A 72,089-nucleotide genomic window follows, 5' to 3' on the forward strand; every position below is an offset into this window, starting at 1 on the left:
TTCAAATGGTAAATGAAAGAATCTTTCAGCGAAAAGTACGAAATTCAGTTTTGGTGATTGAAAAAAAGTTATAGTTAAAAAGACAGAATAACACCAAAACATCAAAAATAGAGAAAGGAAAGAAAGCTGATACTGAATTAAAAAAAAATACAAATCGATTTATTAATGAATCTTCAATAAATTGAAATTAACACCTGGAGTTCCAATTTACCAATTTCGTAATAATTTTGCAAAAAGTTTTATTAATCTTGCAGAACTAAACATCCCTTATATAAAGAGATATCTACTTACTAAATATAAGTATAGGTAAATGAAAATGGAAAAATAACCTTCTTGTAATTCTTTAGTTATGTAAGTACCATCCGTCATTTCGTGTTATTCCCCCACTATGAATGGCATAGTGTTGAGCTATGTCGTTCTATAAACACTGTTTTCACTCTACTAAAACAACTGATATCAAATTTTAGAAAAAGTGTTTTTAGTTTACATATACTGTATGCAGTCTCTATACATTTGCATGTATTTCGTTTACAGGAAACAAAACCATTATATATACTTGGCAACCCAAGTAACACTGCAATAAGAGATGTCAATGTCTTCTGTAATTCAAGATTCAAGGACTTCTCTTACTTGACTACACTCATAACATACATGTACTAATGTTTCCCTCTTTTCCCTGTGTTTGGCGGAATCTAGAACATTGATGGTATATACCAATAGTTGGCAATATGTGGTTTGATAATGCAGTCTTTGTAATATTCTATCTTTCGGGATGTAATCAAACTTCCATCACCCATCATATTTTTATGTTCGAAACACGATTCCATTATTATATTACATTCTCTTGCGTTAGAATACCTAGATTTGTTAACCAAAGCTTAAATAAACGTTGGATACAATGGCATACCGTTGGATGTACTCATCTTGAAGCACATGAAACACTTCCGATATTGTCTTTTTACCAATGCAGATATTTGTGTATATATGCAATACATCTTTCGATCAACGTCAAATGTCATTATAGATTCCAATGTCATTCCTTTCCCTCTACAAGATATAGTAGATATATGTCTTACCCCAGATGACAGTGAGACGTTCTTTATACCACTATGGTTTAGACAGTATAAACTAAGGAATACTTACCTTTTTAAATTTATACAGCAATTACAAACATTTTACTGTAAGATATACTTTTCTGGAGCTTTAAAGTGGTTTAAAAAATATTGATCACAACCGAATATAGTTTTAGAGAATCCTAGCAAAATATGCATCCAGAAAGATATTTTGCTAATTTCGTTATCCAACTGATCTATTAGGTGGTAAGATAACAATTTCTTTCCATCAAAAGTGCACAGAGAGCAGATGGTAATAGATGATTATGATGATCGATCTCCAGGAAACCAAACCGAAAGTGACATTTGCTGTGATCAATGACATGGAGATATTAAAACGTTTTATACAAAATAAAAACCTAGAAACCGGATCTCAGATTATCAATAAATCTCCCCCAAAAGAATTTAATATGGCACTATACAATTCTTAATATATGTCTCATTACAGTTCTCATTACAGTTCTGATAAGCCTTGGATATATGGTATATAGATAAACACTAACATACCGGTAAGTTTGTTTTTTACCAAACTTTAATTCCTATGAAGCTGAAATGTTGACATGCAGTGGTTTTTGAGCTACCCATTAGAGCCCTGGCGTGTTTATCAGAGGACACCACAGTGTCCGACCAGTTGAAATCTGGCTGTTTTCCGATGTTTCTGGATACCTAGTGACATCTATACGGCATGCTATATATTGTATCATATACCAAATTAAAGATAAATTATCTGGCTGTCGATTGAGAGTATTCCTATTGTCATATCCTATACGGTTGGTTAATAATCATACTTTTTCTGAAATTGGGTAGTGTTATATGGCCGGCCGAGTTATAGACCTTGACCCTATTATACTTATACTTATATTAGAAACGAACACCTGTGGACAGCTGGAGTATATATAGCTAAACCCAGAGATGGAGGGTTGTGGTAATATGTTGGGACATCTGAACCCCTCGCCAATTGGGTCATCCCTCCTCCCACAATATTTTGATAGCTACAACAATATGCCATAAGAAAATATGTACTCGGTATATTATCTATGTTAGATGTTGAATTTCATTTGAATGTAGCCATTGTAGATGAAGCTCTTAATTTTGCTCCAGATATTACAACCGTCAAGGTAGCCTACCTGTCGTCGTTTCTACCAAACAAAATGGACTGTCGCTGTTAAGGGGGTCATATCGACCCATTTTGAAGAATGATAAGATGCTAGACGGTTATCGTTACGATAATGGAATGCAATTGTCACGTATGCAAAATCTCTGGTTTAAAACTTAATGTTGATAAAACACAGGACTTCTAGATTGGGAGTAGGCTCAACGGAAATGACGCTTTTCTACCGAAACTAAATTTACAACCATGATTTAACATGACGGGAATCAAATTTAATGTGAACCTACAAAATATTCCGTTTGATAAGAAATAAAGTAAACTAAAGACACAAATTAACATATAGCAGATTTGAGAACTTAAAACTAATGGTAGAATAAACCTTATTAATTTCGTTTTTTCCCCAATTTTCAAAGAGCTCAACTCGATCAGTTTAATTTTTTATTGGGAGAGTAAAGAAGATAACAGAGAGAGACCTCTAAACATAAAATTACAAAACAAAAGGCTAGAAATAATAAACATGTACTTATTTTGTCCATCATCTTGAAGTTTAGTTGGGTAAGACGCTTGTTAAAAAGTATGCAATTGATATTTTTTTTAATACGCACACTGTTTTACAAATGTTAAGTAATGCAGAAAATTGTAACCATAAAAAAATGTATGACATAAAAGCAAATGTAAGTAATCGAACACGTGTATTGATTTAACTACCATAAAGTGATAGATAAATTATTATTTCTGGAGGCCAAATAGTGATTTATATTTCGTATGCAAATTACCTCAATATTAATAATACATTGCGATTTAAAATCTAATTGAAAATGTTTGAAATATTTTTTTATCAATTATCACGATAAGGTTGGCTAAACATTGAGTGGGTCATCTAAATTTGCCAATTTGATGCTGGTAAAATTTTAGTTCAGCTTTTTGGCTTATATGCCGTAATAGCATGCCCAAAAAATAAAATAATAAATCAGTCATTCTAATATCAGATAAACTTCATTCCTCGTAAGCACACAATGATATCAATTCGGACAGATTATGTAAAACTATCTTTTAATAGAGATCATTAATCATTTATCAAAACAAATAAAGACTGTCTCTGAATAATACAATATTATATTTATACGGTATATGTATAACATACGGTTCAAGCGTCTAAATAAAACGTTCTTGCAACATGACTATCCTGCAAGTTGGCCTCAAGCCTACGGTTAATCACCGGACTCCGTTTTGATAGCTACATGTATATGCCTGCACATGTACATATATATATTTGCACATTTGTTATGTAGTGTTACCTCCTTACATTAAAATTTTTGTCAACTAAGTAGACTGTACAGAGAAGCTAGTTTTGTTGACAATCATAAAAACAACACAGATATATAACGTTATTAAGGTCATTTATTTAATGACATATATAAAATGTGATCCCAATAAAAGTGAATACATTATTTTGTAGTACGATAACTTCTGATAATAGTTTCATTAAAGCTACTAATCGGTTACCAAAAAATAGGCACTGATCCCGTTATTACAAATGCTATATATAATTAGTGCGTTTACTGATACAATACTAGAAATATTCTGTTACCACATTTAATGGTTAGATGGAACTGTATATATCGCTCATGGGATCTTGTTTTGATGATAATATTTCAAAAGTACTTAAAACCAATGTTTTTAAATTTCACAGTAACCAAATATTTTCATTTAAGTACAAATTAGTTTTGCTCGGAGTTTTAAAGCCTACTTTTACAACATGCTCATCAATTCCATTTAACACAAAGTCCATCAGGTGTCTTATAATGCTTAGATTTATATTTATCACATGGCTTGACAAACAGTGCCTTTGCCCGTGTGATATTTTTGCATACGCCACTAGAGTAATATGGCTCATTTTTGATTGGCTGAAAGCAATGACTCGTCGTCAACGTCATGACAATAAATGATATCTTTCTCTAAATTTTTTGTGACACATGTTGATGTTAAATTTCTTTGAAAATTGATGTAGGTTTGTAAAGCTACGTGGTAAAAAATATCTTAAAATTTATGTTCATCTCACGAGAATTTGAATAACTTTCTTTTGAAGTTTCCTTTTAACTCGCCAAGGATCGCAGAGACAATAATAAAAAAAAACTGAAAAAATCGTCGTACAAAATTTTGATAAAATTAACGGTCATTTAGGGTATTATATTTATTATATATCCGACAGGTATAAGTCACACATTTGATATAAGATGAACCAATTTGGCGTGTTCGACAACAAGTTAAACAACATGTTTGACGTGCTGTTAATTGTAGGCTGTTAAATATTATGTGATAATATATATCCCCGCTACCTTAAATCCACAGGAGCGATTTCTGGTACATGGACTAATGACGGGAGGATAGTCATCAGGAATTCTAGTGGGGCTAAGGCCCAAGTCACCCATCTTAGTGAGTTAGATTCCTACCCGGACCCTCCTCAACAGGACCAGCGACGAGATCATGATCAGCTATCCCATATTAGAACATTAGCCTCCAAACAGGGACAGCGTAAACCTAAACATCATCCTAGGTCTGGTACCCCAGCTCCAACCACCTCAGCTAATCGGTTTGACTCTCTCTCAAAGGATAAATAACTGTCTTTTTACCCAGTATATGTAATATGCATTTCTTTTTGTACTTGTTATAATTCTCAGCATCTATTCAAATCTGTACATACTTGGTATGGATATAAGTCTGTTTTGTGTCATTCTTTGAAGATACAGTATTGCTAATGTAATGTATATAATGGTCCATACAATATATGATTGAATATATATGTGTATATATGTATATACAGCTCTCTCCTATCTTTCTGATGCAATTATTGATGTTTAATGAAATTCTTCTAAAAATACTACGGGTTTTATGAGCTCACGATATATTTATATACTCAATAACTAACCAAAAATTTCCCTTACTACTCATGATAGCAATTGTTCAATGCAAATTATTGACCTGCATAATATAATATATATTCACCGTTAGACGTGGGGCATTTTTTTCTAAAGTACGTCTCATATAATTCGCAAATGTTGAGTATGCATGTACATGTACATAAAGACTGTATTTCAGTAATAGAAATACAAATGTATATAAGTTGACTAATCACTAAATCTATAAATTATTTGTTGTGTCAGCTGAGAATATCTCAACATTTAATGTTTTTATACAACGTACTTGCAGTATACATCATTTCATGTATGGCGTATTTTATGTAGGTAAATGTAAAAGACGACACATCTACAAGACAAGTGTATATTTACATGTACAAACAGACTGTATAATTATACATACAGTGTATATGATTGTATAATAATATAAGGATATATTGGGGACGACTGTTTGCCCGTTGTCATTTTAATGTGAACGCGTGGGCTGTGATTAATAGAATCTTTCCCTACCTAGAGGGTGTGACAACGAAATCACAACCCGAGGGGTAATTCATGAACGTCTAACCCGAGGCTTGCCGAGGGTTGGACATTCAGGAATTGCCCCGAGGGTTGTGATTTCGTTGGCCCTGCAGGTAGGGCATTAGAATTGTACCTGCTGCCCCTATTGCATGATCGTAAAAGGCGACTAAATTTAGGATCTTATCTTTTCTCTTCTTCCTAACTGACTTTATCTTTCCTAATGCCTCCCTTGGCACCGCCTCACTTTTGGCCTTGAGTTGAGCCTTCGCCCCTATGTCCCCTAGCCGAGACACACCAAAGTCTTTAAAAAGTGGTAGTTTCTGCTCCTGCTTATTACATATTGAAGCATGCAAAACATCGTTATTACAGGTTATACCATCAAATAGTTAGGCAATACACTATGTTTATATTTACATAAAAAGTTATTCTTGTTTTTTATTTAAAAAAAATCAATTTCAAGAAGTGTGTATTTTCATTTTATGATAAAGATGTATTGCATAATAAACTAGTTTGTTTGTCGTGTTTTTTTTTATTATGATTAAAGTAACGTCCTGTTAACAGGCAGGGTTATGTTGAGACGGCCTCTCATGTATGCGCTGTATTGCGTTTTGGGAGACTGGTATATTTGTGCTGTGTCTTCTTGTATAGTGGAAATTTTGGAACTCTTGCCCTTTGTTCTATCACTGAATCATGCCACCAAGACACCAAGAAATACAACCCTCCCAGTCAAATTATACTGTCTACGGACGAACCACTCGTCCCACTCCCGGTATGCTGAGCACTAAGCAGGAGCAGAAACTACCACTTTTACAGACTTTTGTGTGTCTCCGCCAAGGGACCAAACCCAGAACCTTTCTCACAGGGACGAGTGCTCAACCGAAAGCCCAAAGTGAGGCGTTGTCAAGGGAGACGTTAGAAGTCAGACGTCAGTTAGGAAGAAGATAAAAGATAAGATCATACACTTAGTCGCCTTTTACGATCATGAAATAGGTGCAGCAGGTACAATACTAAATACTAACACCCTACCTGCAGAACAAATTAACAAGGTACGACTGAACATGTCATCTTACCAATAATTATAATAAGATTAGTTATATTGCTAAAAATCACATGAGGTTATTCCTGTATCTTTCAAAATGACTACTGAATGGGTAATTCCATTTTGGATAGAAGAAAATCTGTAAATATTAAAAGTGTTGGTTGGTTGATTACGTATAATGCCCTTTTCACAAAAATGTCATTTTAAGAACGGTCTACCTTACATATGTTGCTTTGTTGGATGCCTTTGGTTCGGGTGGCTGTGATATGATCAAGAGTGCCTTTTTTAATGGTGGAAACATTTCAATGCATTCTCACTGAAACATGTTGCCAAATACACTGGGAGAACATCACAGTCGGTCATATAATCTGACATCGGCTACATGTATAGTAGTCGTCTCACTCTCTTTCTGTTGAATGCTAAGCAAGAGCAGAAACAATGTACATGTATATTCTGTAAAAAACATGCTTATTGAAGCGCAAGGCGAACATCTGTAAATTATTATTTATCGTCGCGGATATAAAATAACGCAGTTCGATGGTTCAATACCGCTAAAATAAGTACGTTTACAGTAAAGAGACGTGTCTCGTGCAAGTAATAGTTCCCAGAGCCTTTCTAAACGGTCAACTCAAGGCGGCCAAAAGTGAGGTGGTGTCAAGGAAGACGTTAGGAAGAAAAGATTATATAAAGCCCCAAAGGTCGCCTTTTATGATCATGTAATGGGCAAAAAGGTAGAATTAAAACGCTATAGACACCGAAACCAGCGAAATGTAAAATATTGGCTTAAACAAAACCACACAAAATACCAATCTACTACATGTAATAACTTATGGATCAAAGCAATTTTATCATACAATAACCGATTTGAAAATTATGTTAATTAACTTATTAATTAAACATTAATTACAAGAGTTAACTTTATTATATTAAAAATTCTGTTCAATGACGGTATGACAAATATGTACACAAAATTTTATCGAAGAGCATAAAGAATTGATGATTTTATAGCAAGAATATCAAATTAGGATTGAAATATATCAATGTTGCAGTTTGTCAACCATCTTGTCCGCCATCTTGAATATTTCAATTTCCCCAATGATGCCACGGTGGCATCATCCAGTTTCTGATGGAGGACATGTTAAAGAACATTTCTGTGCATTTTTGCGAACTATTTTTTAGGTTGGGTGGAAAATCACCATTTGGCACCTGGACTATCGGTAAACCGTCCGTTAAAATGTGATAGATGTGTTGTATTTAACAGTAACTTTGTTGCCAGAAATGATTAAAGGCGACCAAGCTGGACCGAAAATCTGGAATTAAAAAGAAATGCATAAGAATTTCTTTAAAACTCAAAATATGCTTAAATGCGCAGAAATAACTGATACAAACCAAGGTCCGGTTGTTAAAAAAACAGCGAGTCGTTAACTTCTTAATCAACGTTAGTGAACGTCTGCGTTAAATAGTGTTGTTCAAACATATTTAACGCAGTCGTTTACCAACATAAAAGGTTGATCACTGATTAAGTAAAGTTAGCTCTAGCGACAGTTATCAATTTCGCATTTTCCCCCCAAAATGCAACTTGGTGTGTCAACCTCTCCCAGGGTGCATTGCTGTCCCCAAAATTTCACCTCTGTAAACGGCCCAGCGAATATCAAGAGTCTTGAAAAACGTATTTCGGACGCATACTACCCCTGCGAAATGGTATTCATGACATCATGAAAATCATGAAAATAAATGAATGATTCATGAACTTTCAAGAATATTAGCAGATTGTGGTTCATGAAAAAAAAGTTCATGGATATTCAAAAAAAAGTTCATGGAGTTTTATGAATCCATGAAATATTCATGATTGTTCATGATCAATGTGTAAAGAAATATGCATGAAGTTTTATGCACGACTGATATTCGTTAAAATTCTTCAAAATAAATGAAAATGTTTCATTCATTTTTTATAATTTTAATGAATATCAGTTATGCATAAAACTACATGAATGATTCTTGACATGCTATTTCATTTATTTCGATGAATTTTAATGAATGTCCACTGAAGTCACATGACTACAGGAGTCACATGACTTCTTTATATATTTCCCGCCAAACAGTCACAATCCAAAATGGCTGCTATATCTGCTGGCATGTGGAAGGGGAAATATTATTCATCTTCAAATGGAAGTTTTAGCACATTAGTGAACGGATTATTCCTTTCCTGGATTTCTTTAAACAGAGATGGACACTTTCAGTAAGTTTTGGTTTATCTGCAGTTCTTTTTCAACATGAAATTTTTGCACACTGATATTACTATTTGATTATGCATAGATATTAGTTTGTGAAATTTTGTCACATGTTATTGAATTAAATTGGCCATTTAAACTATCATGCTTTACAACTATAGGTTTATTTTGGACATGTACTAATTTACTTGGAATGTATTATGAAATTGATTGTTGCGTATCAATAAAAACATATTTTGTTAGCTGCCTTATCTGTGGCAGTATGAAAATATATAGAGAGCACAGTTAACTGTTGGGGATTTCATGTTAAAATCTTCTGATGTTAAATATTAACATATAGATTATACCTAATAAATATTAAATTGGCTCCAATAGAATTGTCATTGGTTTGATAGTAAATTTCAATTCTGGACCCCCAGTAGAGTTCATGATACTCAGATGTCGCTGACTCCAACTTGCATTCATTTATCTTCATGAACATTCATGAATTTTTCCGGTTCGTGAAATTTTATGAATATGCATGAATTGTTTTGCATACAGCTGGGAGTTCTAGTTCATGAATAAGCATTCATGATTATTCATGATGGTTTTAAGTTCATAGATATTCTTAAATCATTCATGAATTTTTTATGATTTTTCATGGATAAGTCGTTCATGAATGTTAATTATTTCATGAATAAAAGAGATTCATGAACGTTCACGAATTCATGAATGAAAGGATTCATGAATATTCATGAAACATATTTTCCTAAATTATACAAAAAGTTATATGTTCATGAATTGCATGAAATTATTCATGAATAATTGAAGAATAATAATGAATTTTGAGTTATTCATCAACGTCTCGCAGGGGTAAATTCTTAAAAGCCACACTATACGTAACTATCAACAAAAAGTCAAGTGAGATTCGAGCCCGATATTTAAGTATTGGTAGATGTACTATTGTAATTAAAATTAAGTTATATCAAAGAATATTTATAACGATTACTTAATAACTTTGGTATAGTAGTTCTTAAAAATCGATACTTGTAAACATGCCTTCATTTTAAACTGGCCGCCATAAAAAGTTACGATTACTGCCGAACGGAAGACAAAAAGTTCATGATCCGTCCTAAGAAGAGTTCTGACAGACATTACGTAGTTACGTTAGGCACACGACATTCTCGGCAACAACATTACTATGTCGGTTAACTTTGGTTTGTTTGACTAAATGGGACCCACCTAGCAATGTTCAATATTTATTTGACTTTTATGAAAAGTTTCCGAATCATTATTGGTCATCTTGACTTCGATTTAGTCTTGTCTCTGCATGATTTACAACAGGATTTTTTCAACATTCTTCTGAATAATGAGAAATAAGACCGATACTGATATTTGGACTATTATATATTATTTTCTATAATTTTCCTGTACACGACCGTCAGTTCTGACATAAGTAAATTTGATTATTCATTATCAAACCAAACAATACTGGATTTTTTTTTTGCGGACACACTAGATTTTCTTGTAAGTAAATAGTCATGATTTGCATACGACTTCCGCCGTTTCAAAAACAATCACAGTGACGTCATATATAAAGGGTACAATGTATGAAACAATCGGCATGACGTAATATTCTGTGACCCGAGGTCAACGGACGGCAAGTTTGTGAACCGTTGACAGCGGTTAATGTGGGGACCAATCTACGAGTTTTTATTATAACCAAATGCGATACAGCATATATATAGGCAGCAATATACATAATTATTACAATCAAAATTCACATACAATATACAAGATGATGGCGGATGACAATCTCATACACATTAATATATAAAGAATCGTTTGACGTGTAGGTTCGTTACAAATATCTTAATAAAAGAAATTAAATAAAAAAAATAATGAATATATTTGTGACCTCACAACATAGGTAACGTCGTGAAATAATAAGATCTATATTCCATACACTATTTTGAACTAAGGCGAATTGCAGCGAAATAGAACGTCATTGAGTACACTTCAAAATGAAAAAAATAATCTTTCATCATTGTTTAAATAGCTAAGTGTAAAATAAATGTACACTTAAGTCAACTTCCGTTACACGTTACGTAGAGAGGAGATTTTTCCTCGTGTCCGAAGTATGAAACAAATATTTACTCAATTTGTTTAAAGTTTGAACACTTTTACATGAAAACAATTCTATAGCTTGTAAACACTTGGATGTCGGTAATAATACTGCTTTATGTACGTCCTTTTTAAATTAGAATATGCAGGGAAAAATAAAATAAAACGGACCTCGTCCCCAACATCATTCTTATCACAAACTGTACATAATCTCTGACTCCTGGGAATGTTACTATAGCGCCCAGATTCTATGAACCGCAATGTCCGCAATGAACCCTGGGAGAGATTTATCATGGCAGCCAAGCAGAGGGGGAGGAAGATAAACTTCACCACGCTTGGTTTGGTTTGTTTAGTTTTACGTCCTATGAACAGCCAGGGTCATGTAAGGACGTGCCAGGTTTGTTGGTGGAGGAAAGCCGGAGTATCCGGAGAAAAACCACCGGCCAGCGGTCAGTACCTGGCAACTGCCCCACATGGGATTCGAACCCGCATCCCAGAGGTGGAGGGTTTGTGGTAATATGTCGGGACATCTTAACCACTCGGCCACCGCGGCCCCTAACGAAACCACCCTTATAAGTACGTAGCAGGGCTATAACAGTTCGAGGTGCTGGACATCGTAAGAGACAGGCACTAAACAGATGTATATCACAAAACATATTTATAAAATAGTCATATATAATCTATCTTAGCACTAGATGAAAAGGGGGTAGGGTTAATGTTACGCGTTGCAAAATTTAAGCTTACAAAAATGTGAATTTGATCGAGGATCTCATGTTTTTACCACCTTGGGTATAATATATGCGAATATTGTGAAATTGTCACGGGTTTACAGTTCTTTTAAGCTTATTAATCTATTATTTAGGGAAGAAACCTGATTTAGTTAGTATAAATAAAGATAAAATAGTCCCTGAATACTTTTCACAGCTTAGTTCGCCAAAACGTATAACTTTCAATAGATTACTGAAAAAGGTTACATGTCGAAATTATAGCACATACCTTAATCGAAAATCTCACTAAAATAAAGAATCTATTTCTATTTATAAATTATTGCCTTCTTCTGAGGGCACTGTGGTCTTTTAGTGTTGACGAGGGATGACATAGTACCCGAGCCAGAGGCGAGGTATTATGCCTTCACAAGACAACACAATAAGACCATAGTGCCTTCAAAAGAAGTTAATACATAACGAATTTAAGAAAATAAATTATTGATAGGACAAACAATTATGGCGATAAACAATAGCGGGTGCGGTCACGTCTAACGTTACGGTAGAAATGTCATAGTCGAAGACGTCGATACATATGCATGTTTCCAGACAGAAATCTTTGAAAGTACCCACTGCATATTTAGTTGCTTACTCAGTTCTTTTGCCTCTTTTTTTTCTCTTGCAAATTCGTCTGCATTCAATTTTCCTAACCGTGACATTTGCGTTTTGCAAGACGTCGTCCGCACAGGACTTGTTTGCCAGTGAACAGCGCAAATAGCAACGGTAACATGTTTTCTTCAATATGACGTACGTAACAAAAAGCGCACCAGACCATAGTCTTTTTTATAGTCCTGGGACCATGGCTAAAAAGTGCCAGGGGACAGAGCCAATTAAAACGCGAGAAAACTTTATGTGCTAATTAACGCTTTCAGACTATAAAGTCATAGAAGGAAGTATGATTTTTAAAAGTTGTTTGTTATTTTCTAATCTACCATATAAGACTTTATAATTGAAACAGCATGAGTAGATTGTCAGTAAAAAAACCTTTGATCTTTGATATATTAATAGAAATCCATCTATCCTTACCAATCATAAATACACTGTACTCTCGCTCGGTATACTCTACTTATGTTATTCACTACCGCTCAATGAACTCACTAATGTTATACACTACCGCTCCCTATACTCCACTAATGTTATACACTACTAATGTTATAAACTACCGCTCAGCGTACTCTACTAATGTTATACTCTATCGCTCCCTATACTGTACTTATATTATAAACTACCGCACCCTATACTCCACTAATGTTAAACAATACCACTCATCCTACTCCACTAATGTTATACACTACCGCTCAGCGCACTCTACTAATGTTATACTCTATCGCTCCCTATACTGTACTTATGTTATAAACTACCGCACCCTATACTCCACTAATGTTAAACAATACCACTCATCCTACTCCACTAATGTTATACACTACCGCTCACTGTAATCTACTAATGTTATACAATACCACTCCCTATACTCTACTAATGTTATACACTACCGCTCCCTATACTCTACTAATGTTGTACACTACCGCTCCCTATACTCTACTAATGTTGTACACTACCGCTCCCTATACTCTACTAATGTTGTACACTACCGCACCCTATACTCTACTAATGTTGTACACTGCCGCTCGCTGTACTCTACTAATGTTATACACTACCACTCCCTATACTCTACTATTGTTGTACACTACCGCTCCCTATACTCTACTAATGTTATACACTACCGCACCCTATACTCTACTTATATTATACACTACCGCTCGCTGTACTCTACTAATGTTATACTCTACCGCTACCTATACTGTACTAATGTTATACACTACCGCTCCTTATACTCTACTAATGTTATACACTACCGCTCACTGTATTCTACTAATGTTACACTACCGCTCACTGTACTCTACTAATGTTATACACTACCGCTCCCTATACTCTACTTATGTTGTACATTACCGCACCCTATACTCTACTAATGTTATACACTACCGCTCGCTGTACTCTACTAATGTTGTACACTACAGCTCACTGCACTCTACTAATGTTGTACACTACAGCTCACTGCACTCTACTAATGTTGTACACTACCGCTCCCTATACTCTACTAATGTTGTACACTATCGCTCCCTATACTCTACTAATGTTATACACTATTGCTCACTCTGCTCTACTAATGTTGTACATTACCGCTCCGATACTCTACTAATGTTACACTACCGCTCACTGTACTCTACTAATGTTATACACTACCGCTCCCTATACTCTACTATTGTTGTACACTATCGCTCCCTATACTCTACTAATGTTATACACTATTGCTCACTCTGCTCTACTAATGTTGTACATTACCGCTCCGGTATTCTACTAATGTTACACTACAGCTCACTGCACTCTACTTATGTTGTACACTACCGCTCTCTATAGTCTACTTATGTTGTACACTACCGCTCTCTATAGTCTACTTATGTAGTACACTACCACTCCCTATACTCTACTATTGTTGTACACTATCGCTCTCTATACTCTACTAATGTTATAAACTACCGCTCCCTTTACTCTACTAATGTTATACACTACCGCTCACTGCATTCTACTAATGTTACACTACCGCTCACTGTACTCTACTAATGTTATACACTACCGCTCTCTATAGTCTACTTATGTTGTACACTATCGCTCCCTATACTCTACTAATGTTGTACACTACCGCTCTCTCTATACTCTACTAATGTTGTACACTATCGCTCCCTATACTCTACTAATGTTGTACATTACCGCTCTCTCTATACTCTACTAATGTTATAAACTACCGCATCCTATACTCTACTAATGTTGTACACTACCGCTCCCTCTATTCTACTATTGTTATACACTACCGCTTAATGCATTCTACTAATGTTATACACTACCACTCACTGTACTCTACTTATTGTATACACTACCGCTCCCTATACTGTACTTATGTTATACACTACCACTCAGTGTACTCTACTTATTGTATACACTACCACTCCCCATACTCTACTATTGTTGTACACTACCGCTCCCTACACTCTACTAATGTTATACACTACCGCACCCTATACTCTACTTATATTATACACTATAATGTTATACACTACCGCTCGCTGTACTCTACTAATGTTATACACTACCGCTCCCTATACTCTACTAATGTTATACACTACCGCTCCCTATACTCTACTAATGTTATACACTACCGCTCACTATTCTCTACTAATGTTATACTCTACCGCTCACTATTCTCTCCTAAATAGTTCAGATACATTTCGCTATTTCCATGTTACATAAAACTTCACTATACACAACGGCTATTATCAATGTATGGTAATTCAATGACATTGCATGGCTTTTACCTCATACGTTATACTTAAGAATTGAACGTCTTTCAATCGGCATGTATAGCCAACATAGATACTAACTGGACAGAGGGAAATTCTATTGAGCACGCCATTTTGATTTCGTCACTTTTTCTGGCATTCATATTGGCCATGAATGCCAAATTATAGACGTTCAATGCTTATATATACCATATATCTTTATACATCACATAGTAAAAGTCAAAGTTATCTCCCCTTGTTATACTGAAGTGTACAAATGCTTTATAGTACTGGTTGGATACAGTATAGGGTGAAGAAATTTATGTAGATTTGGGATGGAGGTACATAGTAAATCCTGTTTTAAATAATAACAATAAATCGATATGTTCCAAATCAACAAGTGTTAATTTGGTAAACACATCTTTTACATAGAGAAAGTTTTAAATAATTATCGATGTAGAACTAGCAGTATACAGTTGCCGAATTGCAGCGTTTCATGGTATATTCTGTACAAATAGAATTCACAGTATTCATAATGGATGAAGAATCAATGGAACTCTGTGAATATTTATATATTTATCATTTATAATTATCAGGTTAATTATTCTAAACCTAGAGGCCGCCCTTGAACTTTCCTAAATTGTAGACAGTTAAATCATCGTCTTTTACGACGACCAGTCAATACTGATATATCATTCTTGACATCTATCAGTCATCTCCGGTCTTTATATAGCACACACATATATATGTATATCACACGTGGCGAACAAAAACGATGACTTGTGCCCTATCCGTGTCGTAAACTAACGATCTAAGGCATCCAGTCACCTAGCCAAATATTTCTGTAGTTTTCAATTTCAATTTCCAAATAGTCACACATTATGATAGTGTAATGTGCCGGGCGGGGGTTGTTACCAAGATATACTTGGGTCCCTGTTATGAATCACTATCTACACTACAGCAGCCAATATATACGAATAATGATGGTTACTACTAGTAACATCATCCAAAGCTCTATATACAACACATGAAATAATGACAAGAGTACCTCTCTGAACTACAATACACTAGATGAAGGGAGACAACCCTATACACAACACCCAAGTGCTGGTGGATACGTACACAAAACAAACCAGCGGACAGCAGAAACTTTACACTACAACAACTGTCTGTCGCGAAACGTATACTCCGACACACAACACTGTAGTTTCTTATCACTGTGACAAAGGTTCAGAGCCTGCTGGTTGCGATCGTGTCGCCAACACTAGTTCTACTGTAACCAGGCCGACTCACGACCTGTCAATGTTGTGAGTGTTCACGACTAATAACTAGTGGTCGTGAGACGATGTCATGAGTAACATGCAAGCTACATGAATTGACACCACAATACTGCTGCCTGTCGCCAAAGCTTATGTACAAGACACTGGCACATGTACGGATCTAACGTAACTACCGACTACCGTGGTAAGACTATCCACCACCGAGCTAAAGCTCGGGCCTGCTGGTTGTTACACACCCGGGGATCTCAAGACCTATATATATGTCATCAGCACTCGATCACGACTAGTATTCGTTAGTCGTGATACTATGTCAAGAGCACCTCGCGACCGATAGTCGATAGCCACAGCTGAGAGCTATGCTAGGAATGATCCGCTGGGTATGACACTGATCAAAGCAAGGCTTCTTCAGCCACATCTGTCTCTAAGTGCCTATACCTACTGGAGAGTGTGACTCGATGTTAACTGGTCGACGACCAGAATGAAGAGTGAGAATTTTCGAAGCCGAAGTGAAGAGTTTTACGTACCGTGACGCTATATAAAACGTTTCGGGGCACGAGTGAGAATTTTCGCAGCTCGCTTCCTATTATAGTGCTGGAGGAAGGAGCGCCCCTAGCGGCAAACAAAGAAACTATAATCACACCGAGTCATTGAAACGCTTACAAGATACTACAACACTAAAGCGTCTGCCAAACATAAATAAAACACATACGTTACATATGTGACACAGCGGTAAGGCCTATTTTCGCCAAAATAGTAACAATAGTATCATCTGGTCTGTCTATTGTACAATCAATCAGTAAGTTGCGAGCTGTATCAAAGTGGATCACCAGGGATGAGAGAATAGAGTTAAACAAACATGTATAAATATATATCAGTAAATGTAAATATGTATATTTAATCTACAATACATTGAGGTGCAATAAACCATTATTGAACAATCTTGTAATCCTGTCTTTCATATACAAATTATAATACTGGCAATATTGTTTTACAATTGTCCAGAAAAATATACATGTATCAACAAATGGTTAGCTTATTTAACAAAAGAAAAATAGTAAGGAAAATAATCTTATGGTTGTAACAGTTCAATGTATATGTTTGAATGAAACATTTTCGCTGTTACAGCAAACACTTTGAGAGACAAGAAGTTGTCATCTCGAAATAAGTATTCTGTATAACATTTACAAAAAATAACACTGTTTATTTTAATACGTTGGTGTTCTGGAGGCTCCATGTTCATGTATTTGCGTCTTAAAAAGATAGAAAAGATAGCCAGGGGGTGTGGGGTTGTGGGGGTCGGTGTTTGATTCTCCAGCCGAGTTAGACAGGTTTCCTTACAGAACGTGCTATACGTGCTAAACACAATAAATGCATTACTACATACTGTTTTGAAATTATTATGCAACTGAAAAAGACCTCCAAAGTCAATTGAATGGTAAATAATTATTTTGTAGTAACTTATATTATCCATAGTTTGAAGTGTGTGTGGAGTAAAATGACACTAAATGGGAATAAGTATACAGGAACTACACGTATATTACCATGTACATTCTTACGTATGTCGAAAACCTACATTCTGCGTGATTATGAATTGCAAATCCTCCTTCTTGCCAATTCTATAGGCGTTCCTGTATTAAGATATCAGAGAACGGATGATCGGGTGGTGTAGTGGTTAAGCCACTCGCCTCTCTCCTAGCCGGCCGGGGTTCGATCCCCGGCACGGACGTGAAAAGGTCAGGGGTCACCTGCCCGATCACATGGGTTTTCTCCGGGCACTCCGGTTTCCTCCCACACTAAGACCCCTCGCGCGCTTACATCCGGGCCATCGAGAGTGATTTACATAAGTTGTATAACTTGTTTCTCAATCGATGTAAAATGAATAAAGTTTATATTTATAGAACGGATATTAGCATTGTAATAAAGGGCCTTCAGATGCGCATACCAGTGTATAATAGATGTACTATAAATATTCTGAGTAGTTATTTTCCACAGGAACTATAGTTTTGCCTTGAAAACTATCATATTCCCCTTCAATCATACAATTTCCAACGTGGTCATAGACACCCGACTCATCAACGGTTTCTTTCCTCTTCACAAATACGTCGTATCCGTCGTCGAGAGGCTGTCCTGGTTTTGTGTGAGAATACATGTCCTCCTCACCCATCCTTACGGACCTTGAACCAGTTTTACCCAGTAGTCCGTAACCATAGTTGTCCGTGTCAGTAGAGGACCCAGCAGTACCTTCCGAGTAGTGGTTGGTATCCTCAGACGGACCTCCAGTGGCACACTCCGAGAAATAGCCGGTTTGTGGGGCCATTTTGCCAGCGGCTTGGGTAGTATTGTGTCGGTAGGTAATTTGTAAGGGATTAGATTGGGATCCACTGTTCAATTTACGCTTGGTGTGTCGTTTCCTGAAAATTAAAATTAAACCTTATGTAAACGTTGGTTTTAATTTGTGTTAAAACTAGTAAAATAATTACGGATCTCACAATCAGTGTTACTTTCATACGACCACACAATATTTAGGTGTCAATCTTATTTGATTGATACATTGTTTTGTACAGACAATGCGACTCTTCCTTCTCGAACAGCCTTCTGTACTGATAAGTAAACCAGAGAAACGAAACAATAAAAAGATATTCAGTATTTGCATACTACAGAGTTATCTGCCCATGCGGGTTGGTATTGATTGTGACGTCATGTGTTTCAGAGGATATGGTAATTCTTTTCTGATAAAACGACGTGAGTTGCATTTACAAAATAATGACGTCGCAATGAATGCCTAACCACAAGGGAGCTAACTCTGTAATATGCAAAGACGGAATTTTATTGCTGTGTTGAATAGAAATTGATGAGTATTTGTGTATGTGATATACATATACAATGGATATATATATATATATATAAATCTATAATTAATGGTCATCAAAATGTATTGACTGTTAATAGGGTAAACGAGAGAAATATACGGAGTTTGACCGCTTAGACATTAACAACATGCTGACCAAAGTGCTAATTTAAATAAATCATTATGTACATTGTTACTACATGAAATGCGAAATACACTTTTATCGAAATACATGTATAAACTTACAATATAAATCTTCGAGTAACATTTTGATGGGGCAGACAAATCATTAATATACAATTAGTCATATATCTATATGCCGATATGAACATGCTACGCTTTTAATGTTGCCATTTGTCGGTCGATATATTATGTTATTTACCTTTTGTTTAGGACGATGGCAGCTGCTGCCACTAATAACACCACACAACTAGTAGCTACTACTGCAATTAGTATACCTGATGTAAAGTTAGATAAGTGTTAGGTAACTCACAACGAACGCGCGCAAATCTATATTTGCTGCATGTCCTATACCGTAGCTTACTAGTAATATTTTACACATTGTTTATATGATTGCTATATAGCCGTACAATGAAGTGCACAAATACAAATTTACGGTTATGCCACTAATTTTACATATTCATATAAATGTCAGTCTGCCTCCAAAGTTTAAAAAGGATATAAAACCATGAAAATACTTTGGTTAAAGTCACAGGTAAAATAGAAGGTTACATTGATGTTAACTAAGTATGTCCATGTACGCAACATGCATTTAGGATTGCAGTGGTAGATGGTACCAGATTAACTTCGAAGTATTATTTGTTAAAGCTGTGAAGACATTTTACTTAAAAGAACCGCTATCTAGTGGAATAGCACACTTCACCTACCTAATGGAATGCCACCCTTGACAGTAGTTACTTTAGTCTTGCTAAACCCATAACAGGCAGGCTCCTCGGAGACTGGGATGATATTTGTTCCTAAAATAACATAATAAAAATGCATGTAGTCGTTACTTATATAGTTAACCGTTAACATACATAAGATTTTCCAAGATGGCCTTTGGTCCACTTCCTGTTTCAAGGTTTCGGTTTTCGAAAAATGGTCCATAGGGGATTTAAGGGATGGCGAACAACATGCAAACATTTTTGTAAATAGTTGGTATTCCAAGATTGCCGCTGGCCCACTTCCTGCTTTTAGGTTTCAGTCTCCGATCTCAATGAAGAATGGTCTATAGGGGTTTAAAGGGATGGCGAACAACATGTAAACAATTTCGTTAACTTTTTGGTATTCCAAGATGGCCACAGGCTCATTTCCTGTTCTTCTGGTTTCATTCTCCGATCTCAATGAGAATTGTTTATAGGGGAAAGATTTTGGTATTCCAAGATGGCCGCTGGACCAACATCCTGTTTTGATATTTCTGTCTCTGATTTCAATGAAAATTAGTATATAGGGGCACAAAGGGAAAAAAATTGTCGCTGGGCCATCTTCCTGTTTTCAAATTTTCGTCTGAAATCATTGAATATAACAGTACCTAAAAATATTTCAAAAGATGTTCATACACTGTGCAAATGCATTCTTGATTTGTTGCAGGTGGGGATGGGGAGTGAGAGGGTCGTTTAGGGGGTTATGTAATGAGTACTTGTTTTAGCATTAAAATCCTACTCTTCCTTAACCCTTGAGTGGATTTCATCCATATTTTGTGTAAAACATTATAGGGGAAGAAATATTATATACTACATCAACGAGTTAGGTCCAACCCCTAAGGACAGAGGAGCGGGGCTCATTAGGGGGAATTTTGATGAAATTTGGCTTTAAAATGTTAAGCCTACTCCTCCTTAACCCTTGAGTGGATCAACGTATCCATATTTTGTGTGAAACATCACTGGGGAAGGACATTCATATTATAATATAATATATAAATGAGTTAGGTCCGACCCTTTGGGACAGAGGGGCGGGGTTTCGAAGGGGGAACGTAAGGTGAGGACAATCATATTTTATAAAGGACCGAGGTAAGACCCATGGGGATAGAATTACGGGGGTCCAAAATGGGAGCTTTGCTGAAATTTGGCTTTAAAATCGGACTCCACCTTAATCCTTGAATGAGTTACAACCATATATGGATGAAGGGCTACCAAGTTTGTTCAACAAATGTCATTTACCTATTTCAGAAACTTACATTTTCAACAAAGGAGTTCCTTGTAATGTTTATATCAATTGTTAACCACTATTTTATACAGTGACTTTGTTGTTTTGTGCTATGAGTCAGATGACCGTTAAGGCCCATAATGTTTTGGGAATACTTAATATTTCACAAAGGATTTTTAGAAAATTTCGTCAATTATTTTTAAAGGATTTCTCCGATTCCTGTAGTCGGATGAAAACCAAACTCACACTCAGCCAATTTTTTTTTATTTTTTTTTCTATAATCTAAAGAATAATTTATGGGGGAAAATTTGTAATTATGCACTTTCCTCTAAAATGCCAATTTCTGTTGAATCATGAACTCATAACAGGTCGGAGAAATCACTATAATTGGAAATAAACACGCAATCACGTGATCACTGATAGTTACCCATTATACATGATGGCATTGTAAACTAAATGTAGTGAAAAGTCCGCCAAATTGTCTCTTGTAATTTGGATTGACTGCGCCATTTTGCTTCCACAAAACAACTGTTAATCCTCATATATTAACTGTGAATTTAGTTTTCTAGTATATATTTTCTTAATTTTGTCCGTCAATGAGTCGTTCTAAGACTGGCGTGGTGTCTTCTTTCGTTCTCTCACTTGATCCGTCAAACAGTTCTATAATATTGAGATTGTCCAGTTCAGTTTTATTTTATTTGGCAGATTATAAATTCTTCCTTTCTCATCTGTCCCTTCTCTATTTGTTTTGAAACCCAAAACAATGTTATTAATCTCCTAGACTTTAGATTTTAGTTATTCTTGGTGGCGGTTTTGGCTAGGATACTTTCCTGTTATGGTTAATGTTTTTTCTACTGTTTGTTTTACTGTCCATGTGTACTGTTTTCTAAGTTATATGTATACGTACGATTAATGACACAAACAAAGTGTCTGGGCTCCATACAGCTAGCATTCGTTACCAATATGTCGTTATTCTGGTCTACTCTGCCGGTCCAACACACATCATCCTCTGTTGAGGAAAAGCAATGAAGTAAATATACACACTTTAATATAGTTATGCAAATTATACGAAAACTTGTGCTAGAAAGTATTATTGTTATATATAAATTTCAGAGCTACATTTTACTCTGTTATCATGGAATTGTAAGTAATATTAGCATCAGTAAATCTGCAAAATCATCACAACAATTTCGAATACACTTCATCTGACTTTCGAGCCACTCCGATCAAGTGTTTAAAAATAATGAATTTGGATGTATTTCATTCCATATTCTATCAACATATATATTATAATTATATATAATATAATCATCTCGTTAACCCTAGCCAGTGGACAGATTCCTAAATGGCACATGGATTTCTTCTTTTCCTATCTGTGATATGTCTACCTTTGGATAAAAAACCTGACGGATACAAAAAGGTGATTTGTAAATCATATCCCCAATCTTCAATGTCTGTATCACTATATCCTCAAAGACAGTACAGTATATTGCTACTATGACCGGTTCTATGCCTCAAATACATTATCCGTGATTTCAACAACTTATATTATGTATTGTAGATACAACAATACCAGGATACCTTCATTATTTGTATCTGTCATTGTCCTGATATCAGAAAGCCATGTCACGTGGTTGGTATCCATGCACGAGATAAACATGTTATTGATGTGGTCCTGAGTAGCCATGAATCCTGTCATATTGACAGCACAATACTCAATCGCAGAGTCAAAGTCCATCTCTTCTTGTGAATACATCGCAAGAAACTCTGAACCTAAAATTTTCCAACATTTATACGTAGAATTGCTTAGTATAGGAGTTGATGTAACGTCACTGACACTTATAATTATATCTACATAGCCAATGAAATTCAAATATCGTAAATCAGCTGAGAGAATAGAGTTAAACAAACATGTATAAATATATATCAGTAAATGTAAATATGTATATTTAATCTACAATACATTGAGGTGCAATAAACCATTATTGAACAATCTTGTAATCCTGTCTTTCATATACAAATTATAATACTGGCAATATTGTTTTACAATTGTCCAGAAAAATATACATGTATCAACAAATGGTTAGCTTATTTAACAAAAGAAAAATTATAAGGAAAATAATATTATGGTTGTAACAGTTCAATGTATATGTTTGAATGAAACATTTTCGCTGTTACAGCAAACACTTTGAGAGACAAGAAGTTGTCATCTCGAAATAAGTATTCTGTATAACATTTACAAAAAATAACACTGTTTATTTTAATACGTTGGTGTTCTGGAGGCTCCATGTTCATGTATTTGCGTCTTAAAAAGATAGAAAAGATAGCCAGGGGGTGTGGGGGTGTGGGGGTCGGTGTTTGATTCTCCAGCCGGTTTTAGCCCGAGTTAGACAGGTTTCCTTACAGAACGTGCTATACGTGCTAAACACAATAAATGCTTTACTACATACTGTTTTGAAATTATTATGCAACTGAAAAAGACCTCCAAAGTCAATTGAATGTTAAATAATTATTTTGTAGTAACTTACATATTATCCATAGTTTGAAGTGTGTGTGGAGTAAAATGACACTAAATGGGAATAGGTATACAGGAACTACACGTATATTACCATGTACATGCTTACGTATGTCGAAAACCTGCATTCTGCGTGATACATCAAGTATTATGAATTGCAAATCCTCCTTCTTGCCAATTCTATAGGCGTTCCTGTATTAAGTTATCAGAGAACGGATGATCGGATGGTGTAGTGGTTAAGCCACTCGCCTCTCTCCTAGCCGGCCGGGGTTCGATCCCCGGCACGGACGTGAAAAGGTCAGGGGTCACCTGCCCGATCACATGGGTTTTCTCCGGTCACTCCGGTTTCCTCCCACACTAAGACCCCTCGCGCGCTTACATCCGGGCCATCGAGAGTGATTTACATAAGTTGTATAACTTGTTTCTCAATCGATGTAAAATGAATAAAGTTTATATTTATAGAACGGATATTAGCATTGTAATAAAGGGCCTTCAGATGCGCATACCAGTGTATAATAGATGTACTATAAATATTCTGAGTAGTTATTTTCCACAGGAACTATAGTTTTGCCTTGAAAACTATCATATTCCCCTTCAATCATACAATTTCCAACGTGGTCATAGACACCCGACTCATCAACGGTTTCTTTCCTCTTCACAAACACGTCGTATCCATCGTCGAGAGGCTGTCCTGGTTTTGTGTGAGAATACATGTCCTCCTCACCCATCCTTACGGACCTTGAACCAGTTTTACCCAGTAGTCCGTAACCATAGTTGTCCGTGTCTGTAGAGGACCCAGCAGTACCTTCCGAGTAGTGGTTGGTATCCTCAGACGGACCTCCAGTGGCACACTCCGAGTAATAGCCGGTTTGTGGGGCCATTTTGCCAGCGGCTTGGGTAGTATTGTGTCGGTAGGTAATTTGTAAGGGATTAGATTGGGATCCACTGTTCAATTTACGCTTGGTGTGTCGTTTCCTGAAAATTAAAATTAAACCTTATGTAAACGTTGGTTTTAATTTGTGTTAAAACTAGTAAAATAATTACGGACCTCACAATCAGTGTTACTTTCATACGACCACACAATATTTAGGTGTCAATCTTATTTGATTGATACATTGTTTTGTACAGACAATGCGACTCTTCCTTCTCGAACAGCTTTCTGTACTGATAAGTAAACCAGAGAAACGAAACAATAAAAAGATATTCAGTATTTGCATACTACAGAGTTATCTGCCCATGCGGGTTGGTATTGATTGTGACGTCATGTGTTTCAGAGGATATGGTAATTCTTTTCTGATAAAACGACGTGAGTTGCATTTACAAAATAATGACGTCGCAATGAATGCCTAACCACAAGGGAGCTAACTCTGTAATATGCAAAGACGGAATTTTATTGCTGTGTTGAATAGAAATTGATGAGTATTTGTGTATGTGATATACATATACAATGGATATATATATATATATATAAATCTATAATTAATGGTCATCAAAATGTATTGACTGTTAATAGGGTAAACGAGAGAAATATACGGAGTTTGACCGCTTAGACATTAACAACATGCTGACCAAAGTGCTAATTTAAATAAATCATTATGTACATTGTTACTACATGAAATGCGAAATATACTTTTATAGAAATACATGTATAAACTTACAATATAAATCTTCGAGTAACATTTTGATGGGGCAGACAAATCATTAATATACAATTAGTCATATATCTATATGCCGATATGAACATGCTACGCTTTTAATGTTGCCATTTGTCGGTCGATATATTATGTTATTTACCTTTTGTTTAGGACGATGGCAGCTGCTGCCACTAATAACACCACACAACTAGTAGCTACTACTGCAATTAGTATACCTGATGTAAAGTTAGATAAGTGTTAGGTAACTCACAACGAACGCGCGCAAATCTATATTTGCTGCATGTCCTATACCGTAGCTTACTAGTAATATTTTACACATTGTTTATATGATTGCTATATAGCCGTACAATGAAGTGCACAAATACAAATTTACGGTTATGCCATTAATTTTACATATTCATATAAATGTCAGTCTGCCTCCAAAGTTTAAAAAGGATATAAAACCATGAAAATACTTTGGTTAAAGTCACAGGTAAAATAGAAGGTTACATTGATGTTAACTAAGTATGTCCATGTACGCAACATGCATTTAGGATTGCAGTGGTAGATGGTACCAGATTAACTTCGAAGTATTATTTGTTAAAGCTGTGAAGACATTTTACTTAAAAGAAAAGAACCGCTATCTAGTGGAATAGCACACTTCACCTACCTAATGGAATGCCACCCTTGACAGTAGTTACTTTAGTCTTGCTAAACCCATAACAGGCAGGCTCCTCGGAGACTGGGATGATATTTGTTCCTAAAATAACATAATAAAAATGCATGTAGTCGTTACTTATATAGTTAACCGTTAACATACATAAGATTTTCCAAGATGGCCTTTGGTCCACTTCCTGTTTCAAGGTTTCGGTTTTCGAAAAATGGTCCATAGGGGATTTAAGGGATGGCGAACAACATGCAAACATTTTTGTAAATAGTTGGTATTCCAAGATTGCCGCTGGCCCACTTCCTGCTTTTAGGTTTCAGTCTCCGATCTCAATGAAGAATGGTCTATAGGGGTTTAAAGGGATGGCGAACAACATGTAAACAATTTCGTTAACTTTTTGGTATTCCAAGATGGCCACAGGCTCATTTCCTGTTCTTCTGGTTTCATTCTCCGATCTCAATGAGAATTGTTTATAGGGGAAAGATTTTGGTATTCCAAGATGGCCGCTGGACCAACATCCTGTTTTGATATTTCTGTCTCTGATTTCAATGAAAATTAGTATATAGGGGCACAAAGGGAAAAAAATTGTCGCTGGGCCATCTTCCTGTTTTCAAATTTTCGTCTGAAATCATTGAATATAACAGTACCTAAAAATATTTCAAAAGATGTTCATACACTGTGCAAATGCATTCTTGATTTGTTGCAGGTGGGGATGGGGAGTGAGAGGGTCGTTTAGGGGGTTATGTAATGAGTACTTGTTTTAGCATTAAAATCCTACTCTTCCTTAACCCTTGAGTGGATTTCATCCATATTTTGTGTAAAACATTATAGGGGAAGAAATATTATATACTACATCAACGAGTTAGGTCCAACCCCTAAGGACAGAGGAGCGGGGCTCATTAGGGGGAATTTTGATGAAATTTGGCTTTAAAATGTTAAGCCTACTCCTCCTTAACCCTTGAGTGGATCAACGTATCCATATTTTGTGTGAAACATCACTGGGGAAGGACATTCATATTATAATATAATATATAAATGAGTTAGGTCCGACCCTTTGGGACAGAGGGGCGGGGTTTCGAAGGGGGAACGTAAGGTGAGGACAATCATATTTTATAAAGGACCGAGGTAAGACCCATGGGGATAGAATTACGGGGGTCCAAAATGGGAGCTGTGCTGAAATTTGGCTTTAAAATCGGACTCCACCTTAATCCTTGAATGAGTTACAACCATATATGGATGAAGGGCTACCAAGTTTGTTCAACAAATGTCATTTACCTATTTCAGAAACTTACATTTTCAACAAAGGAGTTCCTTGTATTGTTTATATCAATTGTTAACCACTATTTTATACAGTGACTTTGTTGTTTTGTGCTATGAGTCAGATGACCGTTAAGGCCCATAATGTTTTGGGAATACTTAATATTTCACAAAGGATTTTTAGAAAATTTCGTCAATTATTTTTAAAGGATTTCTCCGATTCCTGTAGTCGGATGAAAACCAAACTCACACTCAGCCAATTTTTTTTAATTTTTTTTTTCTATAATCTAAAGAATAATTTATGGAGAAAATTTGTAATTATGCACTTTCCTCTAAAATGCCAATTTCTGTTGAATCATGAACTCATAACAGGTCGGAGAAATCACTATAATTGGAAATAAACACGCAATCACGTGATCACTGATAGTTACCCATTATACATGATGGCATTGTAAACTAAATGTAGTGAAAAGTCCGCCAAATTGTCTCTTGTAATTTGGATTGACTGCGCCATTTTGCTTCCACAAAACAACTGTTAATCCTCATATTAACTGTGAATTTAGTTTTCTAGTATATATTTTCTTAATTTTGTCCGTCAATGAGTCGTTCTAAGACTGGCGTGGTGTCTTCTTTCGTTCTCTCACTTGATCCGTCAAGCAGTTCTATAATATTGAGATTGTCCAGTTCAGTTTTATTTTATTTGGCAGATTATAAATTCTTCCTTTCTCATCTGTCCCTTCTCTATTTGTTTTGAAACCCAAAACAATGTTATTAATCTCCTAGACTTTAGATTTTAGTTATTCTTGGTGGCGGTTTTGGCTAGGATACTTTCCTGTTATGGTTAATGTTTTTTCTACTGTTTGTTTTACTGTCCATGTGTACTGTTTTCTAAGTTATATGTATACGTACGATTAATGACACAAACAAAGTGTCTGGGCTCCATACAGCTAGCATTCGTTACCAGTATGTCGTTATTCTGGTCTACTCTGCCGGTCCAACACACATCATCCTCTGTTGAGGAAAAGCAATGAAGTAAATATACACACTTTAATATAGTTATGCAAATTATACGAAAACTTGTGCTAGAAAGTATTATTGTTATATATAAATTTCAGAGCTACATTTTACTCTGTTATCATGGAATTGTAAGTAATATTAGCATCAGTAAATCTGCAAAATCATCACAACAATTTCGAATACACTTCATCTGACTTTCGAGCCACTCCGATCAAGTGTTTAAAAATAATGAATTTGGATGTATTTCATTCCATATTCTATCAACATATATATTATAATTATATATAATATAATCATCTCGTTAACACTAGCCAGTGGACAGATTCCTAAATGGCACATGGATTTCTTCTTTTCCTATCTGTGATATGTCTACCTTTGGATAAAAAACCTGACGGATACAAAAAGGTGATTTGTAAATCATATCCCCAATCTTCAATGTCTGTATCACTATATCCTCAAAGACAGTACAGTATATTGCTACTATGACCGGTTCTATGCCTCAAATACATTATCCGTGATTTCAACAACTTATATTATGTATTGTAGATACAACAATACCAGGATACCTTCATTATTTGTATCTGTCATTGTCCTGATATCAGAAAGCCATGTCACGTGGTTGGTATCCATGCACGAGATAAACATGTTATTGATGTGGTCCTGAGTAGCCATGAATCCTGTCATATTGACAGCACAATACTCAATCGCAGAGTCAAAGTCCATCTCTTCTTGTGAATACATCGCAAGAAACTCTGAACCTAAAATTTTCCAACATTTATACGTAGAATTGCTTAGTATAGGAGTTGATGTAACGTCACTGACACTTATAATTTTATCTACATAGCCAATGAAATTCAAATATCGTAAATCAGCGTAATGATGTCATTATTATCGTTATAATAATACGTATAATTCGATAAAATATTTCTCAATATTATTTATCACAATATAACGTAAAAAAGAGGCCCAGAGGGCCTCTATCGCTCACCTGATTTGTTATGCCAAGTAATGTTCTGAATATAAGTTCATTGTTTCTTTTCTGAAGGAATTTGAATATTTACCTCTAATTCCCCTATTGGGCCCCACTCTTTCTGCTCCAGGGGGTCAAAGCCAAAATTTATACGAATTCTGTTAACCTCAAGGATGTTTCTGGCCAAATTTGGTTACAATCCATGCAGAACTCTAGGACAAGTAGCGATTTTTAGGATTTACCTCTATTTCCCCTATTGGGCCCCGCCCCTCCTGCTCCCAGGGGGGTCAGAGCCAAAATTTATAGGGAAGTTTTGTTTCCCTTCCCAAAAGGATGTTTCTGGCCAAATTTGGTTACAGCCCATCCAGAACTCTAGGACAAGTAGCGATTTATAAAATTTACCTTTATTTCCCCTATTGGCCCGCCCCTCCTGCCCCAGGGGGGTCAGGGTCACCATTTATGCAAAATCTGATCCCCTTCCCCTAAGGAAGTTTCTGGCCAAATTTGGTTGCATCCGTGCAGAACTCTAGGACAAGTAGCGATTTATAGGATTTACCTCTATTACCCCTATTGGGCCCCGCCCCTCCTGCCCCAGGGGGGTCAGGGTCACCATTTATGCAAAATCTGATCCCCTTCCCCTAAGGAAGTTTCTGGCCAAATTTGGTTGCAATTTATGCAGAACTCTAGGACAAGTAGCGATTTATAGGATTTACCTCTATTACCCCTATTGGGCCCCGCCCCTCCTGCCCCAGAGGAGTCAGGGTCACCATTTATGCAAAATCTGATCCCCTTCCCCTAAGGAGGTTTCTGGCCAAATTTGGTTGCAATCCATGAAGAACTTTAGGACAAGTAGCGATTTATAGGATTTACCTCTATTACCCCTATTTGGCCCCGCCCCTCCTGCCCCAAGGGGGCTAGGATCACCATTTATACAAGTTCTGTTCCCCTTTCCCCAAGAATTTTTCTGGCCAAGTTTGGTTGCAATCCATGCAGAACTCTAGGACAAATAGCCATTTATAGGATTTACATCTATTACCCCTATTGGGCCCCGCCCCTCCTGTCCCAGGAGGGTCAGGGTCACCATTTATGCAAAATCTGATCCCCTTCCCCTAAGGAAGTTTCTGGCCAAATTTGGTTGCAATCCATGCAGAACTCTAGGACAAGTAGCGATTTATAGGATTTACCTCTATTACCCCTATTGGGCCCCGCCCCTCCTGCCCCAGGGAGGTCAGGGTCACCATTTATGCAAAATCTGATCCCCTTCCCCTAAGGAGGTTTCTGGCCAAATTTGGTTGCAATCCATGCAGAACTCTAGGACAAGTAGCGATTTATAGGATTTACCTCTATTACCCCTATTGGGCCCCGCCCCTCCTGCCCCAGGGGGGTCAGGGTCACCATTTATGCAAAATCTGATCCCCTTCCCCTAGGGAAGTTTCTGGCCAAATTTGGTTGCAATCCATGCAGTAGCGATTTAAAAGAAATGTTGACGGACGGACGACGGACGCCGCGCCATGGCAATAGCTCACCGGCCCTTCGGGCCAGGTGAGCTAAAAACTTGTGGTATGATACCCAGACTTACTTGATTGACACCTTAAGTTAGTTGGGTCCCACACGTCCGTCTCATGTCTACAATAGCATGTTGTATTGTCTTTACAAACCAAGTTACCGGCGCATTGGGAATCTGTCGAACACATTTTGTTCCATGTTTCTGTATGAATAAATATATAAACATGAGTAAGCAATTCCAAGGCAAAGTCAGCATATGCAAACTGATATGGAAGCAAAAGTATTAAAAATGGACAACGGCACCGACAACATGTTAAACAAGATAATAATTAGAATGGGTATGACATTATTGCGAACATGTTTTACTCAGCAACACATTGTATTTATCCTATTAATGTAAAGGAACTGTTCACACTCAGGATATTACATTAAAAAATAGGCAATAATACGTTGGACATTTAGACTTTTTCTTATCAAAATTCAAAATTTGAATTTAGAACACAAAAAAATCATTATGATCATTAAAACGAGGACATAAAAATGTACATTTTGCTATGGACAATGGTATGTTTATTGAGCTCAAGAAAAACAACATTATTATTCCAATACCTTCAGAGATCTGAATTGATACATAAATATCCCTTACTTGCACATTCCTTTTCTTTAAACGCCTTCTCATCCCTGCTATCACCATGACAGTCACGACCCCTTTTATCTACATTTATATACTTTTTTCGTTAAAACTCACTTAATCTATTGAAACAATATTCTGAATATAATGGTAACATATAAAACTTGCTAAAATATTTCTTACTTGCACATTCCTTTTCTTTACACGTTTTCTCATCCCTGCTATCACCATGACAGTCCCGACCCCCTTTTCTACATTTACAGTATATAGTTTTCGTTAAAACTCACTTAATCTATCGAAGCGATATTCTGAATATAATGGTAACATATAAAACTTTTTAAAATATTTCTTACTTGCACATTCCGTTTCTTTACACGCCTTCCCATCCCTGCCTTCACCATCACAGCCCCGACCCCCGTGTTTAGGTGACGGGTTGTCACACGTCCGTGTTCTTATCTGGTGTCCTTGTCCACACGTCACAGAACAAGGTCCGAAATCACTCCATTTACTCCAACCTCCGTCAACTAAAACATATGAAGGTGTAAAGTAATAATTGTATACAATCTAAAATTATTGTAAATAAATAATCTTGCATTAAGCTTAATTCAGTTTCGAACATACATATATTTTAGATAGTAGTTTCATGGTAAGGGAGATAACTCATGTTTCCATGTTGATGGCTAAATTAATACAGTTACTTCCAGATTTTCAAGCACTTATATGACCGTAACTCAAGTAACTATATTTTGCAGAACATGGTGTTTTCTTTGAAGTGATGGATAAATCAATTCATTTGCTTTAAAAATCACAACACCATAAACTTGTTAATGCTATTTTATATCAGATATTGAGTGTTAAAACATTGCCATTTCATTTGATATTAATAATGTTGAAATCTAAGTTATGCATTAATAGGATTATTTTTTTTGGAATGCACAAAAAGGGAAATAACTCCGTTATTATATAGTTTGATCAATGACAAATGTTTTTATAGTGCTATTATGTTATATCTTGATAAATCGTAGTTCAGTTTTCTTGAAAATTGCCTGAATGACACAAAAACATGTCTGTGTTTGTTGGTTTTGTCTGAAACAATTGAACTTTACAATTTTGATCTGTTTTGATTTTTAGGGTTTTAATTGTTTTTATCTCTTTACAAAAAATATCCTTAAAAAATAATTACAAGGAGAAAGGAAACATTTATGACAAAACATAGATATACATCACATCTGTTAAGCTATATATATATTATATGCAAATATATATTATCTGTTTCTGTAAAGTCCCTTTCACACATTCAAGGATGAGGCGCCGGATCAACACGGATCATCCATCCGGGACAACCTTTGACAATACGCCATGTTAGGGCCGTGTATGCATCTGGCGATATCCGAGACAGTCCGGCATGGCAACGCTGGACCTACACGTATAGAAATTGTCCGTACTGATTCGTGTACGATCCGTATATCTCCGTATAACATCCGAAATGTCCGTGTAGATACCAAAGTCAATCGGAACACCTCGCCCACTTCTTCTAGTTTCGGAGAAAATGACGAGGTAATCCGATTGATACCAAAGTATCATTTTGATTCCGAAGTATCCTTGTTAAGTCCGGAAGAACATTGGTATTAACGAATTGCACACGGAGTGTTCCCAGAAGCTACACGGACTTAACACGTTCGAGTGCCGTGGTATTCCGTGAATAACAGTATCGGCGCCGGCTTCCTAATTGAAATAATCGTGTAGAGACCGGCACAAACCGTAGTGCTCCGGACTGTCAGTGCATCATCCGGCACATTCCGGTGGGTTGTCGGGAGACAACCGGATACTTACCGTGATCAAGCGTAGACAGACTGGGGTTGTTCGTGTCGGCATCGTATCACGACCGCGTTAACACCGGCATTATGACATAATAGGGCCCTGGGACGCCGGAAGATCAAAAGTTCTAATCCATGGTGATCCTTGAATGTGCTTAAGATTTAAACTTAAGGGACATATTTATTTCTGACGAATGTTGGTTTTTCATTTACAGAAAAGGTAAATGACAAATTTGAATATTAATTCAGAAAATATGACAAGTTCAATTCCTACGAAACCTTAACAGAAGGTGCATTACAACATGATTACGTGATAAAACAAGTATAAAGAATATTATGCTACATGAAATTTTTGAGTAATGTGAGACTTCCATTTTAAAACATACATCTTTGTTCAAGCACTGTTGCTTGTTTATCAGGCTCTTATCAGGCCCGCTAAAAATGAAAATCTTATTCGCTATTTTCCATAGCAAATATCGTGTATGGTCATTATAAATGTCTTCATTTGTGCGGATGTCGTTTTCTTACTTGACTTTGTCCTTTTGACCTTCCTCACGTCTCCCTTAACACCGCCTCACTTTGACCTTCCTCACGTCTCCCTTAACACCGCCTCACTTTACTTGACTTAACACCGCCTCACTTTGACCTTCCTCACGTCTCCCTTAACACCGCCTCACTTTGACCTTCCTCACGTCTCCCTTAACACCGCCTCACTTTGACCTTCCTCACGTCTCCCTTAACACCGCCTCACTTTGACCTTCCTCACGTCTCCCTTAACACCGCCTCACTTTGACCTTCCTCACGTCTCCCTTAACACCGCCTCACTTTGACCTTCCTCACGTCTCCCTTAACACCGCCTCACTTTGACCTTCCTCACGTCTCCCTTAACACCGCCTCACTTTGACCTTCCTCACGTCTCCCGTAACACCGCCTCACTTTGGCCTTCAGTTGTGTTTTCGCCGCATTGAGGAAGTCTCTAGGTCACACCATTGACAGTAAAAGTAGTCGTATATGATTCTGCTTAGTATAGAAGGAGTAAGACGTACGTCTACTTTGGTTTGTCCGTTGTCAGTATAATGTGACAGGATGGTGTGTGTTCGATATCGTTGGCGTGTGCTTCAGTAAAACGGACAAAGTTTTCTACTTTTTCAAGAGTCACAACACATATCTCCCACAGACTTCCAAAGCATACATACCTTTGCACAGTCAATACACTACATACAAGGGACTCTCGCTGAGGACATTAAGCCCTATCACCAACTAACCATTGTTTTTTATTTTGATTTAATTCTAAAAGCAAATAGAATACAATGAAATGGCATGTAAATGTAGGCGTTGTCGGTGAGACAATTCACATTAGTATTTTCTACACTTTGCGCGTCGTTTCAATGGCGTTGATGTATGATTTGGCTATGATAATGTCACTCTGTGTTACGTCAGTGTAACAACGTATCCAATCACTGCATTGTGTTGGAGTAAGATAATTTATTTTCCTACACAAACTAAAAGTTTACATAAGTACTTTAAAAGCTTGCACGTGAACATATGATTTTCCACCCTAAATGAAAAACAACTTTTCGCCTCAATTTTTCCGTGTAATCTCTACTTCTGTAACGCCTTATCCTCCAGTTTTAACCTCACAACAAATGGTTCTCTGACCTAAGGTTTATGTTATAATATGACCAAGTACTATATTCCGTTTCTTTACACGCCTTCCCATCCCTGCCTTCACCACCACAGCTCCGACCCCCGTGTTTAGGTTGTCTGTCACACGTCCGTGTTCTTATCTGGTATACGCGTCCACACGTCACAGAACAAGGTCCGAAATCACCCCATCTACCCCAACCTCCGTCAACTCCGTAGATAAGATATCGTTTGGTGAAAGTGTTAAATAACACCCAGAAATCATTTACAAGATAAATTCGTATTTATATATTGGAAAGGGAATGCGAATGATACTTTTTGAAAAAATGCATGTATGATGCGTATGATACTTTTTAATAAAATACATGTAATATCTGTAATTGATCTTAGGCAAAAAGTGCTAATAGTATACATACATCTCGGACTGAATCTTAAACTTGTTTAGATAGCGGTTAAGTGGCGGGCAATAGAATTTAATATGATTCATTCTTAATAAATATTATCAATAGTCACCTGCTATAATTCCTCATTAACCATTTAACATTTTGTATGCCCTATGCTATTTTCGAGTATGTTTATTATACGTGATGTAATGATATCTTTTCAATAGATTAAGATTTAAGGAATATTTTATATCAAATGGCATTGGCATTTAGTTGGTTTTCAGGATTATATTTAATTTAGGATTAATGTTCAATGCAATGTACAAATACACTCAAATGGCACGCATACAAGAATACATATTTAGTTAGTTCTGATGAAGGTCGGAACATTTTGTCTCACGTAGTCTGAACACGGATGTTTACCATGTTAATAAACGAATTTTGTTTACTCATGTGTCCCATATTTATCTTTTTAGCTCCATGATTTTGTGTAAACAGAATATTATTCTCAACAAAATACATATCCTAAAATGTCGCCTGGCCATCTCTCAACACAAACTAAAATAATATTCATTAAATGTATATATGTTTCATTTGTGTTCGTAACAGTTATCAGGTTCGTTTGAAGAATATCCTAATCTCTATACAGTGTAGATATGAATGATCTATATCGGAACAATACATCTCCACCCTCTCCACCCTCTCCAGAGGTATGCCCCTTTTGTTACAAAAACATCTACTCCGGCAAAATTACTAAATGGGTTCCAATGACACTTTGTGACCATAGTCATTACACAGTATTGGTGTGTGTAATCTATATCGCAACACTATATATGTACCTCCAAATCGATAGGACTTGGTACAAAAAAGTTGGCCTCCTAGACGACAGTTCAAGTTAAATTGATATGGCTAAATTGATGTAATATCAGTCTTTTAAAATTTAAGGCATAACACCATTCCCACTTATTCAATACGCAGTATTTTTGCCTGAAATCAATGTGAAACTTTTCAAATGTATATTTTGTGTTTATTTTTTTAGTATTTGAAACAGGCAAATTTTAAATAAGTTGGGATAGTGTTGGATTTTCTAATACTTCTAATGTTTTCCAAGATCATTATCAGATTTTGGGGTATCTACATCTCTCATTCGTTCATCTTTCTTGATATCGATATTTCTCGCGTTTTTCTTTGTCTCTAGTCACACACAATACATTTGGGGTTTGATCAATAGACATGTACGTATAGGCGGAAATCTTCAATTTTAACACTACCATTTTGTTGTCGCTTTTTAGAAATGGATAGAGGGATTTTCTTGAAATTTCACCTGTAGGATTTTAAATTTTGTTGCTGTGTTAAATATTGGAACCAATCAGGAAAAAACAACATGACCGAGTGGCTGTCATTCCATTGAATGTTGTTACTCCCTCATCAATCTGTAAATGTTTTAGCTTCTTCCGAAGCTAAAACATTTTCCGTATTTTTTGAGTTTCCAAAACGTATAAGATCTATAGTATTTAAATATCTCTTACTCGGACAGTTGATTTCTTCACATAGTTTGCTCTGTTGGGCGTTACCAGTACATTCCCGACCACCATAAGCGGGTGCTGGGTTATTACAAGTCCGATTCCTGTTCCGGTATCCTCCTCCTCCACACGTCACTGAACACGGCCCGTAGGGACTCCACGAACCCCAGACTCCGTCAACTGTAATAGATAAGGGTATCAATTAGCCATGTCTTATTACAGATATAGAACTATATTTACATTTGCTTGTCATTTCTATTATATAAACTAACCAAGGCAAAGTGAAGTATATGACGGCATAACTGACACTCAAAACGTGATCATTATGACGTCAGTAATGTTGACGTGGTGACGTCAACTGATCACCGTCAAAATGGCTGTTCCATCTTGTGGATTAAATCGTAGTTGATAAACGTTTTTCCTGGTTTAGCTTAAACAATGTTAATGCAGAGACCCCAAAAAGAGTTAATAATGTAAATATAAGCATTAAACTATCTTCCTATGGCATCTATGGTCTATATAGTTGCCAGAGCTTTGCAGACAATCATCCCATAATGCGCGCTGAAGATTGTCTGCAAAGTTTTAGCATTTATATAGACCATAGATGCCATAGAAAGATAGTTTAATGCTTACAAATAATGTCTTATTACAGATATAGAACTATATCAATACACATTCAACAAATGTAGCTGATGACACTGCGATAGATATGTTATGCAAAGAAAAATGGTATTCAATACGCAGTATTTTTGCCTGAAATCAATGTGAAACTTTTCAAATGTATATTTTGTGTTTATTTTTTTAGTATTTGAAACAGGCAAATTTTAAATAAGTTGGGATAGTGTTGGATTTTCTAATACTTCTAATGTTTTCCAAGATCATTATCAGATTTTGGGGTATCTACATCTCTCATTCGTTCATCTTTCTTGATATCGATATTTCTCGCGTTTTTCTTTGTCTCTAGTCACACACAATACATTTGGGGTTTGATCAATAGACATGTACGTATAGGCGGAAATCTTCAATTTTAACACTACCATTTTGTTGTCGCTTTTTAGAAATGGATAGAGGGATTTTCTTGAAATTTCACCTTTAGGATTTTGAATTTTGTTGCTGTGTTAAATATTGGAACCAATCAGGAAAAAACAACATGACCGAGTGGCTGTCATCTCCATTTAATGTTGTTACTCCCTCATCAATCTGTAAATGTTTTAGCTTCTTCCGAAGCTAAAACATTTTCCGTATTTTTTGAGTTTCCAAAACGTATAAGATCTATAGTATTTAAATATCTCTTACTCGGACAGTTGATTTCTTCACATAGTTTGCTCTGTTGGGCGTTACCAGTACATTCCCGACCACCATAAGCGGGTGCTGGGTTATTACAAGTCCGATTCCTGTTCCGGTATCCTCCTCCTCCACACGTCACTGAACACGGCCCGTAGGGACTCCACGAACCCCAGACTCCGTCAACTGTAATAGATAAGGGTATCAATTAGCCATGTCTTATTACAGATATAGAACTATATTTACATTTGCTTGTCATTTCTATTATATAAACTAACCAAGGCAAAGTGAAGTATATGACGGCATAACTGACACTCAAAACGTGATCATTATGACGTCAGTAATGTTGACGTGGTGACGTCAACTGATCACCGTCAAAATGGCTGTTCCATCTTGTGGATTAAATCGTAGTTGATAAACGGTTTTCCTGGTTTAGCTTAAACAATGTTAATGCAGAGACCCCAAAAAGAGTTAATAATGTAAATATAAGCATTAAACTATCTTCCTATGGCATCTATGGTCTATATAGTTGCCAGAGCTTTGCAGACAATCATCCCATAATGCGCGCTGAAGATTGTCTGCAAAGTTTTAGCATTTATATAGACCATAGATGCCATAGAAAGATAGTTTAATGCTTACAAATAATGTCTTATTACAGATATAGAACTATATCAATACACATTCAACAAATGTAGCTGATGACACTGCGATAGATATGTTATGCAAAGAAAAATGGTATTCAATACGCAGTATTTTTGCCTGAAATCAATGTGAAACTTTTCAAATGTATATTTTGTGTTTATTTTTTTAGTATTTGAAACAGGCAAATTTTAAATATGTTGGGATAGTGTTGGATTTTCTAATACTTCTAATGTTTTCCAAGATCATTATCGGATTTTGGGGTATCTACATCTCTCATTCGTTCATCTTTCTTGATATCGATATTTCTCGTGTTTTTCTTTGTCTCTAGTCACACACAATACATTTTGGGTATGATCAATAGACATGTACGTATAGGCGGAAATCTTCAATTTTAACACTACCATTTTGTTGTCGCTTTTTAGAAATGGATAGAGGGATTTTCTTGAAATTTCACCTTTAGGATTTTGAATTTTGTTGCTGTGTTAAATATTGGAACCAATCAGGAAAAAACAACATGACCGAGTGGCTGTCATCTCCATTTAATGTTGTTACTCCCTCATCAATCTGTAAATGTTTTAGCTTCTTCCGAAGCTAAAACATTTTCCGTATTTTTTGAGTTTCCAAAACGTATAAGATCTATAGTATTTAAATATCTCTTACTCGGACAGTTGATTTCTTCACATAGTTTGCTCTGTTGGGCGTTACCAGTACATTCCCGACCACCATAAGCGGGTGCTGGGTTATTACAAGTCCGATTCCTGTTCCGGTATCCTCCTCCTCCACACGTCACTGAACACGGCCCGTAGGGACTCCACGAACCCCAGACTCCGTCAACTGTAATAGATAAGGGTATCAATTAGCCATGTCTTATTACAGATATAGAACTATATTTACATTTGCTTGTCATTTCTATTATATAAACTAACCAAGGCAAAGTGAAGTATATGACGGCATAACTGACACTCAAAACGTGATCATTATGACGTCAGTAATGTTGACGTGGTGACGTCAACTGATCACCGTCAAAATGGCTGTTCCATCTTGTGGATTAAATCGTAGTTGATAAACGTTTTTCCTGGTTTAGCTTAAACAATGTTAATGCAGAGACCCCAAAAAGAGTTAATAATGTAAATATAAGCATTAAACTATCTTCCTATGGCATCTATGGTCTATATAGTTGCCAGAGCTTTGCAGACAATCATCCCATAATGCGCGCTGAAGATTGTCTGCAAAGTTTTAGCATTTATATAGACCATAGATGCCATAGAAAGATAGTTTAATGCTTACAAATAATGTCTTATTACAGATATAGAACTATATCAATACACATTCAACAAATGTAGCTGATGACACTGCGATAGATATGTTATGCAAAGAAAAATGGTGTTTTGTTTTTTTTTTGTTTTTTTTTAAAAGCAGTGTTATGATTCTGTAAGATACAACCAATGGATAAAGTAACTAAGACGAGTTATATATAAACATATTTATGCCCTGACATGATTAATTGTGTATTTCTTTAAACAACATACGTATATATTACCTGATACTTTTGCTTCCGTAGAACATTCAACAGCTGCATAATTATCGCATGATGAACATGATGTTTTAATTATTTTACAACTGCCGAGGTCTGCATCGCTTTCTTTGCATCGGTATTGCGCATTCCAGTGATTACTATCACTTTGAACTTTTTTCTGTTTTATCATGGAACCATTGCCACTTCTATAACTTCTATAACGCAAAATAATGTTAAGAAAACCTTAGAAAAACATGACCTTTCATTTTAAATATGATTGCGTGCAAAAATTACAGTCTTTTAATAATGGTCAAAATTTTGTTTAGCAACAGTTTCTCCGAATTTGAATGGTTTTAACTTTATATATGAGCATTATTCCTTGTTCTACATAATATTGACATTCTATTTTTCTCTCTAAAACTAAAACAAAAGGCTTACTGAGTGTACGCATTATACTGACCTGTAACCTAATCCTTTACACGTAGCTTCTACATTAAACTCTGTCCAACACTCTCCACAGACATGTCCCCAAATATAACTACCCTTGTAAGAACCAAATACCGATACAACTTGCCTTGTGCTCGGTGGATTGAGTTCTACAAGTTTTACTGCACCTAATAAATTCAGAAAAAAACCTGTTTTTAAATCATAATATAATATTAATAACACTGTTCACATGTAAGTACGTCTAGCAAAAGAAAAAGGAAGAGAAGAGAAACTTAAATATGGGTCGCGGTGGCCGAGTGGTTAAGATGTACCGAAATATAACCACAAGCCATTCATCTCAGGGCTTGAATTTGAATCCCATGTTACTGTTGTCTGGTACTAACCGCTGATCGATGGCTTTTCTCTGAATACTCCGACTTTCCTCCACCAATAACGAACATTTTAAATCCCGATTTATATTTACATATCATATTTTATCATATTTTAATTTATTAACTTTTCAAATCCCGTTTTTTCTCAGAATGATTTACTTTTAAAATCCGAGTAAGATTTTTTTTCTCGTCAATATTACACTTAAAAATCCGAATATTATCTAATTTATTGTATATGCATGATCTGAATGTTGATTTGACAGTTGTATTTGACTCATTTTACCACACAGATCACGCTCGAAAGTACGCCGAAATCAACTGCTATGAAATGATGTATATGTTCTCGTAATAATACGAAATGTCGACATCACGTAAACTATTAAGACATCGAGGACTTTGTTTGTAAACAAAAGATAAGAATATGATATTAGACTTTTTTCAACTTTATTCATGGTTATGGGTCAATTTAGTCTCAGCGTGCATAGAATCGTCCTAATATAAGTTGGTAAGTGGTATCGCTGTCACATAATGCCCGATGATGTCAGGGTTTGCAATGCTAAATTAGCTCGATCTGCGCAATGCTCTGTTGTGGATTAAAGTTATGTCGTTAATCTGTCAAATGTCGTTATTCTGTCAAATCTTTATTTTTCAGTAAATTCTTTATTTTTGGGTCACATGAAATCGCCTGCAACCGGTAAATAACAGTAAATGATATCTACAAATCGTCTATTCATTGTCATTTTTCTGTAAGAAGCATCACCTTGAGTTTGACAACTATTTATTGCATTCAGATTCGTGTAGAAGTATAGCATTGAGCATACACATTTACCCCCTATATCTTGTGGATTTTCTGAAATCAAGACTATTGGATTTGTCAACATTGTCTGTTTTAGTTTACATGTGGAATGTGGAGCTATATAATTTGTATTTGCTACGTGCTCATGTGAGAAAACCACTGCATTGTCTCTACAATATTGCTCTCAATCACATTAAACTTATATTACCGTCTGGTCTCTGCACACTTTCATAAAACTAGAACCCACTTTGATAAATGCTTTGCTTATACATGTAATTTCAGGTACATGCACCGTGTACATGCATTTATATGGTTGACCATAACACTCTTATTTCAAATTATCTGGCACATGTATTCATAATTTAAAATACACATTTTACTGAGTTTTTTTTCGAAAAGGGTTTGTGAGGAAGGGTTCATTTTGCTCCGAAATACAATACTCTTCTGTAAGAAATTGGCAAAACGAGACTATTTCACTCCAATCTATAGAGCTTGTTTTGCCTAACGTATAAATAGAGCGCTGGATAATCTGCGACTCTCCATACCTCATTTTTAGGACAAATAGTTATCTTGTCCAGTTTAAAGGAGGTACCTGGCAATATCACTCTGTAGAAAAGTTTCATGGTGGGAGAAGCAAAGATTAATTTCATAGCCAAATGATTTCAACGTTGATCAAACGGTTATTTCTATTTTGCGACATTCCGAAGAGCGAATATCAATTTAAAAGGCCTATTTAACATTCAATAATAAAATGTCGTTCATATGAACTCGTGTTTAAAGTTTAATTGGAAATATCATAGTTCTAGTTATACAAATACTAATCTACATTATACAAACATTGTATTATCTGTGAGATATTTATGCGTTATGATTACGATATTTATAAACTTAACTTCGCGACTTTTCCAACAGACTCAATTTATGTCACCAATAATACAAATTCACCAAGCTATTGTTGACAAATTCTCGTTATTGAAGGTTAGTTAACATCATAGTAAGCAGTTGAAAGCTACTACTTGTTAAAATAAACGTAGTTGAGGAATTCATTTAACTTTAGGTTTAATTTTTTTCTATCAAGTACATATTAATATATTTTGGGCAAAAAAGGAGGGAGAAAACGACCCCATAGACCCATTCCTTTTATCAGCATGAAATGGTTCATTAGAGAAAAATGTCTTCTATAAACATCAGAAATTGACGAAATATTGCATGCATGGCATTGATGTTTAAAAAGACCCAAAAAAACCTAAACCTAGTATAGATTTGTTATCATAACATTTATGATAACATTCCTGAAAGTGTACATTATAGTGACGCGTTAGAATATATCCCTTGTATTGATTAATCATTTATTATTTCGTTGTTTGAAGAAATCACTGTATGTGTACATTGATTATCAAAAAGCTCGTTACTTACAGTATACACACAAGTTAACACCTACTTGTATATCTAAGTAATCTGAAATGTTAAGTCTGTCAGCATAATATCGATTTGTGTTTGTTTTATTTAAGGCATATCGTCAACTAACCGAGTAAATTAGAATCTAATTCCAATACACAACACCGACACATGTAGTTGATAATTAATGATGGTAAATATATATGCGAAAAATGTTTACAGTATTGCCAACAATATATAAATTCAAAGGACATAAGTATTTGTCACTGTTAGTTTCCCTATATATTTTATGTGTTTTTACTTTTTTCTTTAAAGTTTACTGATCTCATCTATCAATGGATTTTAACAAAATTTGGTATACTAATAGAACATTATCTACACTTACAGATCACAATATTTGCCTAATTTTCAGTATATCCATTTTGAAAAAAGCAGTGTACGATTTTTAATAAAGGAATTTTTCTGTTTCCAGTTTGGAATGTACAAAGAAGGAAATGACTTCATTTAATTTAAGTAGTGTTTCAAAATAATAATAATATTTGGAAAATGAAACATTATGTATTTTTCTTACTTATAAGAGGGAAATGATACATACGTTGTCCTGACACAGGAGGGGATCCATTCGACTAGCCACTTTCATACTTTATGTAAATTCAAAAGGCACGTGGTAAACTTCATGGTTCAAGCAGAAGAAAAATAAGTAAAAGCAAGAGAAACTTGAAACTTTATAATACTGCAATTGTTACCCCAGGCCTATTTTTAAATTGAGTTATTTTAATCTGTAAAGTTTCAGATGGTCTGAGATAGAGTTAAGCGAAAACAAATGTAAAATTTTTGGACTATTATGGAACTAACTATCATTCAAAAAGTTTGTATAAATATGAAATGTCCTGAATTTAATTGCATTTTCTTGACTGCTTAAATTATCATTTCTTACTCCTTTAATTACATTTCTTTGGGTGAAGTTTAGAGTATAGAGGGGGGAAAAAGAGAGAGAGAGAGAGAGAGAGAGAGAGAGAGAGAGAGAGAGAGAGAGAGAGAGAGAGAGAGAGAAGAAAGGGGGAGGATGTGAAAAGGGAGCTTGAGAGGTAAGTCTGGGAGGAGTAGGAAGGATAAAAGAGAATGGTACTATCAATATTAATTAATATATACATATATATATATAACTTAATGATATATGAAAAAAAAACATTTGCTTATTTATAAAAGATGGATGAGCAACTGGTTATAGGAAAGACGAATATCTGCTATAGTTTAGAAAATTTTCCCTATGTTTCCCATTCTTTTTCAAATGTTTCCTTTTCCAAATCACCTCTACCTTTTGCAACATATTTTTGCAAATCGTAAAATTGTTTCAAAACATCAATCAGTCCATTTATGGTAAGTGACTTGTGGAAACACCGCATTTTACAGATACATTTTTTTATAATTAGGAGAACATCATTTTCAGCTTTACAGTTGTCAAGGCTTTAAGATTGAAAGTAAATGGGATAGAAAGTGCGTCTAATAAAATTCTAAGGCTTTTTAGTAAATTTTATACTTCACCACATTCCCACAGTACATGTGGAATAGCTTCATTCTCAGATTTGCACAGAGTACATAAAGGCGATATTACTAAATGTGATCTAAAGAGAAAGGAGTTAGTAGTTAGGATATGATGATTAATTTTGTATTGCGGCCACTACAGCTTGGTATTTTTTATTTTTTATTTTTTTTTTTTTTTTGTTTCAGTGAAAGGAGCTTTGTGTATCATAGTCCATGCTGTGTCATCCAAATCAAAAAGTTCATTCCACTTCTTTTACCAGTTGACTCAGTATTGCTCTTGATGAAAATATCATAAAAGTCTTTAGCACCATTTCGATTTCTCAAGAATATTTCAATGATTATCGGTATGTATGGATATGGTACTTTACTTTTAGTGATTTCATTGGATGATATGAACTTATATTTACATATGCCTCTATATAGTCAACGGGTGGGGAGTTGCGTTCAAATTAGCGTAAACGCAACGACGTATGAATACAAACCCAAAGTAGGATCGGACTATTTCTAGTTCACGCTTCGGTAAGATTTTGCGTCATATGATAATCTAAATAAACTATAATTACTTAATTTACATTTTACCTTTTCACAGATGACAGATTTGCTTTGAATTAATAATAAACTAAAAAAAACGATTTCGGTCTTCTATTTGTCTCAAGACTGATCCTTAGGCGGCAGAGACAATAACATGCTCGTCATTAGCCTACTCGGTTGGCCTACTATATGAAATGTAAACAAAGTTTCATCGTTATCGGATTCATAATAATAAAGAGTTGTTATTAGATCCAATTAAAATGTATTTGACATCAAAACATAATATGTGTTAGCATTGTAACGGTAATAAACAACAAAAAGAATCGCTGGTCGGGTCTACAACAGGGGGCTTTCCTCAGGAATGTTCAAGGAATTCCATAGTTAAGTCAGTCACACACCATGCAAACACTTGTCTATCATCCGTACAATAAAATAAAAGTCGTGACTATGAAGAATTTAGTCTATATCGCGTACGTAGACCGATACATACATTAGAAACATTCAGCAGCTCAACAGTCATACCATTTGATCACCAGACTATTTCACAGTTACTTTCCTCGGTTGAAAATCAAATATGGCGGCTCGCTCCACTTCGGACCGCATCACTACCCTGACAACGATACCGGTAGTCGCTCCGCCTCGATTATCTCAATTTTTATTCGAAATGGACATTATTGATACATTATCAAATTGGAAGAAAACATAATTCAAAAATAATTAAAGGTGTCATTGTTATATTTCAAATCAAACTGCAGCTATAACATTTAACAATCGGAACTATATCTTCGGTCATTCTGACTACCGTAGTTACCCAACTTAGCAACCATCACCGTTTTAAATTTAACGTAAAAGTAGACTTATTTATGTAAATATAAAGATTGAACAGTGTTTTGATTGCGTTAAAGGTGGTATGAACGCAATGGGATACAGACATATTCTACATGTAGCGCTAACGCGCTACATTGAATATGTCTGTATCCCATTGCGTTCATACCACCTTTAACGCAATCAAAACACTGTTCAATCTCTATTTGAACTGCTGACATAATGCTGTGGTACTGAAGGAAATGAGATTTTACTTGAATGATATCCTGGAAATTGTAAAAACGTCCAGTATTATGGTCTAATATTAAGTCGTTTATAATCATGATTTTTTTTGTCAAAAAACTTTCTTTAGAAAAACTGTTTTGTGGCCAATAAGTATATTTTCATTGAACCACAGTGGAGATTTCAACACAGAATTCTTTTCAATTAAAGAATTCAAATTGAACCAGGCTTTAATACATCTACCAAGAATGGATTACTACATTTTAAAGACATTTCTGCACATAATCATTGCCGCAATTAACAAGAAAATCAATATTCACATAGTGTATCAAAATAACTAGCCATTTAGATGTGGTCTGAAGAAGCCTTCGAATCCAAGACTTTAATGAGTCTATAATTGCTTTTAAATTGATCATTTTTAAGCCACAATTTAAATAGTCTTGGATGACAACTTCTCTTTTAACTTTATCTGTTTTACTGTTCCAATGAATTGAAAAAGAATAAAATTTACTGTTGAAAGAAATTGTTCATCAGGATTCGGAAGTGCAATAAAGAGATGATTTAACTGTGAAACGAGAAGAGATTTGATAATATGAATTATGCCAAAGTTAAACTCATTCTTTTCCAGGTCTGTATCAATGATTTTAATTTTTTTGTTTGTTTGTTATTTTTCATTTTTTTATTATTATTTTTTTTTTTTATCAAATTTCAATTTGGGTATTTCATGTAATTTTATATGGAACTCAATTCCTAAGGGTGTGAATTTATGCTTACCCCATTGTAAATTTAAATCTGGAAGGAAGGTGTCTCCACTAATTTGTTTGCTACCAATCCAGACTACCTGTCTTTAGTAACATTAATTTTAAGCCAGAAATTTTAGCGTATGAATTAAGTTTGTTTACTGATTCTTTAGTGATCTTTGAGAATCATCTAAAGCTAAAGAGGCATCATCTGTGTATTGTGACAGTAGGATTGGTTAACTATTTACTTCAATACCTTTTACATTTTTATTGTTTCACAGTTTAATATCCAAAATTTCAGCGCAGAGGATAAAATTTATATGGGGCAATATGGTTGCCCTGACGGCAACCTCGTTCTACATTGAAGAATGATGATAGGTTCCCCCCTCCCCTGAATGAATGCAGCACTGACATTTTTATAAAACACACTTATCCATTTTCGAATATCAAATCCAAGTCCAAAGAATTTTACAACCTTATCGATGAAATTCCAAGAAACTGATTCAAGGGCTTTTTGAAAATCTAACATTAATAGCATACCTGGTTTATCATTTTCTTCTGTATTCTTCATTAAGTCATAAATTAAAAGTGTATTTTCCCCGATACAACGTCACATAACATTATGTAAATATTATGAGCTGAAAATATAGTCAATTTTCTATAAGTATGCCATATTTGGTTAAAATCCATCAATACATAAAATATCTATGAAAACATAACACTAACTGTATAATATGGTCGCTATGACGTTATAATTGCCGTAATGTCATCGTAGGCGGAACAGCTGTAGACAGTTTAAACTGGCGGCGTCAAATATCTTGTAGTCTAAGGATTAAATATCGTACCGAATCGACCGAACAAATAACAACATGGTTGGATGAGTTATAATCATAAAAAGCACAACTTAACAGGATCACTCGGTCATTACTGTTACACACGAGATGATAACTCAGTAGACATTTGAAATATATATATGCCATTTCGAAAACAGCTGTCATTGCGTAGCTGAAATGGCAATGCTATCGGAGTTCAAGAATGTTGTCTGATCTGCCGTTACACCTTTACTAATTATCAGCTACATTGCACATTGAAAAGGTGCAGTTCAAAATGAAAAAAAAAGTTTTTCATCATAGCTGCTGTGGCGATTATCATGGATTTCGGATGAAAAACATATATATCTACACATGGTGAGGATCATCTCAGTATCATTCTAGACGGTTTAGTATCACTTGGAAATTCACAGAAAAGAAGCTTTCGATTCGAATAGCGGGGGTATATTGTGGATGGCACGTCGACGAACAAAGTACAATAAGCAATAAGACGTAGGGTCAATGCTGATCTAAAAATAACATCAGCTTACAAAAAAATCATTTTTATTACAATAATACAATCTGTAATAAATCATTGCTATAACTCGGATTTTAATTCATAGGTTTCTGTGACTCGTATGAGTCTAATTTCCAAAACTACCAAGTTACCAGAATGATGGAGAGAGGAAGCTTGAGATGCGTTCTTTCTAAATAGATATATATAAAATCTCTCGGTAAATGCACATATGCCAAGACACACAGGACGGCATATTATCCCTACATAACACACACACAGGACGACATATTATCCATACCTACATGTAACACACACACAGGACGGCATATTATCCATACCTACATGTAACACACACACAGGACGACATATTATCCATACCTACATGTAACACACACACAGGACGACATATTATCCATACCTACATGTAACACACACAGGAGGCATATTATCCATACATAACTCACCCACAGGACGGCATATTATCCATACATAACACACACAGGACGGCATATTATCCCTACATAACTCACCCACAGGACGGCATATTATCCATACATAACACACACAGGACGGCATATTATCCATACATAACACACACAGGACGGCATATTATCCATACCTACTTGTAACACATACACAGGACGGCATATTATCCATACATAACACACACACAGGACGGCATATTATCCATACCTACATGTAACACACACACAGGACGGCATATTATCCATACCTACATGTAACACACACACAGGACGACATATTATCCCTACATAACACACACACACACAGGACGGCATATTATCCATACCCACATGTAACAACACACACACAGGAGGCATATTATCCATACGTAACACACACAGGACGGCATATTATCCATACCTACTTGTAACACATACACAGGACGGCATATTATCCATACATAACACACACACAGGACGGCATATTATCCATACCTACATGTAACATACACATAGGACGGCATTTTATCCATACCCACATGTAACACACACACAGGACGACATATTATCCATACATAACACACACACAGGACGGCATATTATCTATACCTACATGTAACACACACACAGGATGGCATATTATCCATACCCACATGTAACACACACACAGGACGGCATATTATCCATACATATTTACATTTTGTCACTGCGACTCCCATTACTCTAATGACAATCGTGATCTGCATTATGAGCCAATAAATGCAGCCAAGACTTGGTGAAGTAATATCTACATAAATGAATGTGAGTCTTGTTTACCGACACCATGTTAGTCCGCGCGGGAAAATTGACATTATAGTTGAATGAACCATTTTGGTTATGAAACTTATGAAAAAAATCTTTTAAATGTCTGGATAATTGAAAGTAAACTGAAAAGCTACTGAAAAACATTGAAATTTTGTTATCTTTTTAATTTTTTACAGGGACTATATTTCATGACATTGAACTTGACTGTTGAGGTTAAATGGCTGAAGCGGGAAAATCGAATGTTCATTCGCATCCAAAATATGTTACTTTGAACTAGAAAGTAAAAGGTAAATATAATAATTAAAGGATTGTTAGATTGCATTTATTGGAGATATCAATGCAATCTGGGTGGCAGATAAATAGAATAGCGTCCGTTAGGGCGCTATGATTAAATAATTGTTAAATAACACACACAGGAAGGCATATTATCCCTATATAACACACACACACAGAAAACGACATATTATCCCTACATAACACACCCACACAGAGAAAACGACATATTATTCCTACATAACACACACATACAGAGAAAATGACATATTATCCCTACATAACACACCCACACAGAGAAAACGACATATTATTCCTACATAACACACACACACAGAAAACGACATATTATCCCTACATAACACACACACACACACAGAAAACGGCATATTATCCCTACAATCAATGTAACACACACACACACACAGAGAAAACGACATATTATCCCTACATAACACACACACACAGAAAACGACATATTATCCCTACATAACACACACACACAGAAAACGGCATATTATCCCTACATAACACACACACACAGAAAACGACATATTATCCCTACATAACACACACACACAGAAAACGACATATTATCCCTACATAACACACACATACACACAGATAAAACGACATATTATCCCTACATAACACACACACACAGAGAAAACGACATATTATCCCTACATGACACACACACACACAGAAAACGGCATATTATCCCTACATAACACACACACAGAGAGAAAATGACATATTATTCCTACATAAACACACACACACAGAAAACGACATATTATCCCTACATAACATACACACACAGAAAACGGCATATTATCCCTACATAACACACACACAGAGAAAACGACATATTATCCCTACATAACACACACACACATAAAACGACATATTATCCATACATAACACACACACACACACACAGAAAACGACATATTATCCCTACATAACACACACACAGAGAAAACGACATATTATCCCTACATAACACACACACACAGAAAACGACATATTATCCCTACATAACACACACACAGAAAACGACATATTATCCATTACATAACACACACAAGGACAGCATATTATCCCTACATAAACACACACACAGAAAACGACATATTATCCATACATAACACACACAAGGACAGCATATTATCCCTACATAACACACACACACACAACGACATATTATCCCTACATAACACACACACACAGAAAACGGCATTTTACCCATACATCACACACACACAGCGGCATATTATCCATACATAACACACACACACACACATAACGGCATATTATCCCTACATAACACACACACACAGAAAACGACATATTATCCACATAACACACACACACACACACACACACACAGAAAACGGCATATTATCCCTACATAAACACACACACAGAAAACGGCATATTATCCATACATAACACACCCACACAACGGCATATTATCCCTACATAACACACACACACAGAAAACGACATATTATCCACACATAACACACACACACACACAGAAAACGGCATATTATCCATACATAACACACACACACAGCGGCATATTATCCCTACATAACACACACAGAGAAAACAGCATATTATCCGTAGATAACACACACACAGGGCGGCATTTAGCATTATATTCATGCTTGTAACACAAACACAAGACAGCATATTATCCATACATAGCACACACACACAGCGGCATATTATCCCGACGTAAAAAACACAGGACGGCATATAGTCCCTACATAACTCACACACAGGACGGCATATTATTCCTACATAACACACACACAGCGGCATTCAGCACTATATTCATTCTCGTTACACACACACAGGACGGCATATTATCCATACCTTACACAAACATAGGACGGCATATTATCCCTACATAATACATGGCACTGGACGGCATATCAATCCTAAAACACACGCACACAGGACAGCGTATTTTCCCGACATAACACAAACACAGTACGGCATATTAAAACGGCATATTATCCCTACATAACACACACACACACACAAAACGGCATATTATCCATACATAACACACACACAGGACTGCATATTATTCATACATAACACACACACAGGACGACATATTATCCCTACATAACACACACACAGGACGGCATATTATCCCTACATAACACACACACAGAAAACAGCATATTATCCATACATAACACACACACAGGACGACACATTATCCCTACATAACACATACACACAGAAAACGGCATATTATCCATACCTAACATACACACAGGACGACATATTATCCCTACATAACACATACACACAGAAAACAGCATATTATCCATACCTAACATACACACAGGACGACATATTATCCCTACATAACACACACACACAGAGAAAACGGCATATTATCCATACATAACACACACACAGGACGGCATATTATCCATACATAACTCACACACAGGCCGGCATATTATCCCTACATAACACACACACACAGGACGGCATATTATCCATACATAACACACACACAGCGGCATATTATCCCGACGTAGAAAAACACAGAACGGCAGAGTATCAATGCATAACACACACACATGACGGCATATTATCCCTACATAACACAAACACAGGACGGCATATCATTCCTATATAATACACACAGGACGGCATATTATTACTAAACATCACACATGCAGAACGGCATATTATTCCTACATAACACACACACACACACACAAGAGGTTGTATTATCCATATATAACACACATGCAGGATTGCATATTATCCCTACTTAAATGCTTGTATCACACACAGGACTGCATATTATCCCTACATATAACACACAGGTTGGCATATTATTACTACATAAAAACAACACAGGACGGCATATAATCCCTACATAACTCACACACAGAACAGCATATTACTCCTACATACCACGCACAAAAGACGGCATATTATCCAAACCTACATGTAACAGACACACAGGACGGTTTATTATCCATACATAACTCACACAAAGGACGGCATATTATCCATACATACATATAGCACACACACACAGGACAGCATATAATCCGTACATAACACAAATACAGGGCGGCATTTAGCACTATATTCATGCTTGTAAAACACACACAGGACGGCATATTATCCATACATAATACACTCACAGGATGTCATATTACTCATACCTTACAAAAAAACAGGATGGCATATCATCCCTACATAATACATGCATTGGACGGCATATCAATCTTAAAACACACACACACAGGACGGCATATTATCCCTACATAACACACACGCAGGACGGCGTATTATCCCTACATAACACAAACACAGTACAGCATATTATCTCTACATAACACAAACACAGGACGTCGTATTATCTCTACATAACACACGCAAGGATAGCATATTATCTCTACATAACACACGCAAGGATAGCATATTATCCCTACATAGCACACGCAAGGACAGCATATTATCCCTACATAACACATACAAGGACAGCATATTATCCCTACATAACACACACAAGGACAGCATATTATCCCTATGTAACACACACAAGGACAGCATATTATCCCTACATACACACACAAGGACAGCATATTATCCCTACATAGCACACACAAGGACAGCATATTATCCCTACATAACACACACACAAGGACAGCATATTATCCTTACATACACACACACAAGGACAGCATATTATCCCTACATAGCACACAAAATGACAGAATATTATCCCTACATAACACACACAAGGACAACATATTATCCCTACATAGCACACACAAGGACAATATATTATCCCTAAATAACACACACAAGGACAGCATATTATCCCTACATAGCACACACAAGGACAGCATATTATCCCTACATAACACACACAAGGACAGCATATTATCCCTACCTAACACACACAAGGACAGCATATTATCCCTACATAGCACACACAAGGACAGCATATTATCCCTACATAACACACACAAGGACAGCATATTATCCCTACATAGCACACACAAGGACAGCATATTATCCCTACATAACACACACAAGGACAGCATATTATCCCTACATAGCACACACAAGGACAGCATATTATCCCTACATAACACACACAAGGACAGCATATTATCCCTACATAACACACACAAGGACAGCATATTATCCCTACATAACACACACAAGGACAGCATATTATCCCTACATAACACACACAAGGACAGCATATTATCCCTATATAGCACACACAAGGACAGCATATTATCCCTACATAACACACACAAGGACAGCATATTATCCCTACATAACACACACAAGGACAGCATAGTATCCCTACATAACACACACAAGAATAGCATATTATCCCTACATAACACATACAAGGACAGCATATTATCCCTACATAACACACACAAGGACAGCATATTATCCCTACATAACACACACAAGGACAGCATATTATCCCTACATAACACACACAAGGACGCATATTATCCCTACATAGCACACACAAGGACAGCATATTATCCCTAAATACCACACATGCAGAACGGCATATTATTCCTACATAACACACACAAGGACAGCATATTATTCCTACATAACACACAAACAAGACAAGGAATTGTTTGGATATTGATGTCTAATGGAATGTCAGTTGATTTCACTATATTTCCATTCTACTTTCAGTTTCCCGTTTAATCTATGTTAAACAAGATGGGCAATATCTGGCTATGAACTCCGATCTGGTCAAGTGTATGAATATCTAATGTTTCCATCGCGTCACTGACAATGTATTCAATGTATACTTACGCCTATACATAACGGTCAAATAATTTCAAAAGTGGTTTTAAAGTCGTGTAGTCTATGAAATCTAATAGTATTATCGTGTTGACAAAATCACTTGTATTAAGAAAACGTCATCGCATAATTTTCATTTGTTCGCTTGTTTCAAACCGTTTTGTGTTGAACTATATTCAGAAGTTGATGCTATTGCTGTTCCGTCTATTGAACTTGGTGACGTCAACACTAGCGCAAGCGGGAAATTTAAAGGATATACGTGTGTAGATTTGAATTCGATTGATCGTAATGGAAATATAAGTAATTAACTGTTACCAGATTGGACATACAATTGATATGAAGCTCAACCGTCCGAAAGATAAATATTCATGGCGCCCTAACGGGCGCCATTCTATTTATCTTCCTTCCGGATGGGCTTCATATCAACTGTATGTCCAATCTGGTAACAGTTTATTGCTTAAATATACTCCTTTTTGCCACCGGTTATGTGAGCAACCAGGAAATATTTCGATAAATGTGACGTTTGAGTAATGCGAACACTTCAGCTTTATTGAATGTTATAAAACGTATTTGTCTACAAAGTCTTGAAAAGGTTTCATGACAAAATTCTTATCACAAAAAATCCTGAGCAGATTGATATATGTGTTCTTCCTTTAACTTGCATATCATGCTAAGTATATTGTAAAATAGGGCTAACATTGACACTAACGTAACAGAGATGGAAATCTTAACACAAGCAGAACAATCGAGTCAGACTTTCTAAAGTTATGCCTTGTGTAGGCAATTGCAGAATATTTAACAGTATGACATCAAGTAGTATCAAATATCAAAATATAACATTTAGATGTCTACCTGTCAAAAACCCTCTGATGCAAAGATATAAAATTTGAAAAAGAAAAAGTTTTCATAACATATGTAGTAGATTGATTAGATTGTATGTTTACTTATGTATTTGTTAATATACCCCTTTTTTACTGTATGTATTCGGGGATGGAATATATCATTTGCAATGTTATGCACATACTCGATTGATAATAGAGATGAAAAATAAAAGGATACGTTTCTCTTGTTTTGGCCCAAACAAAGAAGTTGCTGTAAGTTACAAAACGAGATACCAATTCAGGAAACATCCTGATTTTTGTAGGTTGTATATCTCCTACCACCATTCAATTACAACATGCATAACATACAATGTAAGTGTGATTTTTACCTGAACAGCGAACGCCTGCTGCCTGTCGACATTGATAACATGATTCGATGAGCTGGCAAGATGTCAGTCTGGATTCCTGTCCAGTGGAACACGTATATTGAATCGCAGTAATGTTTTGTCTAGTACTGTGTCGTACTTTGACGCCACCACTGCAAGATAATATTGAAAATTAATTTATTTCGTTTATTACAAGGGGTACTGAGATGGCGATTCTTTTAAATGCGCATTTCTGGACTCTTTTTTTGAGTTCTGCTGTCAGTTATCAAAGGTTCAATCCCATGTTATATGTTGGCTGGAAATACAAATGTACTTCTCAACTTATTCTACAAATACACCCCCTCTACACACACACACACACACTTGGTTTTTTTCGGTCATGTAAAAATTCGTGGCAGTTTGTCAAGGGGAAATATATTTATTTACTGTTACTAGTTTTTGATTGGTATTAATGTTGTTCATTTCTACCAGCGGCTGCTTAACCTTTAACTAATAGGAAAAGCTTGCAGATCGTACGGTTTAGAAACATTTATAAAAAGGCACGTGCTAAAATATGTGTGAAGCATTAACACAGGAAATAGTGGGAACTCTTGCCTTTGCTCAATGTTTCCAAATACACTTCAGAATTGAGTCTTGTTTTGGTCGATTTCACGGGCTGCTAAGCTGAGTTGAAATTAAAACAAATTCAACATCATCAGAGTGTGTACGTAATTTTGAACTTGTGCAAGTATATGAATCGTGTATGATTTGAATTGGTTAACTTGAGAAATATGATATTTCCTGAGGCGGGAAGTTAACCATTTCTTCGTATTAAATAACTGCCCTGTTACATGAAACGATGCATACAACACACTATACACGTTCACAATATATATACTTATGATATGAACTGTGTCGATAAATCAGAAATCAGCAACAACCGCAGTCATGTAGCAGTTTATACATTTTCTCATTAGTGTTTTTAACCATGTTTCCGAGGCTGGGTGGTACTTAAGCTCAGAAATGTGTTTCATGTCGTTCGAAATAACCCTCACATGAGACGTGCCACAATCGACTCGTTCCAGCGTAACGTCACGTTCCATTTATCATAGAATTCGTATAGGAATAGCTGAGTTCCTAGGAGTGTTAATAAGGAAACTTATGCCGTTAAAAGAAGTAATATCAACAGGATTTTCTAGATAACACGGGATCCTATCAAACATTAGTCTGTAGGATACGAATTACTTCAGATAGTAAATATTGGACAAAGAAGTAATTCCAACCGTGTGGACAAAAAAAAATGTCAAATTTTCGAGGCGATCTGCCCCTTTATCAAGACATACAAAACGAACACGATTACATAATAGGATAAGAACAGCAATACGGAACAATGAAAGTAGACAAGGAAACTCTATAGTAAATCATAAGGAAAAATATCATCAGGATAATCATAAAGCTTAATCATTTGTTCCAATGTTTGCGTAATTGTTTTTCAAAATAAAATAGCAGCTATGATACAGGTCAACTACAGCAAATTAAACAAACACGTGTACTAATATTGAACCATGCAGATTTATCAGGTTCAACTGCACTAGAAACGTTTTACAATTTTTGAAAAGATCACTGAAATTTATCATCAGATAAACCGATAAACACATTCATAAATAGAAAAACGTATGGCATACCCAAACCCAAGCTCCCTGCAAGCCACATTTGCGGCGTTATCAGCCCAACACTCTCCACATATTGTGTGCCATGTTCCCTGGTAGAAGATCTCTATTGGTCCTTCACGTTTCGGGTAAGTTCTCTGTAACCTGACTATATCTGTAATGAAAATGTAATAAGGACAATGTACGGTTGTAATAAGTAATACAATTATCTATTGATAAAACAAACAATAATTTTTAACATTAAAGAATCTACTTCTTTGCTATTGAAATACTTTTTTATTTTATTTAGAATAACTATTTGGGACATGAGATGTGATTTCAATCATTGGGAACTCAGCGAGTAAATAGTTAGATTATTGGCAGTGTAAAATATAGGTAAGGATTTTTAATTACTCTAGCTTGCTTTAATCTTAAAACATTGGATAACGTCTCAATTTGGGCATTTCAAGACATTTTACGATAGGTGTCGTGTAACAGAAATATATGACAGAAATAATACGTCAACATATTTTTTCAGTCAGAATTATTACATTAGGTGAGTACAATGTAGACTAATTTGATCTTTTACTGAAAGTGCCATGTTGGAATGTAAAATTACGTAAATGCAAGCAACAACTACCATTTCCAAATGTTGCACTATTATTGTATACTTAAATCGCATCCAATAATAAACTTAACTTCATGTTATCAATGAAAATTCTGCCTTTGAAACTAGATATAAACAATGATTTAGCAATATCTTCTTTCAATTATTTCTTATCACAACTACTGTGTATAGTGTTAATTATCGTTTCTTGAAATCTGAAGTTTTTTTCATAATAGATATACTGCAATCTTTGTTAAAGAAAATAGACAATTATCAAGATATGCATATATTAAGTCATTACCTTAGATTAAGGTTATACATAATGTAAAACAAAGCTGCTATGCAAAACGTTACACAAATAGAAGTTAAATCTTATAGACAAGAATCATCACACTGGTAATAGGTTTTTTATTCAGCTTTTTTTTTGCTACGTTCATTTTCCATATTACAAAACACAGTTAGAAACAAACATCATCCATGTTCTAAAAATTCAGGAAGTTGTAAATTATAAATACATACTTAAACTATGTAAATTTAATTATTATCTTTTTTAACGCTAATCTCTAAATGAGAACATGAGATTAAATCAAAACTTTTTTTAAGTATAAACTTTCAATTCTCCAACAGAAGGATTTATTAATTTGCAATAGTTTATATAATATTTCAACAATAATATCTAAAAATTCAACTTAAAGCAAAAAAAATTGTCTACAATACCAAAAACCATTATTGTTGGGTCTCTGCACAGCTCAATTTCTTAGTTTGTTTTCAACAAATGCCAAAAGGATGTCCAAAGAGATTGTACAATGGTAATAATTTCAATTTTCAATAGTTTATTATATTTCCAAATGCGTTTCGTTTTTGCATAGGTAAGTTGTAACACACCTGATTGCTATCAACATTATTTATTTTTGTATGAAATTTTATTCAAGTTTAAGTACGCGAAAGATAACCTTCGCAAACTTGTTTTGAAAAGGAATTCGCAATTTAAGTTAACTGTCGTTGTGCAAAATATTTCATACAACTGACCTCTGTCTAACAATTCTTACCGTGGTAAGCTGACCTCTAATACGATACTGTCATATGCTCGAATTGAGAACAACAATCGGTATTTCAAATACATTCATATTCCCATATGTAATTCCCATATATTAACATTGGTTTGATAAATAAATACATTTTATAGTGGGCAGTGGGAACTCCTGACCCAAAGTTTTGTATATTGATATTTTTGTTATAAAGACAATATAGTTCGCTGCTTATATTTATACTCTGTAGAATTTTTATCAAATAATAATTCAGAGGGTGTTTTTTCATATATTGGGCAAAGACGTAGTTCTAATAGTGTGGAAAATATATTGTCGGCATTTCGAGGCGATCTACGCCTTAGCCAAAACACCAAAAGAACATCGTTTATATATTTATACAAATGTATACATACCTTGGCTGTACACATGTAAGACTTGTAAAAGATGAATCAACAACACAAAATACATCGTCAGGAGAGTCGTGGTCACACGAGACTAGGATGGCCTAGCTCACACTGATCACGCAGACCTAGCAGGAAACATTTCGATAGTTAACTGATGTGTAGGATACATGTCCGGTTTTCACTCTAGTTTATTCAGTACAAGGATGTATCAAACATATTTTATTTTTAGAGTTATGACACCGATATAATGAAACACTAGTATGTAAATCCTTATTTGTATTGAGGTCTGTTTATCTGAGTGTATAGTTGTTCAATGCAGAATATCATATCACAAAAAATGATCAGACTTGTACATTGATTTCGCTCATTTTATCGATAAAGGTTATAAAATGGATAGTTTGAACAAATTCGGCCTTTTAATTATTTTGAAATTGTGGACAGTTATTGTAGTTGTTTTCCTCAAAGTATCGTGTTTTGTTCAATTATATTACAGACTTCACGGATTTATATGTTATTCTGTGATATGTGGGTCCTGATAAAGTGATTGGAGGCAAAACCATCTGACATATGAAGAGAACTGTACAGTATTGATTAAGTTGATAGTAACGAACATACCAACTTTACCAGTTGTCAATATAGACCTTACACGAATAAAAAAACATCAACTTTCCACTCTGACAACTGTACGATTATTGTATATTTTTTTATTGTTTATGTTTTCTTTCTAGACACATCACACCTTGAATTCATTTCTACTTTCATTTTTTTTGTCTAGGGATGTATATAATTGGTCACACATACTGATGCTGTTAGGTTTATTTCTTGGAATCTAAACAACCGGGGATGTATCCACTCTTACTTACTTTAGCTGGAAGTGACGCCAATTCATGTATGAGATAATGATACTTGTTATGGTCAAATATTAAAGTTATGTGTGCCATAACTGGGCTATCATTTTGACATGCTGTTTTTCCTTCGACAATATATCGACAACTATGAGGTTTGATGAATTAAGCATGACAATCACTGGAATGGACAGACAAACTTCTATGCCCTATAAACATTAGTTACAGCACTAAATTTGTATACTGTGCAAAGATTGCATTTATGCCTTCTGTATGTTTAGATGGAAACATATCTCCAAAAATCACTTTACAGGAACTAATAACACTGTAAAAATATATAAAATAAAATTGTAGACCAGAAAATCGGCGTCATGGTCGGACTGTACGTACTCATTTCATCGCACTGTAAGTGTAATTATAATAATACATAATCTCATTTTCAGCTATTTGTACTTGTAAAAATTATGAAAATTGTCAAATTACTTGTAACAAGCTATTCGTTGTAAGTATTTTAATTCTCAAAATAATTGTTATTTTGGCAGTGAATAAAAAATAATGATATTATTGAAACTTACATTGATTGGTTAATGCTGATCCAAAATTATAAATATATGTCTTCAATGCTCCACGTACATCGGTTGGTCAGTAGTATAAATGCAGAGTCCTAAAAGACATTTGTGACGACTCCATGGCCCTGCAGGTAGGGGGCGTTAGAGTTGTACCTGCTGCCCCTATTGCATGATCGTAAAAGGCGACTAAATTTAGGATCTTATCTTTTCTCTTCTTCCTAACTGACTGTATCTTTCCTAATGCCTCCCTTGGCATCGCCTCACTTTTGGCCATGAGTTGAGCGTTCGCCCCTGTGGGAAAGGCTCTGGGTTCTGTCCCCTGTCCGAGACACACCAAAGTCTATAAAAGTGGTAGTTTCTCCTGCACACCACATACATGGGAGGCCGTCCTTACATGACCATAGCTGTTAATAGGACGTTAATTAATCAAACAAACAAAGTGACGACTCCAATGCCAGTTGTTATGGTATCCCGATACATTGTCAGTTAGCTTCCACCTATATGTATATGTAGTGAGTTCAAAGCCAGCCATTGGCCGAAGGTCGGTGTGTTTTTTCTTTTTTTTCTAGATACTACGTATGTTTGTATGTTTGTATGTTTGATTAATTAACGTCCTATTAACAGCTATGGTCATGTAAGGACGGCCTCTCATGTATGTGGTGTGTTGCGTGCATGTTGTGCGAGGTGCATGTTTTGGGAGACTGCGGTATATTCATGTTGTGTCTTCTTGTATAGTGGAACTGTTGCCCTTTTTATAGTGCTATATCACTGAAGCATGCCGTCGAAGACACCAAGCAACACACCCCACCCGGTCACATTATACTGACAACGGGCGAACCAGTCGTCCCACTCCCTGTATGCTGAGCGCTAAGCAGGAGCAGAAACTACCACTTTTATAGACTTCGGTGTGTCTCGGCCAGGGGACAGAACCCAGAGCCTTCCTCACAGGAGCGAACGCTCAACTCAAGGCCAAAAGTGAGGCGGTGCCAAGGGAGGCATTAGGAAAGATAAAGTCAGTTAGGAAGAAGAGAAAAGAGAAGATCCTAAATTTAGTCGCTTTTTACGATCATGCAATAGGGGCAGCAGGTACAATTCTAACGCCCTACCTGCAGGGCAGCCTTCTGCCATCATCTAATTCATATATCGTTAAATAATTATAAAACACTCATCGACTAAACCAAACCATACATGTATATGGTATAATATTATTTTAAAGCGTGCTTTACGTGTGTTTTTTGGGTTTTTTATATATATAATATATATATATATATTTTTTTTTTATATATTTTTTTTTATTTTCTTTTTTAAATTAGGTAGGTACACATATTCTGTTTCATCTGATCATTTTAGACTCATTTTTATTCTAGTTATAAAGTGACAAAGCGCGATTGTTTTTTACACATTTCATTTAACCATTTTGATATTCGTTTCGATTCTAGTTATAAAGTGATCAAGGGTGTATAGTTTGCTTGCTACACATTTCATTTGACCATTTTAATACTCGTTTCCATTCTAGTTATAAAACGACAAGGGATGTTGTAACTTTTTGACCTCAGGTTGCGTATTTCAGCAATCGCCAAGTAAACGTAATATATAAGGGATTCGGTTCCAGCCCAGCACTATACCATAAAAGAACAAAGTCAGGAATAAAAATCCACTTATTATTTATTATAATCACAAATTCTCAAAGTACAGGTACTGGATACATGGAGATTTACAAAGGCAATACAAACATTTTACACTGAAATAGTTATCTAGATTATTGAATATATTATTGTAATATGGAACATTACCAGATACTATACTATACAAAACTATTATGATCTTTCCCCACGTTTAACCCTGTTCAATACAATTTAAAGGACTGGATCATTTTTCTGACTATCTTTTATTTGTAAGAGATTAATAGTCTTTTCTCCTGTTTCAGATACATCCGGATGTCCCGGTGTGGAACCCTTAGCTGCTGCCTTGGATATATATATCTTGGTTTGGATCAGAACCCCTGGAGCTTGACATTGGACAGTTGTCTCCCCTAGAGTCATTGTCATGGTTTTTTATGAGATCTTGTTGTAACTCTACAAATAGTATCTGTAGCCTCATTAGAACAGGTTTTATTATCATACCTTGTTCTGATAATACAATGGCTACAGTTTTCTCTCTAAACAAGGTCTCCTAGATAAGGCATTAGCTTTGCCATGAGCTTTATCTGCTCTATATTCAATTTTAAATTGATAAGCAGATACTAATTCAAACCATCTAGCCATTTGTCCTTCAGAGTTTTTAAAATTGATCAACAGGGCGCCATGATCACTTCTGATCAAGAAATATTGCCCATAAAGATAGTGGTGAAATTGTTTAATAGAGTGTACTATGGCTAGTAATTCTCTACGTTTCACACAATATTTTCACTCAGATCTACTGAACATTTTACTATAGTAACATATGACCTTCTCTTTCCCATTTTGTAGCTGAGAGAGGACTGCACCTTAACCTGAGTCAGAAGCATCTGTATCCAGTAGAAATTCACCTTCAGACCTTGGATATGCCAGTATCGGCGAGCTTGTCAATGCCCGTTTCATTGTGTCAAAGGCACTTTGACAATCCAACGACCAGGTAAACCTTTGGTACTGCTCCGTCAACTTATGTAGTGGTTTAGCTATGGTAGCAAATCCTTGGACAAACTCCCTATAGTAGGAACGTAGCCCTAAGAATTTTCCCACCTCTTTAACAGAATTAAGAATAGGCCAATTTTTGAAGAACTCTATCTTTTCTGGATCGGTAGAGATACTCTCTTCACTTACAATGTGGCCCCGAAATGAAACCTGTTTCTTACATAGGGAACATTTCTTAGCATGCATCTTAAGATTAGCTTCCTGAAGCCTTCCAAACACTTTGTCAAGGTTATTGATGTGTTCATCAAATGTCTTGGCTAGTACTATTATATCATCCAAATACACCATGCAAATATCATGGGAAAGGTGAATAAGTACTTTTTCCATTAGCCTTTCAAAGGTAGCCGGGGTATTACAAAGACCAAATGGCATTGATACAACTTGCCAAAAACCTCCCCGTGGTATGGAAAATGCTGTTTTGGGTCTATCTTCAGATGCTACCTTCACTTGCCAGTAGCCACTTTTGAGGTCAATGGTTGAAAACCAGTTGCGACCTGATAGTGAGTCAAGAGTACTATCAATCCTAGGAATTGGATGACTATCTTTGATAGTTGCGTCATTCAATTTCCTATAGTCTAGGCAAAATCTTAGGCTAGAATCCTTTTTCCGTATTAAGGCCACGGATCGTAACAGTGTACAGTTTGGTTGTTACACATTTCATCTGATCATTGACCGTTTACATCTTTGCTATAAAGTGACCAAGCTTGTACAGCTTGTTTGTTACACATTTATTTTGACCATTTTAATACTCGTTTACATTCAAGCTATAAAGTGACCAAGCGTGTAGAGTTTGCTTGTTATATCAGCTAAACATACTTCATGAGCTTTGTGAGGCTCATCTAGTAATCAGGCGCCATCAGGACCTGCTTGGAGTTCCGGGACCACAACACAATGTCTGGGCGAAGAGGTGTTGACACAACTTCCTCTGGAAATCCCATGCGTTGGTGGATGTCAGTCCTCATCTGCCAGTCTGCTGCCATTGCTAGTATCCCACCTCCCTCCACGCTGCTCTTTCCATTCGCTCATGCCTTCACAAAGTTGATGAAATTCGGTCCCTTCGTCAATGCCCTCTTCTTTCTTGCACTGTAAAGGCTTGCTGCTATCTCCTTGAGGACCTGGTCGTGGCGCCATGTGTACCTACCGTCTGCGAGGGCAACTGTACATGATGACAACACATGTGCCAGGTTTGCTGGTCGTCCACAGAGTGTGCATGCTGCACTTTCCTTGAGGCCCCATGTAAACAGGTTCGTTTGGCTTGGTAATGCAGCCAACCCCCTGGTGTCCCACGCTGACAGCTCGCAACTGTCTGGTCTCTTCCTCCATCTGTCTGACATCTGCTTGAGTCATGTCCCGTCGCTCCCCTGGACTTGCACTGCGCCATCTAGGTCTAGATATCGTGCCTAGTCCTAGTCGCCCCGCTGCAACTGTCCCCACGATGTCTCCATGCTACAAACGCGCTTCTGCCTTTCACAGTCTTCTTTGCGTTCCACTTTTGTCCTGTGCGTGTCTCGACCCTCGCATCTCTGACCTTGGCGTCTACGCTCTCTCTCAAGATGATGACCTGTCGTACCTTCGTCACATTGAACTCTTCCGTCACCGGCTTTAGTGGAAGCTGGAGTTTTGTCCCTGAGCTGTACAAGCCGACGGTGCTGAAGCTCCGTGGTACGCCAAGCTAACGCCGAAGGTGTCCGCTGATCATCCTCTACAGCACTTCTACTGAAGAGAGTGGTACTTCGTAGACCAACAAAGGCCACTATAGTCTGGGAAGTACGCCGTGCTGGTAAATCCAGGCTTTAAATTTCCCTGGGAGCACACTTCCGTGGACAGTCTTCATCCACTCGTCAGCTTGCCTACGCATCTCCACCACACTGTTTCTGTCGTTCAGGCTGTTGTCGAACCACTTTCCAAGGCTCTTCACTGGCTTCTCGGATACCGTCGGTATGTCGCTGCCACCAACCTTGAAACTTTCTTCCTTCACTCTGCCTGCCTTCAGGACGAGACTCCGAGACTTTGCCCGTTTGAATTTCATCCGTGCCCATGTGACCATGTCCTCCAGGTCCCCAAGGGTCCAACGTCCTTCAACGACTGCCTTTGTTGTCACCGTCATGTCGTCCATAAAGGCCCTTGCGGGTGGCTGTCTGATGCCTACTGCCTATGGCTCTCTGCTCATCTTCTCCATGGATTTAATCAGCAGGTTCATAGCAGCTACGAAGAGTATCACTGATACTGTGCACCCGGTGACAATCCCAACTTCCAGTCTCTGCTACGCAGTCGTGTAGTTGCCGATGGTGAAGCGCATTATGAAGTTGTCAAAGTACTCCTTCAGCATGACTCTGAACTTCTCAGGTATGTGGTACTTCTCCAGCGTCAGCTCCACTAGCTTGTGTGGTATAGATCCGTAGGCGTTCGCTAGGTCCAACCAAAGTACTGCCAGGTCGCCTTTGTTCTCCCGTGCCTCCCTGATGATTCGGGTGAGTACGCTGGTGTACTCCACACATCCGGACACTCCGGGAATGCCTCCTTTCTGCACCGAGATGTCCATGTATCTGTTATCCTGCATATACCTCGTCATCCGTCTAGCGAGTACGGCGAGAATCACCTTCCCTTCCACATTCAGAAGTGATATCGTCCTGAATTGGCTGATGTTCTCCGAGTTCTCTTCCCTCGGTATGAAGCACCACTGAGCAGTACTCCAGCTGTCTGCCAGTCTTCCTCTCCTCCAAACTACCCGCAATAGTTTCCACAGCCTAGCTTAGGGCAGTTCTTGTACACCTTGAAAGGAACACCGCTGGGTCCTGGTACCGACTCCGCTCTGGCCTTTTTGATGATGTCTTGTACTTCCTGAAGCTTTGGTTCACCTTTGTCAAACGGTACTGTTGGATCGTCTGGATCTAGGAGCTTCCTGTGTTATCCCAAGTCTTCCTCCCTCCTCGGATAGCTATGCATTTTCCTCAGATGCTCCTCTGCTTCTTCCCTCGGGCAGTCCAGTCTTCAAGAACCCTTGCTTCCAAATAACCTAGAGGTGAACTGGAATGGGTCAGCTACAAATCTCGCCCTCTTACTGCTCCTCTCCTTCAGGTTCCGTCTGTTGTTTTCTGCCTTCCTCAATGTCTTCAATTTCTCTCTCAACCCGTCCCTCAGTTCGCTGAGCGACTGCTTCTCCTCCTCCGCTGCTCGTCTCTACAGCTTCGTCAACTGTCGCAGTTCCCTCCTGATGTTTCCTAACTCAACTTCTCGTCTGTTCTTCTGGTGTTCTTCTGTCTGACCACCCTTAATCTCCTCCTCTCCAAACTTCTCTAGGCCGATGTTATAAATAAATGTGGACAAGTCTCTGACCTTCTTGTCACACTCCCGCAAGTGTTGCCTCCAGAATGTTGTCCACGTCTTACTCGAACTGCTGCCATGCCGCTTCACTCCCGTGTGCGTCTTGTCCCCTCCTGTGCCCTCTGATCTAATGCCTGATCTCTTTGCGAGTCTGCCTCTCCGCTGTTCGCCTCTTCCCCGCCCGATGCATGAAAGCTGTGGTCACTGTCTCCCGTCTAACCAGGTTGTCACTGCCCTATTCTCAGTCGTCAACTAGCCTTTCCTAGTAGTCACTGGAAATCCAAAGTGTTAATACCTTGAATACATCGTAATATTCAAATGCTGGCCAGTGCCATCATCGGGTGGATGGTCCCCCTTCCTCAGACGTTTCGGTGCTTAATCCACGACGTCCTCCAGAGGATAATCTTGATTATAATGAAGATTCATGTCTCTGCCCTTTAATTGCATTTATCATATATGTGGCATTGTGCAATGTAAGTACACTACACCTTATATATATATAAATATTTATGTTGTATAATACATTATGTCAGTTAATACCTGCTTATCTTGATTATATATAGATATATTGGATATAAGCGGATAAAATTGTAGTAGAGACAGCCCACACGACTCGTGGTTGATGGGTATGGAATTCAATTCACACTCGTTTTGTTTTAAATCTTAAACTAAATCTCGTGCATTTTTAACTTAAAGTATCACTCTCTTGTGTGGAATAAATTTAATTCAACAACGACCTGTCGTTTTACCTATATTTGACCGTTGTTCCTTATGTTCACGCCAGGGTGCTTCCCATAGTTAATTGGATTTTTTCCAGTTACTCCGATTTTCCTCCACTTCCAAATCCTGCTATGCCTCAAAATGACCCTGACTGATAAAACGCGCTATACAAATACCCACACCAACCTAAACTTTATCCACCATACGTTTATAGTGAAGTTTTGTTTGGTCATGGACATGACTTTTCGAAAAATTGCGCAACATTGTTTTGTTAAAAATTAAATGAAAAACTAAACAAAATGGAACAAATGTATATTTTAACGGAAAAAAGTAAATGAATTCAATCTTACATATGCATGTCACAATGTCTTTCAATAACAAATAACATCAGAAATCTCATTATAAAGAATGCATATTTATAAGTTAACTAAGTAATTATTATATGCATATATGATTTGGTTTTTTATATGCATGTGAAATACTATATGAACATATGCGTAAGGCTTTGTAAAATATATCTATATATTCACGACACCCTGTGTGAAGAGGAGATAAGGATAATACATTGTTCTGATGTGAACTAGATAAGTTTTATACGCTGAAGTCAACAATCAATATCCGTTTTAGTTTGATACACAATGAGGATCTCATATAAGTATATTCGGATTCACTTTGTCGGTCACATCCAGAGACTAATAGGAATTTAATTCCGTAATCCGGTTTGGCACATGTATTTCCTGTTTGCTATTGTTATAACCATCAGCAAGAGTCAGAAATAGGCGATCTGACTATCAAAGGAAAAAGGAAACAATTCAGAGAACGGGAGAAGGACAGATCAAAAAGTAATATGTGTGGTTTCTGTCCTCTTTTGGCCCTTCAACTTTTATTTGGTAATCATATTCCTAAATTTTAAATATCAAGTACATTTATTATAAGTTGCAGTTTAAATGGTAACATCTTTAACATGCATAGATTATGGATGTTGTAAAACATTTCTCAAAATTGATCATTTGTTAATTACATCTAGAAATTATTTTATTATTGAACAAACTTAATATCTCTCTTCAAGATATATATATTATCAGCAAAGGACCTCTTTCACGAACAATGGAAATTTGCCCACGAAATAATTTTATTAAAACTAAATGTTACATGTAGCAACATTAATGCAAACCCTTGAAATACGTTTAAAAAATTCAAAAGGTCCCAGGGGCCTGTGCTATGGCCAAATTAAAGTTGCCCAGTAGAGGTGTATGACAGTGTTCCCTTTTTGATCCAAAAAGGTATCAAAATAATGATTTAAGTCATCAAACTGTAGTATTTTCTAAAGAGTATAAATAATTACATATTATGATCACAAATATGTAGGCAAAATGTAACAAATAAAATTTTGCCTACATTTTAAAGACAGAAAATGTCGAAATTTTAGGTGTTATTTTGGGCCATATCAATTATTAACAATGGTGATTCACCCACTTTCAGTTTGAGTGCACCAAAAATATTTTCTAAAAGGTTGGCTCATTACCTGAAGTAAATGTTTCTGTTTTATGGTGGCAAAAACTGTCAAAAATGACCAACGGACTATGAATGGTTTGGGTTCTGTTTGGCCCCAAAATCTATCAAATTTTCAAAACTGTTATTTAGTGATTAACCTGGTTTTTTTCAAATATTAAGTACATCCTCGATTCAAATATTGCCATGGTAACGATCTGAAATATGCATCTTTATGAAAATGTGAAAAAATTGACAATTTTGGTCATTTTTGCTATATTTTTGTCTATGAAACTAGATACCACATCCTTGAACAAGCTTAATATTTGCTGAGAATATATATACACTTTCAATACATCTTTTTTGGAGAAATATAAAGTTTCTTCGAGGACGCGCTCTAATGTTTCTAAAATAAAAACTTTGCAAAAATGGTCAAAATCGTCAAACAACATTTTCATAATTTGTGCATATTTCGAGTGATTATCATGTCAACCGAAGCATGGCCATTGGGTTTAACAGTTCTCCTGGAGAGGGGTCAAATACTATAGTTTATATATGGAAACACGAAGCAATAATTACAAATTAGCGATGCACTAAATACGTGTATGTCAAATCTACCAATTTAAAAAGTAAATAACAGGGGCCAAAAAGGGCCTAAACCATAATACTCCTTTACAAATCCGTTTGATCTATACATATTTTTGATGTTTACCATGACAACCTAAACAACAAAATTAGAAATTTTTATTGTAATTGAATCTTACTACTGGATTTGGAGGGCAAAAGGGTACAACCATACATAATCCTTTATGGATTATAGAAGTGTAATTGTTTAACTGGTATATTCTGATTTGTTAACATTTTTCAAGTACACATGTTGGAAGCGTGTTTTCCTGTTGTATGTGTTTGCTTTCAGATTTGTATGCACACACATTGGCAACGCTGGCTTACATTAATTTATGTCAGGATATTTTGCTGTCTAAAGTTACATCAACAGAAATTAAGTAACATGCCAAGCTTTTATATCTATACAAGAGGCCCATGGGCCGTAATGGTCACCCGAGTTTTGATAAAGAATAAAACGAAACCATACACTGGCACATTGCACCCATTCAGCACTTGAAGTCAGTCAAGGATTTTATCAAATTGACTTTTTAATCTATGAAGGGTATTTGACTACAATCACATCTGTGAATTTAGAAGGTTTTTTTTTAATTTTCATTCATTTTGACCTCTTTTGGCCCCCTCTGGCTCCTACGGCTCTGAGAGGACTAATGCTGATATCAGTTTTTTACTCATATCGTATGAAAATTGGGCAATAATGCTTGTTAACGTGTTTCAATATATAAACTACAGTATTTGACCTCTCTCCAGGAGACCTGTGAAACCCAATGGCCATGCAATTTACTGTTTTGGAGGGAGACTTAAGACCTTTCAACCGCATCTGTTAATTCAGAAGAAGACTTCTGACATTTAAGTCATTTGATCCCCTTTTCCCATAGCCCCTCTGTCCCTTAGGAGTCAGAAATGGCCCATTCGGGTGATTTTAAAGACTTCCTCAGACTAAAAACGAGGGGTAAAACCCTTTTGTCAAAAAAGGCTGTGTCTTATCTCTTATTACTTCACATTCGGAACACTCCGCACGTAGCAATGTCAGCTTTCCGTAAGTATGCACATTCAGTCAAAGACGAACACTGAAAGAAAAGTAGGTGTTTTGCCTGACAGGTATACCTAAAGCTGCAAACAAAAGTGTAGATATTGATAGATGTTAACAGTACCGGTTATATAATTGTTATGTATTTTAACATAGATATCTTTTAATCAAAACTGCAAGTATTTGAAAAAATTCAAAACCATCAGAAGCGGTGATGTGTATAGCAGCCTTTTTTTAATGAAAACATAACTAAACTTGATAATCATGATGATATGGTCGATGTCATGCAACGGTGCACTGAGAATTACATAAACTTAAACGTGACAAAATAATCTGTTTATCGTAACAGTTAGACGCAGATCATTCAAAACACGTTTTGTCATTGTAAGAGTAACCCAACGCCATGGAAGCAATACATGTTGGCCAAACACATTTCAAGTTTCTATGAACGTACATATGCTCATCAATGAAAAAAGTGATAATTGATATGCCTCTGATTTATTTACGCTATATAAAAATCATTTTACTTTTTCCAATATCCTCAATCAGCTGTGCGTAAGTCTTTCGAACTAACACACCCCTAGTACATGTAGCTATCACATACCCGCACTCGGATATTTCAATCAAACCAATCAGCTTTGAGGTGGGCCGAGCTTATTTCTGATCACGTCATCATTTGTCAGCTGGTCGACGTAAAAATTGGGCGGAGCTACATGTAGTTTCCGACCACGCAATCTCCGTTGACGTAACCAAACAACGTTAGCATTGGACGTTACAGAACTCGTTATGTTTATCTTGTAAGTGAGAGGTTTGTGAAAAAGTAATGTTTCCTGTGGACATAACATATGTTGCATACAAGTACATGTTCGTATTTTTGTAATATAGGCTACCTGTAAGTGGTTAACTTGTCGGCATTTCAACACTATGCCTAACTTGTAGGTA

At 36.2% G+C, this 72,089-nt stretch overlaps 2 protein-coding genes across 4 annotated transcripts; both read right to left on the minus strand.

The window, feature by feature from the left end:
• Nucleotides 1-10,595: 10,595 nt before the first annotated feature.
• LOC138320679 (uncharacterized) lies at nt 10,596-23,184 on the minus strand. The gene is made up of 5 exons (XM_069263831.1): nt 22,990-23,184; nt 22,316-22,417; nt 20,151-20,240; nt 19,646-19,721; nt 10,596-18,826 (listed from the first exon to the last, which is right to left on the minus strand). Exons 1-5 carry the CDS (start codon nt 23,162-23,164, stop codon nt 18,376-18,378), a joined length of 894 nt encoding a protein of 297 aa, XP_069119932.1. The 5' UTR covers nt 23,165-23,184; the 3' UTR covers nt 10,596-18,375.
• Nucleotides 23,185-23,339: 155 nt separating this feature from the next.
• Nucleotides 23,340-60,028, minus strand: LOC138320680 (properdin-like). 3 transcript variants are annotated; one of them, XM_069263832.1, is made up of 15 exons: nt 59,882-60,028; nt 57,870-58,008; nt 56,209-56,357; nt 40,875-41,028; nt 40,439-40,629; nt 39,559-39,732; nt 38,269-38,442; nt 36,979-37,152; nt 31,959-32,129; nt 31,048-31,176; nt 29,065-29,256; nt 28,391-28,492; nt 26,228-26,317; nt 25,718-25,793; nt 23,340-24,898 (listed from the first exon to the last, which is right to left on the minus strand). In XM_069263832.1, exons 1-15 carry the CDS (start codon nt 59,934-59,936, stop codon nt 24,448-24,450), a joined length of 2,421 nt encoding a protein of 806 aa, XP_069119933.1. In that variant the 5' UTR covers nt 59,937-60,028; the 3' UTR covers nt 23,340-24,447. The 3 variants fall into 3 exon arrangements, with proteins under 3 accessions (XP_069119933.1, XP_069119934.1, XP_069119935.1); XM_069263833.1 differs by having other exon boundaries at nt 23,341-24,898; nt 40,439-40,620; XM_069263834.1 differs by lacking the exon at nt 25,718-25,793 and having other exon boundaries at nt 24,739-24,898.
• Between the last annotated feature and the right edge of the window lie 12,061 nt (nt 60,029-72,089).

Source organism: Argopecten irradians, chromosome 4 (assembly GCF_041381155.1).
Source record: "Argopecten irradians isolate NY chromosome 4, Ai_NY, whole genome shotgun sequence".
In the NCBI taxonomy this organism is placed as follows: domain Eukaryota; kingdom Metazoa; phylum Mollusca; class Bivalvia; order Pectinida; family Pectinidae; genus Argopecten; species Argopecten irradians.

Coding starts and splice junctions, on each gene's coding strand:
- LOC138320679 (XM_069263831.1), bottom strand. CDS start 23,164: ATGTATTCACAAGAAGAGATGGACTTTGACTCTGCGATTGAGTATTGT. Junction 22,418..22,989: donor GACAGATACAAATAATGAAG/GTATCCTGGTAT, acceptor TTTCCTCAACAG/AGGATGATGTGTGTTGGACC. Junction 20,241..22,315: donor CTTTGTTTGTGTCATTAATC/GTACGTATACAT, acceptor ATGTTATTTTAG/GAACAAATATCATCCCAGTC.
- LOC138320680 (XM_069263832.1), bottom strand. CDS start 59,936: ATGTATTTTGTGTTGTTGATTCATCTTTTACAAGTCTTACATGTGTAC. Junction 56,358..57,869: donor TGCAGGGAGCTTGGGTTTGG/GTATGCCATACG, acceptor ATTATCTTGCAG/TGGTGGCGTCAAAGTACGAC. Junction 28,493..29,064: donor GACAGATACAAATAATGAAG/GTATCCTGGTAT, acceptor TTTCCTCAACAG/AGGATGATGTGTGTTGGACC.